Here is a 72,089-nt window from a genome sequence, read left to right as displayed (position 1 = left end):
TATGTATGGTGCCCCGCCCCCTACGCCTACAAGTATTTAGATGTGAGTTGCAAACACCACACATTACCACAAATTCAAATAAAATGTGAGAATGTTCGATATATAGTATTGTTTAGATTGTTCGATATTTAGTTGTAAGCTGCAAACGCCACACATTATCACAAATTCAAATAAAATGTGAGATTGTTTGATGTATAGTATGGTTTAGATTGTTCGGCATTTAGCTGTGAGTTGCAAACGCCATGCATTATCACATTATGGTATAACATGTGCACAGCACGTGTATCACCGCTATATTCATGCATGCAATGTTTAAAACACTATGATCTCCTATTCAAATATATGAATCCGCTTTCATATCAAATTATGATCTTTGTTAGTCTCTTACACCCACACAATCCTCTAACCTTTGTAGCTACCACTAACTTTCTCTCGTGCATGCACACGCCCTCCTCGCCCTCCCCCTCCCTCGGCATTCTATCCACCGGGCACATTCATTTTTTTCTTTAGGTCGTTCTCCCAGAGTCTCCACAACTCCTTTCCGACACACACCGATCGATAAACCTCTCCAGCGATGCCTGCCTACAACATACACACACACCTTCAATCTCCTCCTTTATGTGTCCTTGCCTCGTGTCTCTCATACGGTCAGACACACGTGTAAACTCTCGCCCCTCTTTTCATCGATCTCACAACCGCACACTCCTCCCCCTATCTAGCTAGTAGTTGGGCCTCTCGCACCACCTCCTAGCTCCATTCTCTCTGTCTATCCGTCTCGCTGGGCCTTATTTGCCTCTAACAAATGGACGTACACCGACCGATCTCTCGCTATACATATAGCTAGCTAGGTCCTTATAACTCGTTTTTACCCACACGTCAATCGATCTACCTCATTAGTTGTGTCTCTCCCTTCCTCCGACAAACAACAATTGATCTACCGATCTAGTTAGGTTTGCTTACCAAACACATGGTTCCCCTTCATCATCCATGGATGCGTCCCGACAGATCTATCACGCACAGGCACACACAGAAACACATCCCCACTCTTATTGATAACATTGCAGTTCCACCCTCAGTTTGTCTAGTAGGCCTCTCCCACCATCTTCGAGAAGCAACTCCATCACCCATCCAGCACTCTACCCCTCTCCCTCCCTCTCCCTCCCTCTCTCTCTCCTCTCTCTCTCTGTCCCATCATATTTCCCGTCCTTCAGTTATGTATGGATGTCGACCGATCTCCCTCAAGACATAGCTGGGTCTCTCCTTCTCAACACATATACGAGTCGTTCTACCTCTATAGTTAGGCCTCTGCCTACCCCTCCCCCACCCCCTCCCCCCACACACACCGATACATCGAGCGCTCTAGTCATGTCTCCCTGCCACACACAAACTTGACATGTGCCCTCTAACGTTCCGGTAGGCCAGTCGCCCTATATCTTTGACTTGCACACACACACAATTTCGATGGCTCTCTTCATCGATCTCGCACCCACCCACTTGATCCTCTCTTCGACTCTATCGATAGCTATGACCCCTCCCTCTCTTCTCGTGGATTGCCCGACCCTCTATGTATGATATGGATAGGCCTCCATTTCACACACATTGCATGCAAAATTTTGTTTGAGATGTCATCGACACATATTCCCACAAATAATTCACGAAATCAACCCCCACCCCACCCCCACCCCAAAACAAAAAACACTCACGAACGCGGTTTGTATCTCTCACACACACCCACGTAGGTGGGGGACGTGCACGAAGAGAAGAGGTGCATGCACGGCGCACGTACTCCCGTCTCTTTCCCAACCACACCCGCGCGGGTACACGGTGGAGCTCATTTCTGTACGAAAAAGGCAGCCCACGTGGTAATTTGGCACGTGTACTGGTTGTCCACTTGGTGGAGGGAGGATCGTCTACCACGGGTGAACAAACAAATTGCGACTTGACGTGTTATGTTAAAAAAAGAGGCAAACCATGTGGGGCCTACCTTAGAGGCAAGGCTCTATACACTGGAGTACTTTTGATGTGTCCCGTCAACTCGCAGAACGAGGAGAAGCTTGCTTAGTACGCCGTCTCCCCCGCCCACGGGCGCGGTGGCTCGCAGGATGAGGTGAAGCTTGCTCCGCCTTACGCCCGCTCCCTCGCCCATGCGCGCGGTGGCTCGCAGGACGAGGAGAAAAATTTACTACTCCCTCCGTTTACTCCTCGTCCCTACTACCTTGGTTATAGAGATTATATCATATTGTTTGGAATATATATGTCCTTTAGTAGATTTCAATATGAACTACTAGTACATACTCCAAACACTGATGTATATAGACGTATTTTAGAGTGTAGATTCACTCATTTTGCTCCGTATGTAGCACTCTCCCTCGCCCCTCGACCCTCGCCCACGTGGTGGACGTGCAGCAATTCATTCGGTCTCATATAGCCAGAACGATATATACTGCACTACCATTATTGCTCGACTTCCCGAAGAGGCGAAGAGCCAATCGCAAGGTTAATATTTTGGAGATGCCAAGCGCAAGGTTATAGGAGAACGAGTAGTAGGTGCCGCGTCATTTATAAATAAAGTTTTTTTTCTTCAGTGGCACGTACGCAATATGATAGGTTCATATGGAGAGAAAAGGAAACCGCTCCACTATATACATAGTCAGGACGGGCCAGCCTACACGGTTGCTTGCTGGGGTTGCTCTCTTCACACTCTCTCGCACAAAACGACTGTGGCCACATCTCTAACATCCCGGCGGATCACGTCCGCTTGGGGAAGGGGTGGATGCTTAGTGTAGATGCGGTGGCCGTCGCCGACGGCGAAAACCCACTGTCGGCACGTCCCGATCAGGGGTCCCCGCCGTTCTCTCTCACAAAGCCGGTGAGGTTGCCTTCGTCCCTTGCTCACTGCCGCGACGTGGGCAGTTGCCGCCTCCCGCCGCCCTCCTCAAGGTTGAGCTACGTCCCTCAGGTACAACTCCCTTTACAGCCGGCTTGCACCACTGCTCCAGCTGCCCACATCACTCCCTGTGGATATTTCTCTACTTCTTTGCCCCGCACATACCTCTACTGGCTTCTACGTACTGTATTTGTGATGAGTTTATGTCTCATCAACTAGTCCCAGTAATCTTATTCTAATCACGCTTCTTCAATTTCTTTGCCACAGGGATGCTCATCTCGATTTTGGTGAAACTGCACAAAATGATCCGATGGTCAAAAGGTTGCAAACTTCATTTATTAGGAAGCTCGAACGTTGCCAGCAAATTGAAGCCTGGTCAGGGTTCACGGTTCAAGGGCTAGGGACTGCATGGATCGTTTTTTTCTTTAGCTGCCTCTGTTCCAAAATAAGTGTCAACTTTAGTAGTAGTACAACTTTGTACTAAAGTTTGCACAAAGTTGAGACACTTATTTTGGAACGGAGGGAGTACATATTTGCTATGATCTGTCAATCATTGAGATGCAATAGCATGCATGTTAGTCTCCTTTGTATTTGATGAAATGTTGCAACGGGCAACCTTGGACGCAAGATACATGTAACAGAAGCTGGAAGCTTCATAGCATTGTACAAATTTATCTCGCTGATAAATTACAGTACGTACTATACTAGTACTTCCTCCGTTCCTAAATATAAGTCTTTGTAGAGATTTCACCATGAACCACATGCGGATGTATATAGATGCATTTTAAGTGTAGATTCATTCATTTTGTTCCGTATGTAGTGGAATCTCTACAAAGACTTATCTACTAGTAATAGCTAGCCCCCACTACTAGGAATTCTCTATCCTCTCCTTGAGCCACATCATCAAAATTGATGTAGCCGTTAGATGAAGTAAATCAGTCCATAATAGCCGTCTGATCTAGACGTTGAGAGGCTCCGCACTAAGCCACATGCAAGCATGCAGAAATACCGTGGCACATGCATGTGAGTGGGTTTTAAATCACATCAACATGTCTGCATGCAAGCATGCACCGGTAGCATGCATGTAAGTGAGCTTTTAAGTCCCATTAACATGTCAAAAAGAAAAATATAATCCCATTATGCAGTAGGAGTTGGCTGATCTTTTTTCCTTACGTGGGATGATCTAAATGATGATGGGAGTTTATTTAGTTTGGCTACCACATTTGTCATGCGGTTATAGAGTTTTTTTAGTTCTATGAAATCGATAATTTTGCGCAGAGAGATATACCGCTGTTCCGCGGCAACGCGCGGGGACTCATCTAGTAATATTTAGGAACGGAGGGAGTACTATGTAAAGAGTTAGGTGTCGCACGGTGATAGTGTGAGGTGGGCCATGTAATCACTGAGCCTGCGTGTTTTCACTGCTCTTGCACGCCTCCGCTGTAAGAATGGAGAAAATTGTAATCTAGTAGTAGTACCTCCTTTCGCCGAAAGCGTGGGACATCCAGCAGTCCTACCACCTCAGTAATAAAGACCAATGAGCCGTCAAATCACATAGACCCAGCAGTAAGTTGGACGGACGAAGCAACCATCACTCTTGCGCCAGTGAGAGGTCGCGTCCGCTCTGCCCGGGCATGAATGCGGCACCGATTCTTTGGAGCGGCGCTGACCGTTTCGGGCGGGAAGCGCGCGCGGGCGATGGAGGGGCTTTGGGTGGGCCAGGCTGGTCAGGAGCGGGCGTGGCAGCTGTCCGCATGTCCCTACCGGACACGCCCGGAAACGAGAGGATGCACCGACTCTCGCGGCTAAAATCGTACACTACACAACATCTCTCTGTAGGAGTAGGTCGATCTGTCGCTCTCTCTAACACACACATGCTGTTAAACACACACACACACACACGCACACGCACGCACCTTGGTCCCGTTGCACCTTCTAACGTGACTTATTACACCTAGACGGAGGGAGTAGTAAGTATACGAGATACGGTGGCACACTGACTTAAGTCGAATACAAGTGCCCAAAATTTGTGTGCATGTTATAATAAGGATTCACTTAAAATAGTACGTGAGCGAACAGAGGGATCAATTGGACAGTGTTCCCGAGCAGTAGCGAGATGTGTGAGGTAAGATACACCGCTGGCGCTTTTAATTTTTCTTATTAATTTGTTTGTTTCACCCTCTGACTGGTGGGACCCAACGTACTACGTGGAGAGAGGTAAGGTGACTAAGGCTGCATTATTTCTGCACCACTGTGGATAGTCTTACCACCAAAGCCACATGACACGATTATGATTGAAATCCCAATGACTCCCACACACACAAAAAAACACGGCATGCTTGTCACACGAATGCAGGAATGTATAAAAGGTTATTTCCCTCTCGTTGAACATAACGGGAGGGTTGTGTAGCTGGTTAGCCTGTTCGCTCATCAAACTTGAGGTCTCGGGTTCGATAACTACACTTGAGCATAATTTGTGCCAGGAGGATTCTTTGACTGGTCAAAATGTTTTCTAGGGTTTGCACGCTTCACACTCTCTCTCCAGTATATATATACACGCTGGAGCCTCAGCGCTTGTAGTTGCTCTCTTCACACTCTCTCGCCCTCTCCCGCTGGAGCCTCAGCGCTTGTAGTTGCTCTCTTCACACTCTCTCGCCCTCTCCAGATCTAAACAAGACTTCGTTGGCCTCTCTCTCCCCTCACTGCTGCTCAAAGAGCCGGCAGGATCCGTCCGCCGGGAAGGGAAGGAGGTTAACGCTGTCGCCGTCGGCGAGGGACTACCGGCGCAGCTGTTCACTTTCCACCCAGCGGCGGCGCGGGAGGGCCTCCGACCCCTTCTTCTTCGCCGCCGTCCCGTCGCCCACCGAACCACGCCCCAAGAACCTTAAGGTATAATTTACTTACTCCACATGCATTGCTCTAGCTGCATGTATACCATGAATCTAGGACGTGGTTCAAAGAGGAAAGGAGTGGGGGAAAGTAGTGGGAAAAGTTGTATATAGCATGAATCTAGGACGTGGTTCAAAGAGGAAATGAAGGGGGAAAGTTGTATAGCATGAATCTAGGACGTGGTTCAAAGAGGAAAGGAATGGGGGAAAGTAGTGGGGAAAGTTGTATCGCATAAATCTAGGACGTGGTTCAAAGAGGAAAGGAAGGGGCGAAAGTACTAGTTCAAAAAGGAAAGGAAGGGACAAGGCTGTAGAGTTTGAGCAGGACTAGATTTGCTGCGCTCACATAGGGAAAGGTGTCTAAAGATAACAAAACTGGGACCAACACAAATATGCTCCTTGGTTGTTTGTTCTTTGTTGCAACAGACTGTGCATGACCACAGTACATCGGTAGATGCACATGGTGCTGGTGCGTCCACTGTCCCGTGCAACTCATTAGCTGTTGTTAATCTAAGGCCCTGTTTGGTTAAAAACTCCCTAGTCCCTACCTGCTTGGTTCCAGGGACTAAACATGGACTAGAGGTTATTAAATGACATGCTAAAAGACCATGTTACCCCTAGTAATGAACTAATAGAGACAAGGTGCGATGCGTGGCAGGGGCAACTGTTGGAAAAAGTCCCAAAAAGACTCCCTCGGGGTCTTCTTTCTTTAGTCCCAAATGCCCACTTTTAGTCCCTAAAAGTCCCTCCTGTTTGGTTTAGATGGGACTGACACGGAGTTTTTTTAGTCCCTACACCAAAATGTCCCTGTAAACAAACACCCTCTAATAATGCCGCTGGAAAATTGATGCAATGCCACAGTTAAAAGCAAATTACATGTTTAACGAATTTTATTGTTAATATAATCTCTATGTTAATATTAATCAATGCCACCGTTTGAGAAATGCTACTGTCTTGCTTTCTTTCCCATTTAGATAAGGTAGATGCTTCTTTTTGTTGGCTTCTGTGTCATCCACCGTTATTGACCACTAATTGTTTCCTTTGCACCTCTGTGTAAACAGGGTTATCTACTTCACCTCGTTGCCATTGTGACCTTTTGTTGCACTGCACAAAACACTTTTGTTTTAAGAGTGTTTTGTGCAGTTCAACCAAAATGTCACACCGACAACGTTGCTTGATTGCTTGATCTTAGTGGAACTGCACAAGAGGAGATCTTACTTCCTATCCGTTAAGGCGAATTTGGTTCAGATCTTCTTCTTGTGAGTTGTTTGAATTCCGCATCATGAGAGGTCAGTACTAGCCTTCTTTCACATGATTCTGCAGTGTGCTTTCATATGTTGTGCTACTTGTACGATAATGTTGCTTGATTTTAGTGAACTGCACAAATGGAGACAAGACTTCCAATCTGTATGTGCACCGTAATATCCCATTGAGGTAAGATAAGGATATTTCACAACTGCTGGCCTGTATTTTGCCACTTTCATCAGAAAATTAAGTTTAGTACTATACTTGTGCTCCCTAATTGACATGCCAAATCTTACATTGAAGGCGAAGCTTGTCTGTTATTGAACCAAGTGATGAAGGGGAAGAACAAGCGGAAGAAAAACAAAAATCAACTCCCGGTGCTGTAATGAAGCACTGGAACTGTGATGACACAAGTAATGATATAGTTTTGCATCTTAATTTATTGCTATGGCTGGAACGAGCAATTGTTTTGCCACTGATTTGATGCCACTCTTAATGTAATATGTAATTATCTCTACTTGTGCAAACAGGGATCTTCTTTGAAGATACCATATATTTTAGTGGAACTGCACAAGAAGATGTTGGAAACATTAAACTAATCGAGGAGTATATAGTAAGCATGGCCACCACCGTAGATAGCAACAGATGGTTCCGGAGAAGTGCTTCATCTGTATGCTCTACACAATAAGCCTCCTGACAAAGGTTGGTACTCGCCCACTGATTTCATCCATATGATTGAGCTTTGTCATCTCTATTGGTGTTGTGCTACTGTTTAGATACTGTCATGAAAAAGTGGTATTGTCCTTGAGAAGTGCTTCATCTGTGCTGTTTTAAATATTTCCTTTCCTTTTTTTCGAGCAAACAGGGATGCTAGCATTTAGTAGTCCTCTTGTCTTTGCACAACAGGATCATCTTCCTCTGAAGAAGAATATGGAGTACGTGAAGTGACTAGTTCCGATTATGCCAGGATGAAGAAGCCCTGTCTATCTTCTCATCAGAAGGAGCAGTTGAAGGATGGTTACATTACTCCCCACAAGACCAAACTAACTTCAGCTCAGAAGGACTGACAAATCTCCATTTTTTTGCTGTGATGCGCGAGTACAATGTTGTTCTAGGATTCTTTCTGGTGAGTTCCATTTTTCTAAAAGTGTGCTCTACATGGACCATGTATGTGCCTGTTGAAACTGTCAATTCATAGTACAGTTTGCTTTATACTAATCACTTTTTTGTATTTGTGCAAACAGGGGTGCTCAGCTTGATTTCAATGGGAACTGCACAAAATGTTCATGAATACATCGAATCATTCATTTCCACCACAAGAAAGGAGGTGCCGATAAGTTCAAGGCGTTGCAACATATAAGGGCGAAATCATACAAGCTACGCGCGAATTTGGTTGATTTTGGTGGAACTGCACAAAAAGAACAGCTGGTTTATTTAGCACGAGGTGCCATGTCAATGTCCGAACTGATGGCAAACCCTGCCCATTCCACAATCGTAGGCATTTGATATTTTGGAATGGGACAACCTTGTCAAATTTTGCTCATTGATTTTAGCAAGACATGCGTTTGATATTTTCGAATGGGACGCCCTTTGCTGTCAGCAGCGTCGATCAATTTTTTCTTTATTCTTTAGTTGTGAAGTAAATATTGCCTCTGACATGTGAGTCGCTGAGATGCATAATCATCGATTGTTTTGAATGTTCTCTATGAATTGCCAGGCCTGTGTGTTTGATTGCAATGTACAGAAACGCTAAAAAGCTGCTCAAACTCTTTGTACTCCTTCTGTTCCTTTTTACTTCGCACATTGTGAAAGTGCATACTTTTTTGTATAAGATTGGTCAAAGTAGAGATACTTTGACTGCAGACAAAACTTGTATGCAGACTAGAAAGGACCGGAGGGAGTACATGTGAAACTGCTGCAAACGAGGTGATCACCCTGGGAATAATGCTAGTACGTATTGTTTTGCATGTTCATCCAATGCCAGTGATACAGGAATTCGAACTAATCGAAATAAATTCATTCATACACGGTCGGATTTCATATAAACATGCCGGATTTCATTACATTTCATACATTCTTCAACTAAAAAGGGGTGCGCTGGAGGTATAATTAATTAACCGAAGCTACCCACCTGTGTCCCGCTGAGCCGAACAGAAGCTTCAGTGACTTAACTGCAGGTGCAGTTGCGTAACTGACATGTGGCCTGTTGGGCCCACGTGTCAGTCAGCCAACTGCACCAGCAGTTAAGTAGAAGCAGCGTTCTTCTCCAGCGCAGCTCTCCGACTCCACGTCGCCGCCAAGAAGCTAACCGGCCGTCAATGGTCAACCCGCCTAGCTTGGCTTCAACCGGAGGGTAGCAGCGGTGGCCTTACTTGGACCCGAGCGGCGGCGACCTACCGTGTTCTACTCTTCCTCGTTTTCTGTGTGGCGCGGCCTCGTTGGCAGCGGGGCGGGGCCTCGGCGGAGCCGGCGATGTCCTCTGTCTCGTTGCCGGCGGGCGGCGCCTCAGCGGAGCGGTGGAAATCCTCCCCCACGTTGCCGGCAGGGTGGGGCCTCGGCTGAGCCGGCGATGTCCTCTGCCTCGTTGTTGGCGGGGCGGGGCCTCGGCGGAGCCGGCGGTGTCCTCTGCCTCGTTGTTGGCGCCGCGGGGCCTCGGCGGAGCAGGGCCTCGTCGACGCCAGCGGAGCGGGGACTCGTCGGAGCCGGCATTGTCCTCTGCCTCGTCCTCGGTCTCGCCAAACAGCGCCTCGCCCGCTTCATCGCCCTCTTTGCTAGCCTCTTTGTAGGCGGCCGCAGCCTCCGCCACCCGCATGCGGTACCGCCAGCGCTCGAGGCGGCCCTTGCGGGCGGAGCGGTACGAGTCGAGCAGCGCCTCCTGCTCCGCCCGCTCCGCGGCGATCTGCTCCTCCGCCTGCAGGTGCTCCTGGAGGAGATGGTGGTTGTAGGCGGCGTCGGCCTGCGCCTCCCGGAACTGCTCCTCACGCATCTGCCTCACCCTGTCCATATATTGGGCACGGGCCTCGCCGATGGTCATGGTGCAATGCACCGGCGAGGATGGCGCGGAGGAGGGGGTTGGCGCCGGATCGTCGACTACCATGTTCTCCATTGGGACGTCGTCGTCCTCCGGCTGCCTGCCGGCCAGCCGGTCGGCAGCAATGGCTGCCATCTCCTTGTGGTCCGTCGTCCGCCCGTCCCGAAGAGCGCTGGAGCGCGAGGAAGCCATGGTGGGCAGTAGTGGTGTGGACAGGAGAAAGGGAACGGATGCGGATGACTGCGGCTATGGCCGGCGCAGCAGTTTATATAGCAATGGTGGGCGGGCGGAGGGACGGACGTGTGGCGCCGGAGTAGCCGCCTCGGCAACCGCGTATCATTAATGTGGGCGGCAGATGGACGGACGGACGGCACTTGTGTCGTTTGAAGGCGGAGCAATCGCCTGCACCGGGAAGCGGGGCGGGCGGCGCTGACTGTTTCGGGCGGAAAGCGCGCGCGGGCGAGGAGATGACTTTACTTGGAGAGGATGACAATGGGGACCCACCAGGTCCATAGCCTCACGTACGCAAGTGCCTCCTTATTATATATATATATAACTATAATTTATTTTGCTTCCTCCTGGTTTCCTGACATCACGGTCCCACACCATTGTCAACCTATGTAGTAGTCAATAAACGAGAGAATTGCACAAGAAGCGGCCGACAGCTGGGACCAAGCAGCTCGAGCAGTATTTGTGTTTTTGAGGTGTGAGCACTGCAGAGTTTTTCGATGTTTAGCCCAGATATTAATTTTTCTCCTCTGAACAACAACGAAAACATCGCTGCAGGTATTAACTGGGCGGGCTGTGGCCCGTCTAGCCCAGGCCAGATATCCAGCCCAGATATTAATTTTTTTCAAGCTGAAAATGGCTAGCCCAGCTATACTTTTTTTAGGAATACCCAGGCAAGGTCAAGTTGTTATTCTCCGCCCCGCTGGGCTGCAAATCTTTCCTAGGAGGGATGCATTAGGCTTAACAAGAAAATGGGCTTTAAGAAATAATAAATGGGATGTAATTATAAAAACTGGGCAGTAACTATAAAAAATGCACCAAACACGTGATTACTTTATAAAATATTATTTTTGGATATTGAAAATTTTAATTTCATTAATTGTTGCGAGCGCAATGTTTCGTTGGATTTTTACGTAATATAAATTTATATTGAAATTGTATTTAATCTGACTAGAAATTTCGGGATAAAAATATTTCGGATCCCATCAAAATGTGGGAAATTTTATTGAATTCTGTTTTGAACGGTTGGTTGAAATGGGCTGTACTTTTAACAAACTGTAAATGGGCTGTAGTAAATTCCATTAGAATTCAAAAATGGGCTACACATTCTTACAAATCTCAAATGGGCTATAAGTTCTCTGCCACACACTTCTGGCCTTACTAAGTTGACGCGTCCCCTAAAAAAACAGAGTTGACGCGTATGCAAGGCTTTGTCAACTTATAGTCAACACACGGTTCTAGCAGCAGTGGCCGTTGGATGTCCATCCAACGGATGCCGTGCTTCTTCTTCAATCTCGGATATTCTAGCTTCACCCGCCCAAAAAATGATTCCTCCCCCTGACATCTGGGGCGCACCGTTTCGGAAGCTGACCTGTGGGCCTACTAAGTTGACGTACCAAGGGCTTTGTCAACTTAGTCAATATAAACGATTCTAGCTGCAGTGACCGTACGATGTCCATCCAACGGCCGTCGTGCTTCTTCAACCTCTGGTCTTCTTGCTCCAGCCGCCCAAAGCAGCGCCGGTCGTGCCGCCTGCTCCTGCCTCCCGTGGCCGGCTGTGCTGCCGCGGAGGCCTCACCGCCCCCTACTACTCCCACCGCTGGCCAGGCCATCCCTCCACTCACCCACACCCCCTGTTATTCTGCGGCGACGGCAGCGCAGCCGAACCAGTGAACCCTCGTACTCCTCTCCGCGTGTGCATCCACTGCCGCGTCTTCCCCGGCTCCGCGTCGTCCCCTTCCTAGGCCTCGCCGTCGTCCACCGCCCTGGTGCTCTCGGCGCGGCGTGGTCAACGTGGTCAAGGAACGACTTCCATCGGACGTGGACTGTACGTGGAGAGGCTGACAGCTGGGTCCACGGCAGCCGCAAGGAAGTGCCTCCTTATTACGCGGAAAATAATTATTCCTCCACCTGACAGCGGGGACCCACCGGACGGGCCACCAGTATTTTGCGAAAAAAATCGTTTCCCCCTGACTGCTGGGACCCACCGGACGGGCCACCGTATTTCGCGAAAAAAACGTTCCCCCCGCTGTCAGCTCGGACCCACCGGAAGTGCCTCCTTATTACGCACAAAAAATGAATACTCCCCCGGCTAGCTGGGACCCACCTTGGTGGGAGGCTGACTTGTGGGCCTACTAAGTTGACGGGGACGAAGGGCTTTGTCAACTTAGTCAATATGAACGATTCTAGCTCCAGTGACCGTACGATGTCCATCCAACGGCCGTAGTGCTTCTTCAACCTCTGGTCTTCTTGCTCCAGCCGCCCAAAGCAGCGCCGGTCGTGCCGCATGCTCCTGCCTCCCGTGGCCGGCTGTGCTGCCGCAGAGGCCTCACCGCCCCCTACTATTCCCACCGCTGGCCAGGCCCTGCGGCGACGGCAGCCTCACACCGCAGCCGAACCAGTGAACCCTCGTACTCCTCTCCGCGCGGGCTTCCACTGCCGCGTCTTCCCCGGCTCCGCGTCGTCCCCTTCCTAGGCCTCGCCGTCGTCCACCGCCGTGGTGCTCTCCGCGCGGCGTGGTCAACGTGGTCAAGGAACGACTTCCATCGGAAGAGTACTGTACGTGGAGAGGCTGACAGCTGGGTCCACGGCCACAGCCCAGTTTTTTTGTGATTTGCCAAGTAAGTCGCTTTGTCAGGCCTGTTGGGCTGCAAATCTTTCAAGACGAGGAGAGCTTTCATTCGGCTGGCCGAGAAAATGGCCCATCAGTAATGAGAAATGGGCTGTACATTTTTAAAACACATCAAACCGGCAATTAGTTTCAAATATCTTTTTTTCATTTCAAGATTTTAAATTACATTAATTTTTATGCGTGGAGAATTTGTTGGATTTTATATTGATATACATTTATTTTTAAAATCAGTTTGAATGTGAGTCGAAATTTCGGGATTAAAAACAGTTCGGACCGCACCGAAATATGCAAAATTTCGTATAATTTTTTAACCGTGGCCACAATATGGGCTGTAATGCTAACAAAAAGAATATGGGCTCCAAAAAAACCTTAAGAATTAGCAAATGGGCTGTAAATTATTAGAAATAATGGCAGATGGGTTGTATGCTGTTTTCCACAGATTTGAGGCTTTCCTAAAAAAAGGTTGACGCACAAGCACTGACTGTTGGATGTCCATCCAACGGCCGTCGTGCTTCTTCAATCTCTGCTCTTCCTGCTCCAGCCGCTCAAACAAGCGCCGGCGGGACTGCCTGCTCCCTCCTCCCCGCGGCCGGCTGTGCTGCCGCGCAGGCCTCACCGCCCCACCGTACTCCCATCGCTGGCCTAGCCATCCCTCTACTCACCCACACCTGCTGTTATTCTCCGGCGACGGCAGACGAACCAGTAAACCCTCGTACAGTCGTACTCCCCTCCGCGTGGGAAACAAGAGTCTTCCCTGCCTCCGTGTCATCCCCTTCCTAGGCCTCGCCGTCGTCCACCGCCGTGGTGCTCTCGGCGCGGCGTGGTCAATGTGGTCAACGACCGACTTCCATCGGAAGAGTACTGTGCGTGGAGACGCTGACAGCTGGGTCCACGGCCGCAGCAAGGAAGTGCCTCCTTATTATGCGCAAAATAATTATTCCTCCACCTGACAGCGGGGACCCACCGGACGGGCCACCGTATTTCGCGAAAAAAACGTTTCCCCCCTAACTGCTGGGAACCACCAGCTACACCTTCGCACGCAAGGAAGTGCGTCCGGGCAAAAAAACAAAACCATTCGCCCCCCTGACTGCTGGGACCCACCAGCTACATCTTCACACGCAAGGAAGTGCCTGACAGTCGGGACCCACCTGGTCGAAGCATACGTAGCGTTGTCATTTTGGTCGCGAACGTGTACGTACATATATACTGGTGGATGTAGAGGCGCGCACGTAGCATGTATACGTACGTACAGCGGCCAGGGTGCAAGAAAGAAAATACGGCCACGTATGTGTACATACGGGCGGGGTCTCGAACGCCTACTCGCGCATACGTACGGCGAGGGCTCGTTGACATGGCTGGGTCGGAACGGAGAAACAGCGTCGTCGTCGTGTTCATGGGGAGGCAACGGAATGCGTCGTGTTCATGGGGAGGCAACGGAATGCGTCGTGTTCATCGGGAGGCAACGGAACGCGTGGGAGCCAACCGGCTGGGTCGAAACGGAATGCGTGGTCGTGTTCATCGGGAGGGCTTGGACGGAACAGGCGATGGAAACGAGGCCTGGCGTACCGCAGAATGGAGGAAACGTCCTTGTGTTCGACCGGCCACGTTCGAAACGGGATCCTGTTCATCGGGAGGGGTCTGGCGTACCGCAAAACGGACGAAACGGACCTCCTATGGTCGAAACGGGGGTCCTGTTGATCGGGAGGGGTGTGGCGTACCGCAAAACGGACGAAATGGACCACCTACGATCGAAACGGGGTCCTGTTCATCGGGAGGGGTGTGGCATACCGCAAAACAGGACTCCACGGGATACTGTTCATCTCCACCGTTGACCTCCTCCAGCCTCCACGGGCTCCTGTTCATCCAGCCTCCACCGCGCGCTACTCCACCGGCTACTGTTCAACCACCCCTCCACGGGCACCCCTCCACCGTCTACTATTTATCCAGCCCTCCAAAGCACGGGGTCCTGTTCAACCACCCCTCCACGGGCACCCCTCGACCGTCTACTGTTCATCCAGCCCTCCACACCACGGGGTCCTGTTCATCAAGAGGCAACGCCACCGCTCACTGTTCATGCAACCCCCCTCCCCCCCCCCCCCCCCCCGCGCAATGCTCACTGTTCATCCAATCGATCGGCTTCAGTTAGCAGCAGTAGCGAAGGAATCGCTCGATCGGGTTCAGTTAACAGCCATCGATCGATCGCTCAGGTTCAGTAACGCGTAGCCTGCAGTGCAATCGCTCGGGTTCAGTTAGAGCCCAACGCCTCGCTCGGGTTCAGTTAGAGCCAACATCTCGCACACACGCGCGTACGTGTACGAGAGAAACGCACATCGCTCGGCCCCCGACCTCCCACCATAACCGGGAACTCCCCGAAATTTTCCTCGCCCTCGCTTCTACCACGGTTTTTCCGTCATGGACGGCCCAAAGAATGTCATGCAGCTGAGTCTCCGGCCCGCCCAGGACGAAAAGCCCATTTTCTGTCATGATTTTTTGTCATATAAGTAGGAGCCCACCACATCTATGATGATACCGGGTTTTGTCACAATTATTGTCATAGAAGTGTCATATGTATGACAGAAAAAAATTCGTTCGGCCCAAAATGTCACGGATGTGTCTTATTTTTGTAGTGTGGGTTTATGATCAAGATTATCTATGAACAATATTTGAATCTTCTCTGAATTCTTTTATGTATGATTGGTTATCTTTGCAAGTCTCTTCGAATTATCAGTTTGGTTTGGCCTACTAGATTGATCTTTCTTGCAATGGGAGAAGTGCTTAGCTTTGGGTTCAATCTTGCGGTGCTCGATCCCAGTGACAGTAAGGGAAACGACACGTATTGTATTGTTGCCATCGAGGATAAAAAGATGGGGTTTATATCATATTGCTTGAGTTTATCCCTCTACATCATGTCATCTTGCTTAAAGCGTTACTCTGTTCTTATGAACTTAATACTCTAGATGCATGCTGGATAGCGGTCGATGTGTGGAGTAATAGTAGTAGATGCAGGCAGGAGTCGGTCTACTTATCGCGGACGTGATGCCTATATACATGATGATGCCTAGATATTCTCATAACTATGCTCAATTCTATCAATTGCTCGACAGTAATTTGTTCACCCACCGTAATATTTATGCTATCTTGAGAGAAGCCACTAGTGAAACCTATGGCCCTGGGGTCTATTTTCCATCATATTAATCTCCCAACAACTAGCAATTTCTATTACATTTATTTTGCTTTCTTTACTTTTAGTCTTTATCATAAAAATACCAAAAATATTATCTTATCATTTCTATCAGATCTCACTTTTGCAAGTGGCCGTGAAGGGATTGACAACCCCTTTATCGCGTTGGTTGCAAGGTTCTTATTTGTTTGTGTAGGTGCGAGGAACTTGAGCGTGGTCTCCTACTGGATTGATACCTTGGTTCTCAAAAACTGAGGGAAATACTTACGCTACTTTGCTGCATCACCCTTTCCTCTTCAAGGGAAAACCAACGTTGTGCTCAAGAGGTAGCAAGAAGGATTTCTGGCGCCGTTGCCGGGGAGTCTACGCACAAGTCAAGACATACCAAGTACCCATCACAAACTCTTATCCCTCACATTACATTATTTGCCATTTGCCTCTTGTTTTCCTCTCCCCCACTTCACCCTTGCCGTTTCATTCGCCCTTTTTCCGTTCGTCTTTTCATTTTCCTTGATGTCTTAGTTGGCTCCTTTGCTCATTTGGTTGGAATAGTTGAGTATTTATTGCTAAACAGAGAACCTAAGATCTATGGATCCTCATCCGCTTGCTAATCTTTTTAAGAGATCCAATTATGTTGAACCAATTGCTAGTGAGTTTTGTGCACTAGTTTATCTTTATGAAGTTTTGCTTGAAATTCATGAATCTGAAAATTGTGATGAAGAAATTTATGAAGAGATTCACAATAGCTCCTTGAATAAAAAGCATGATTGCAATGATTTTACTATAAATTCTCTTGATGTCAATTGTGCCAATAATATGCAAAAGCCTAAGCTTGGGGATGCTAGTTTTGCTATGTCTACTACTTGTTGCAATGATCATGATTGGGGTGATTCTTCTTGTGATCTTGAAAATTTATTTAAGCCCCATGATGAATATGAGATTAATAATAGTGTTTGCAATAATATTGAAAGTGGGTTTGGAAGAGTGTCAACTTTAGATCCCACATATTTGGAGAATGTTCAATCTTATGATATTTTTGATAAAAGTGGGTTTGGAGAGGTCATGACTTTAGTTAATGTTAATCCCACTATTTTGAAGAGTGTCAACTTTGCATGCATGTGGATCGTGTTGAAAATATTTTATGTGATAGCTATTTTGTTGAATTTGCTTATGATCCCACGTGTTATTATTATGAGAGAGGAAAATATGGTTGTAGAAATTCTCATGATAATAAATTACCTCTCGTTATGTTGAGATTGCTATTGTTTCATTCCGCTTCCTTGCATATGCTAGTTTTTGCTTGATATGATAATTTGTTTGCCTATAAGATGCCTATGCATAGGAAGTATGTTAGACTTAGATGTGTTTGTCACGTGTTTCATGATGCTGTCTTTGTGCTTTAATTTCTATCTTTTATGTGAGCATCATCGAAATCTCAATGCCTAGCTAAAAAGGCTTTAAAGAAAAGCGCTTATTGGGAGACAACCCAATATATTTCCTTTCTGTTTTTGAATAAATAATTCATCTAGCCTCTGGTTAGATGTGGTTTTGTGTTTTAATTAGTGTTTGTGCCAAGTAAAACCGTTAGGATAACCTAAGGTGATAGTTATTTGATCTTGCTGTAAAAAACAGAAACTTTGCGCGCACGAGATTAGTTTTCATAAATCACAGAAACGTGCTTTTCAGTTGATTCTTTTTGCAGTAGATCAATAAACAAATTATCTAGGACTTCCTAATTTGGTAGAATTTTTTAGGTTCCAGAAGTTTGCGTTAGATACAGATTACTACAGATTGTTCTGTTTTTGACATATTCTGTTTTTCGTGTGTTGTTTGCTTATTTTGATGAATCTATGGCTAATAAAAGAACTTATGAACCATAGAGAAGTTGGAATGCAGTGGGTTCAACACCAATATAAATAAAGAATGAGTTCAATACAGTACCTTAAAGTGCTGGTTTGTTTTATTTCGCTAACGGAGCTTATGAGATTTTCTGTTGAGTTTTGTGTTGTGAAGTTATCAAGTTTTGGGTAAAGATTTGATGGATTATGGAACAAAGAGTGGCAAGAGCCTAAGCTTGGGGATGCCCAAGGCACCCCAAGATAAAATTCAAGGACAACCAAAAGCCTAAGCTTGGGGATGCCCTGGAAGGCATCCCCTCTTTCGTCTTCGTCTGTCGGTAACTTTACTTGGGGCTATATTTTTATTCACCACATGATATGTGTTTTGCTTGGAGCATTGAGGGAGTCCTGGACTAAGGGGTCCTCGGGCATCAGGCCTATTATCAATGGGCCGGACTGGTGGGCAGAGAAGACACGAAGGCCGAAGACTGTACCCGTGTCCGGATTGGAATCTCCTTGGCGTGGAAGGCAAGCTAGGAGACCAACTATGAAGATTCCTTCTTATGTAACCGACTCTATGTAACCCTAGATCCCTCCGGTGTCTATATAAACCGGAGGCCATAGTCCGGATAACATATACATTAATTACCATAGTCATACATGCTAGGCCTCTAGGGTTTAGCCATTACGATCTCGTGGTAGATCAACTCTTGTAACACTCATATTCATCAAGATCAATCAAGCAGGAAGTAGGGTATTACCTCCATAGAGAGGGCCCGAACCTGGGTAAACATCATGTCCCCCGTCTCCTACAACCATCGACCTTAGACGCACAGTTCAGGACCCCCTACCCGAGATCCGCCGGTTTTGACACCGACATTGGTGCTTTCATTGAGAGTTCCACTGTGCCGTCGACGAAAGGTTCGATGGCCCCTTCAATCGTCCATAGTGACGCTGTCCAGGGAGAAACCTTCCTCCCCGGACAGATCTTCGTGTTTGGCGGCTTCGTACTGCGAGCCAACTCGCTTGGCCATCTGGAGCAGATCGATAGTTACGCCCCTGGCCATCAGGTCAGATTCGAAAGCTTGAACTACATCGCGGACGTCTGTGGAGACTTGATCTTTGACGGATTCAAGACCGCAACGATCGCTCCCCCTCGTTCCGATGAACATGACTCAAATCTGTCATCGGGTCACATCCAGGAGATGGTTCCTGTTGCTGCAGCGGCCTTAGAGCCGGAGCAGATCGTGCCATCCGAGGCCACAGAGTCCGCGGCGTTGGAGCCGCACACAAACTCGACACCCTACAATATTTGCGTCAACGGAACTCCGGACTCGTCTCCGGCTATAAGTTCTGAACCATGTACTCCTGCGGACACCGAGTTCGATCGGTTATCGATTTTTGAATTCAGCGCCGCAGACATCTTCCAGCACTCACCTTTGGGTGATGTGCTAAACTCTTTAAACAATTTGTCCTTGGAGAAGGACACACAGCCGAACTATGTTCGGTTTGAGCTAGAGGCTGATGATGGGGAATTTTGCTTCCCACCCGCCACCCACTTTATAGCCACCGTCGATGACTTAACCGACGTGCTTGATTATGGACGACGATGCCGACAAGGAGCAAGGCCAAGACCCGCCATTCACTGGACGTTGGATGGCCACCTCTTCGTATGATGTGTACATGGTTGACACACCTAAAAAAGCTAGCGACGATGACAAAGAAGACCCAGTCACAAATAAACCTTCTGGGACACAGTCCAAGCGTCGGCGCCCTAAATGCCGTTCTAAGCCTCGTCGCTCAAAAGATGGCAACACCGGCACCGGAGAAAATAGTACTCCCGGCGACGCCGAAAACAATGAAGACCCTGTTGGAGCTGCATCTGAACAGGAGGAACAAGACAACGGGCAAGATAACCCTGATAAACAGGCCATGCCCATGACCCGAATGACGATAGTTATCGTCCAGTCTCCGAAGATGAGGAGAGCCTCGACAGCGAGGATTTCATCATGCCTGAGGCACCCCTCGAGCAGGAGCGCTTCAAGCGCTAGCTAATAGCTACTGCAAGAAGCCTAAAGAAAAAGAAGCAGCAGCTTAAAGACGATCAAGACCTACTCATTGGCAGATGGACCGATGTCCTGGCAGCCGAAGAACACGGCCCCAAGCGCCCGGCCAAGAGTTACCCAAAGCGCAGACTGCTACCTCAGTTCGACGAGGAGGCACCAGATCCCATACCCCCATCGCGTAATGCGGAACGACCACCATGTGGTCGGGATAGTGCGACGGACCGACCACCTCGCGGTCGGGACAAAACGGCAACTCAGGCCGAACAACAGCCCGCCCCACCGCCTCGCAAAAACAGGGACGGAACAGCTCGGGATCATACATACGACCTTCGGCAGGACCTGGACAGTAGAGAAGGAAATACCAGATCAATCTACGGATCACGAGGACGCTTCCCGACTCGGGATGACGGCTACCTATTCGGACGTGACAAACCTAGTCACGCCCGGGCAATAACTGCAGACAGACTTCATCGGAGGTGCGCCGTGATGCGACCCGATATAGAGGCTCCGCACACCCCCTCTGCTTCATGGATGAAGTACTGGATCATGAATTCCCCGAGGGGTTCAAGCCCGTCAATATTGAATCATACGACGGAACAACCGATCCCGCAGTGTGGATCGCAGATTTTATTCTCCACATCCATATGGCCCGAGGAGACGACCTCCACGCCATCAAATACCTCCCACTAAAATTAAAAGGGCCAGCTAGACACTAGCTAAATAGCCTGCCTGAAAATTCTATCGGCAGCTGGGAGGACTTGGAAGACGCTTTTCTTGACAACTTCCAAGGCACTTATGTCCGGCCACCAGACGCCGATGACTTAAGTCATATAGTTCAACAACCTAGAGAATCAGCCAGAAAATTCTGGACTAGGTTCCTAACCAAAAAGAACCAGATCGTTGACTGTCCGGATGCTGAAGCCCTAGCGGCCTTCAAACACAGCATCCGCGATGAATGGCTCGCCCGCCACCTCGGCCAAGAAAAGCCAAAATCCATGGCAGCCCTCACGGCACTCATGACCCGCTTTTGCGTTGGTGAGGATAGTTGGCTGGCTCATAGCACAAACACAGCCAACGAGGCAGGCCCCTCTGAGGCCAAAAACAGCACCGGCAAGCTCCTGCGCAATAAACACAAACGTCGAATTAATGGCGATAACACCGATGACACGGCAGTTCACGCCGGATTCAGTGGCTCCAAGTCCGGCCAGCGGAAGAAGCCTTATAAAAGGAACAGCGAGGGACTATCCAGCTTGGACCGCATACTCGATCGTCCGTGCCAGATACGTGGCTCCCCAGACAAACAAGCCAATCATACCAACAGAGACTGCCGGGTTTTCAAGCAAGCCAGCAAGTCAAATACCAAGAGCAAGGAAACGGGATCACAAAGCGAGGAGGACGATGACGAGCCTCGGCAGCCGAACACTGGGCGGCAGAAGAAATTTCCCCTCAAGTCAAAACGGTGAACATGATATACGCTACACACATCCCCAAGAGGGAGCGTAAGCGAGCACTCAGGGACGTCTACACGGTAGAGCCAGTCGCCCCAAAATTCAATCCATGGTCGTCATTCCCGATCACCGTCGATCGTCAAGATCACCCAACTAGTATCCGCCATGGCGGTTCGGCCGCACTGGTCCTCGACCCAATCATCGACGGATTCCACCTAACATGAGTCCTAATGGACGGTGATAGCAGCCTCAACCTGCTCTATCAGGATACAGTTCGGAAGATGGGCATTAATCCCTCACGAATCAAACCCACAAAGACTACCTTTAAAGGAGTCATACCAGGCGTAGAGGCTCGTTGTACGGGCTTAATCACGCTGGAGGTGGTCTTTGGTTCTTCGGACAACTTCCGAAGCGAAGAGTTAATCTTCGATATCGTCCCCTTCCGTAGCGGCTACCACGCACTACTTGGATGAACTGCGTTTGCTAGATTCAACGCAGTGCCGCACTATGCTTATCTCAAGCTCAAGATGCCCGGTCCATGCGGCGTCATAACAGTAAATGGAAACATGGAACGCTCCCTCCGTATAGAGGAGCAGACCGCCGCCCTAGCAGCAGAAGTACAGAGCGGCCTTCTCAAGCAGCACTATAATCCGGCCGCCGAGCCCCTGGACATCATTAAGAGGGTCCGGACTACACTGCAACAAGACAGCTCGGCTTGTCAAGGGCTCAATTAGCAATTCTGCCTCCGTCCCAGCCCCGACTAGGGACAGGCATTCGTACCACGCGAACATAGATACGCACTCAAAACCCCATGGATACTGACGGAGGCATACTAAGCTCGCGATCCACAGTGCGGCTTGATCGACCCTGGGACTCGCACACCTTTACTTTCCCTTTTTATTTCGGGCTTTTCTCTTTTCAAGGTCTATTCGGAGCACACCAAGGAGGCAAGGAGCTCTGGCGTACAAGGAAATCCACAGGTGATCTCTGCTAACGATTGCCATACTTGTTTTACATACCCAGCCTGCCCTTGGTCATGGCATGTTAAATAGCCTTACTCGTTGATCGCATTACTTGTACAAATACGCCTCGGCGTGTTAATCACATCACAAATAAAGGGTAGCGTCAGCTTATTACTTAATTTTCCTCCTTTTTCCTTCGTATTCATTACGCATGGCACACGTACACTCTGGTGCGTATCATTACGCCAGGGGCTTCATCACGCCCCACATTACGGCAATAAAAATCCGAACACTTTTACAGTATAGTTCGGCACCCCGAACTTATAGCATTATATGCATCGGCTCCGAATCATGTCTTTGGTCAATAGTTGGGTTGCCCGGATCCTATGCTTACTACCTTACGTTCCGCTATATCGGCTAGGATAGTAAAAGGAGAACTACTGCGATTGTGTCCCGATTCTTCCGGACGAGCACCTCAGTAGAGAAAGCCGAAAACTGATTGTCATGATGCTGCGAGAGCTGGTCAGCTATTCGAGAGGTCCCAAATCGTTAGAGATTTTTTCCGCTTCATGCGAAGAATCGGTTTCCCCGATTAGGCGTGTGTCACGCCCCTAGTTCGGTCTTCCGAATACCAGGGGCTTCGCCGAATTTCTTATTGTCAAACTCCTATGGCTAAGTGAGGGCGGTAAAGGTCGCATAGTCTGATTGCCTTGTTCATTGCGCTAAACACCTCCTTTAAGGACCAGAATATGGCATAAAGAGTGTTTAGATTTATCCAAACACCCCCGTACTACCTACGTGGGGGAAGAAGCCGATGACTGGTCAACCCTCAGATTTCATAAACGGTCGCACAGGAGGTAAAAATTAAATCGCAAGCATTATATTACACAACATCATTGTTCCATATTACAGGACAGGATAATATGAATGTTTTCATGGAAATATAACATCCTTTGAACATTGCTCCGCCACAAGGCGGGACCCCTCCAGGACACTATCAAAATATAGCTCGGGTCGACGATGCTCCTTGCCCTCAGGCGGCCCCTCTGTCACCAGCTTCTTGGCATCTAGCTTCACCCAATGCGTCTTTGACGCGGGCAAAGGCCATCCGTGCACCTTCAATGCAGACCAACCGCTTCACGGCTTCGAGCCGTGGGCAGGCACTCACGAGCCGCTTTACAGGACCGAAGTAGCTGCTGGGTATGGGCTCGGCAGGCCATAGCCGGACTATCAGGTCCTTCATGGCTAGCTCGGCCGACCTGTGCAGCTCGACCAGCTGTTTCAGCTGGTCGCTAAAGGGCACCGGATGTTCTGGTCCAAAATATTGAGACCACAATAGCTTCTCCGTAGACATCCCCTCTTCGGCCTGATAAAACTCGGCAGCATCCGATATGCTGCGCGGCAGATTCATAAACGCCCCTGGAAAACCCAAATTCGGATCAATACAAGGAATGTTTCCTTCGCCTACCGGCTCTGCATAGCGAAAGACTTACCCGCCGTAATCTTCTTGGCAGCCTGATTTTCATGGAGAGCGCTCTGGGCTTCGACTTGGGCATCTTGTGCGCTCTGACGGGCCTTCGCAAGTTCGGACTCTTGCGTCTTAAAATCGCGCTCCAAGGACTCAAGCTTCTCGACGGCGTCCTGGAGCTCTTGCTGGGCCTTGCTAACCGGGGCCACGTGCTTCTCGCGCGCGGCGTGTTCCTTGGCCACTTTTTCCTCGGCCTTAGCTAACGCCTTCTTGAGGGCCGCCACCTCGGTCGTGGCCCCTAATAAAGTTCATGACACTTTAGTCAGCTTGAAAATTTTATTCTTCAATATAAACGCAGGTTACTGCATACCTTGGCTATCCTCCAGCTGCTTCTTCACGAGGCGAGCTCTTCCTCGGCCCGCTCCAGTTTCTGCTTCAGTCCGGAGACCTCTGCGGTTTGAGCGGTGGCAGCCCGCAACGAGGCCTATTCATTCACATAGACACCTTCCTGTTAGACTCGTGCGATGATTATTCTTGATCCTCTGTCCGGCTTTTTCTTATGGAGCACCGAACAGAGCATCAGGGGCTACTGTCTACGCTATGATATTTCTCTTACAATTATATTACTCACCTCAAAGCCTATTAGAAGGCTAGTCCAGGCCTCGGTCAATCCGTTTTTGGCGGACTGAACCCTTTCAATCACCATACCCATATGGGCACGGTGCTCATCCACAATGGAGGCGCCTTGCAATGCTTCCAGTAGACGATCCGGTGCCTCTGGTTGGACAGAGGTCTCCGGTAGCTCACCCCCTCCTTTTGGGAAGGTCCGTTTGCCAGACTCCGGAGCCGTACAGGTCTCCGGAATAGAATTCGGCTGAGGGTCGAGTAGAACTCGCCCGCACAGTCCGTCTCCGTAGGGGCTTTTTCCCCCATATATCCGACGACCCGGGAGTCATCCTGGGGCGACGCCCTGACGATCTCTGGAGCCTTCCCCCGGCCCGAGAAGGCCCTTTGGGACGCCTCCTCGTCATCGCCTTTGGCCGAAGGGGAGTAGGCTGGCGGCGGTGACATACTGACCCTCTCCTTTGGGTCCAGCAAACCTTCTGATGAAGATCGCGAAGAACTGTCCTGAGCCGGACTAAAATAACATGATTCAAACATATCAATATTGCAAGGCGGAAAGGATGGATGTTCGGGCGTGAATAAAGGGATTTGATACTTACGATGCGGCCCGAGGCTTGGCCCGGGAAGGCCGCTCCGGACTGCTATCGACATCCCACGCGGAGTTATCCGCGGGGTAGCCCTTCCCCCTTTTGGGTGCCTCCGCCTCCAGATGCGTGGAGGCCGTTCTCTTCTTCCTCCCCACCTCGGGTGGGGAGTCGTCTTCCTCTTCCTCGTCATCGTCCTTGGCGGACAAAGAGCGAGTTTCGTCTTCGGACATCACGCCTGAAGCGCCTTTTTGGTGAGGGCCCCTCTGGGCTCCTTTGGCCGCTTTCTTGGCCGTTTTCTCTGGCACCTCATAAGGTGCAGGAAATAGCATTTTCGTCAGTAATGGAAATTCGGGGTCTTCGGGCAGCGGAGCTGGACATTTAATCCCCTCTGCTACCTCGATCCAGGCCTGAAAACATGGGTAGGAAGGCTTAGGCTTCTTTCCTCAAAATATGCTAGTAAAGGGTATGCCTTGAAAACATGTAACAGCTTACCAAATTAGCCTGATGTTTCAAGTCGAGCCCGCGATCCTCGGTCATGGGCGGTGGTGTCTTGCCGGCCTTGAAAAGCACTTTCCAGATGTCTTCGTGCGTCGTGGCGAAGAGCTCTAGTAGCGTCTGGTGCTTGGCCGGATCATACTCCCACAGATAGCAAGTCCGGCATTGGCACGGAAGAACCCGACGAATGAGCATGACCTGGATCACGTTGACGAGCTTGATTTTCCTGTCTATCATGTTCTGGACGCACGTCTGGAGCCCAGTCAACTCGTCCGGGGGACCCCAGGTTAGGCCCTTCTCTTGCCAGGAGGTGAGCCGCATCGGGGTTCCAGATCGGAATTCGGGGGCCGCCGCCCAGTTAGCGTCGCGCGGCTCGGTGATGTAGAACCACCCCGATTGCCACCCCTTCACCGTCTCCGCAAAGGAGCCTTCGGGCCAGATAACATTGGGCATCTTGCCCACCATGGCGCCTCCGCACTCTGCTTGCTGACCGCTCACCACCTTCGGCTTCACGTTGAAGGTCTTCAGCCATAAGCCGAAATGAGGTGGGATGCGGAGAAAGGCCTCGCACACGACAATGAATTCCGTGATGTTGAGAATAAAGTTAGGGGCTAGGTCATGGAAGTCTAGCCCATACTAAAACATCAATCCGCGGAAAAACGGGTGGAGAGGGAATCCCAGCCCGCGGACAAAGTGTGTGAGAAACACAACCCTCTCATGGGGCTCGGGAGTAGGGACGATTTGCCCCTTTGCCAGGAGTCGGTGAGTAATCTCCTTGGCTAAATAGCCGGCCTCCCGGAGCTCCGTGATGTCCTTCTTCTTAACGGAGGAGGCCATCCACTTGCCTCCAGCTCCGGATCCGGACATGTGTGGAGTGCTTTCTCGAACAAGGAAAAGCTAAAGCTTGGGCGCTGGAGCTCAAGGACGGAAGGACTGAAGGAGAGAAGGGGTGTGGGTGAAGGAGGGGAATCCTTATCCCCTTATAAAGGCCGCGAATGTCAAGCGCCTCCCCACTCGCCCTAAAAACTCGCCTATTCCCAAAGGTTGTATAAGCGACACGGTTGGGTTACCCATGCCCGCATTGATGAGAATCCCGCGATAAGGGGACACGATCTCTGATTTGACAAGACGTGCCAATGGCAACCGCATCTCGAGACGTGGGGCGTCGAACACGAAAACGGTCCGAAATTATGGCCGGGCTGACGTAATGTCATGTTGTAAAGAGCTGTCAGCGGATTGGACTCGTGCGAGTATTATATTCTCTTTGCGGCTGTATGTGGTATGTGTTACAGGTCCGGATACTATCGTCGCATTCGAAGACTATCGTGGAGTTCGGAAAAAAGGGGAACCCGCCTTGCAATGCCGAAGACAATCTGCACGCCGGACTCCTCGTCATTGAAGCCAGGTTCAGGGGGTACTGAGGGAGTCCTAGACTAAGGGGTCCTCGGGCGTCCGTACTATTATCAATGGGCCGGACCGGTGGGCTGAGAAGACACGAAGGCCGAAGACTGTACCCGTGCCCGGATTGGACTCTCCTTGGCGTGGAAGGCAAGCTAGGTGACCAACTATGAAGATTCCTTCTTATGTAACCGACTCTATGTAACCCTAGATCCCTCCGGTGTCTATATAAACCGGAGGGCGTAGTCCGGATAACATATACATTCATTACCATAGTCATACAGGCTAGGCCTCTAGGGTTTAGCCATTACGATCTCGTGGTAGATCAACTCTTGTAACACTCATATTCATCAAGATCAATCAAGCAGGAAGTAGGGTATTACCTCCATAGAGAGGGCCCGAACCTGGGTAAACATCGTGTCCCCCGTCTCCTGCAACCATCGACCTTAGACGCACAGTTCAGGACCCCCTACCCGAGATCCGCCGGTTTTGACACCGACAAGCGTCTTGTATGATTTGAGTCTTTGCTTTTTAGTTTACCACGGTCATCCTTGCTGTACACACCTTTTGAGAGAGACACACGTGACTGGGAATTTATTAGAATACTCTATGTGCTTCACTTATATCTTTTGAGCTATATAATTTTTGCTCTAGTGCTTCACTTATATCTTTTAGAGCACGGTGGTGGTTTTATTTTATAGAAATTATTGATCTCTCATGCTTCACTTATATTATTTTGAGAGTCTTCTAGAACAACATGGAATTTGCTATGGTTATAAAAATTGGTTCTAGTATGATGGGTATAATAAAAACTATCATAGAAAGTGCATTAAACATTATGATCAATTTGATGCTCGATAATTGTTTTGAGATATAAAGGTGGAATGTTAGAGTCATGCTAGTTGGGTAATTATGAAATTGAGAAATACTTGTGTTGAAGTTGGCAAGTCCCGTAGCATGCACGTATGGTAGAAGTTGTGTAACAAATTTGTTGCATGGGGTGCTCTTTTGATTGCCTTCCTTATGTGTGGAGGTCGGGATCGCGCGATGGTTAACTCCTACCAACCCTTCCCCTAGGAGCATGCGTAGTAGTACTTTGCTTCGAGGGCTAAGTAAACTTTTGCAATAAGTATATGAGTTCTTTATGACTAATGTGAGTCCATGGATTATACGCACTCTCATCCTTCCACAAATTTTCTAGCCTCTACGGTACCGTGCATTGCCCTTTCTCACCTTGAGAGTTGGTGCAAACTTCGCCGGTGCATCCAAATCCCGTGATATGATACGCTCTACCACACATAAACCTCCTTATATCTTCCTCAAAACAACCACCATACCTACCTATCATGGCATTTCCATAGCCATTTCGAGATATATTTCCATGCAACTTTCCAACGTTTCGTTTATTATGACACACTTCATCATTGTCATATCGCTTTGCATGATCATGTAGTTGACATTGTATTTGTGGCAAAGCCACCATTCATAATTTTTTCATACATGTCACTCTTGATTCATTGCATATCCCGGTACACCGCCGGAGGCATTCACATAGAGTCATATTTTGTTCTAAGTATTGAGTTGTAATTCTTGAGTTGTAAGTAATAAAAGTGTGATGATCATCATTATTAGAGCATTGTCCCATGTGAGTAAAGGATGATGGAGACTATGATTCCCCCACAAGTCGGGATGAGATTCCGGACTAAATAAAAAAAGGGGCCAAAGAAAAAAAGAGAAAAAGGCCCAAGAAAAAAAAGAAAGAAAAAAAGAAAAAAATGAGAGAAAAAGAGAGAAGGGACAATGTTACTATCCTTTTTCCACACTTGTGCTTCAAAGTAGCACCATGATCTTCATGATAGAGACTCCTATATTGTCACTTTCATATACTAGTGGGAATTTTTCATTATAGAACTTGGCTTGTATATTCCAATGATGGGCTTCCTCAAAATGCCCTAGGTCTTCGTGAGCAAGCAAGTTGGATGCACACCCACTTAGTTTCTTGTGTTGAGCTTTCATATATTTATAGCTCTAGTGCATCTGTTGCATGGCAATCCCTACTCACTCACATTGATATCTATTAACGGACATCTCCATAGCCCGTTGATACGCCTAGTTGATGTGAGACTATCTTCTCCCTTTTTGTCCTCTTCACAACCACCACTCTATTCCACATATAGTGCTATGTCCATGGCTTGCGCTCATGTATTGCATGAGAGTTGAAAAAGCTAAAGCGCGTTCAAAAGTATGAACCAATTGCTTGGCTGAAAGCGGGGTTGTGCATGATGGGAGTATTTTGTGTGATGAAAATGAAGCATAGCCTAACTATATGATTTTGTAGGGATAAGCTTTCTTTGGCTATGTTATTTTGATACGACATGATTACTTGTTTGTATGCTTGAAGTATTACTATTTTTATGTCAATATGAACTTTTATTTTGAATCATTTGGATCTGAATATTCATGCCACAATTAAGAGAATTACATTGGAAATTATGCTAAGTAGCATTCCACATCAAAAATTCTGTTTTTATCATTGACCTACTCGAGGACGAGCAGGAATTAAGCTTGGGGATGCTTGATACTTTTCCAACGTATCTATAATTTTTTTATTGTTCCATGCTATCATATTATATATTTTTGATGTTCAATGGGCTTTATTTTACACTTCTATATTATTTTTGGGACTAACCTATTAACAGGAGGCCCAACCCAAATTGCTGTTTTTTTTGCCTATTTCAGTGTTTCGAAGGAAAGGAATATCAAACGGAGTCCAAACGGAATGAAACCTTCGGGAACGTGATTTTCGGAACAAACGTGATCCAGAGGACTTGGAGTGGACGTCAAGCAATCAACGAGGAAGCCACGAGGCAGGGAGGCGCACCTGCCCCCCTGGCACGCCCCCACCCTCGTGGGCCCCTCGTAGCTCTCCTGACCGACTTCTTTCGCCTATATATACTCATATACCCTGGAAACAACAGAGGAGGAGCCAAAACCCTATTTCCACCGCCGCAACCTTCTGTACCCGTGAGATCCCATCTTGGGGCCTTTTCCGGCGCTCCGCCGGAGGGGGCATTGATCACGGAGGGCTTCTACATCAACACCATAGCCTCTCCGATGATGTGTGAGTAGTCTACCTCAGACCTTCGGGTCCATAGTTATTAGCTAGATGGCTTCTTCTCTCTCTTTGGATCTCAATACAAAGTTCTCCTCGACTCTCTTGGAGATCTATTCGATGTAATCTTCTTTTGCGGTGTGTTTGTAGAGATCCGATGAATTGTGGGTTTATGATCAAGATTATCTATGAACAATATTTGAATCTTCTCTGAATTCTTTTATGTATGATTGGTTATCTTTGCAAGTCTCTTCGAATTATCAGTTTGGTTTGGCCTACTAGATTGATCTTTCTTGCAATAGGAGAAGTGCTTAGCTTTGGGTTCAATCTTGCGGTGCTCGATCCCAGTGACAGTAAGGGAAACGACACGTATTGTATTGTTGCCATCGAGGATAAAAAGATGGGGTTTATATCATATTGCTTGAGTTTATCCCTCTACATCATGTCATCTTGCTTAAAGCGTTACTCTGTTCTTATGAACTTAATACTCTAGATGCATGCTGGATAGCGGTCGATGTGTGGAGTAATAGTAGTAGATGCAGGCAGGAGTCGGTATACTTGTCGCGGACGTGATGCCTATATACATGATCATGCGTAGCTATTCTCATAACTATGCTCAATTCTATCAATTGCTCGACGGTAATTTGTTCACCCACCGTAATATTTATGCTATCTTAAGAGAAGCCACTAGTGAAATCTATGGCCCCCAGGTCTATTTTCCATCATATTAATCTCCCAACAACTAGCAATTTCTATTACTGTTTATTTTGCTTTCTTTACGTTTAGTCTTTATCATAAAAATACCAAAAATATTATCTTATCATCTCTATCAGATCTCACTTTTGCAAGTGGCCGTGAAGGGATTGACAACCCCTTTATCGCGTTGGTTGCAAGGTTCTTATTTGTTTGTGTAGGTGCGAGGGACTTGAGCGTGGTCTCCTACTGGATTGATACCTTGGTTCTCAAAAACTGAGGAAAATACTTATGCTACTTTGCTGCATCACCCTTTCCTTTTTAAGGGAAAACCAACGATGTGCTCAAGAGGTAGCATGATGTTCACTGGTCTTTGGTCAAGCGCATTCTCCGGTACATTCACGGCACACCGACCTTCGGTCTTCGTCTTCGCGCCTCCGCCTCCACCGAGCTATTTGCTTACACTGATGTGGATTGGGCCGGTTGTCCTGACACTCGACGATCTACGTCGGGATATTGTGTCTTCTTCGGCGACTCTCTCATCTCATGGTCCTCTAAGCGGCAGCCCACCGTCTCCCGCTCGAGTGCTGAGGCCGAGTACCATGCCATTGCCAACGTTGTTGCCGAGACATGTTGGCTACGTCAACTACTTGGCAAACTTCGGGTCTCGATCCCGAAAGCTATGGTTGTTTTCTGTGATAATGTTTCGGCCACCTATCTCGCGGCCAATCCGGTGCAGCATAACCACACCAAGCATATTGAACTTGATGTTTATTTCGTCAGCGAAAAGGTTTAGTTGGGTCAGCTCCGTGTTCTTCATGTACCGACCACCCAACAGTTTGCCGACATTATGACCAAGGGGCTTCCAACCGCTGCATTCCAGGAGTTCGGTTCCAGTCTTTGCATCGCCGACGCCGATGCTTCGACTGCGGGGAGGGGGGTGTTGAACGTGACATATTTGTATTGCTATTCCTATCTTCTCTAGCCTTGTATAGTTGACTCCTAAAGATATGGTAGGATTAGTTTCCTTGTCACGCAAGACACACTGGTAGAAAAAAGCCCTTTAGTCCCGGTTCGCAACAGCCTTTAGTCCCGGCTGTGCAACCGGGACTAAATATGCGCGACTAAAGACCCCCCCCCCCTTTAGTCGCGCCTCTTATGTTCCTTGCGTCAGCTGCAAAATCTTTGAACACTCTGTCGATCTTTCTCCATTGCGTTCCATCAGCGGGGTGTCTCAACTCCCCGTCGGACTTACGGCCCTCTTTGTGCCATCGCAACGACTTGGCATGCTTTTTGTTCATGAACAGACGTTTCAACCGTGGTATTATAGGAGCATACCACATCACCTTGGCAGGAACCCTCTTCCTGGGTTTCTCGCCCTCAACATCGTCACCAGGGTCATCGCCTCTGATCTTATAACGCAATGCAGTGCATACAGGGCATTCATTCAAATTCTCGTATTCACCGCGGTAGAGGATACAGTCGTTAATGCATGCATGTATCTTCAGAACCTCTAAACCTAGAGGGCAGACAACCTTCTTTGCTTCGTACGTACTGGCGGGCAACTCGTTATTCTTCGGAAACATATTCTTCAACATTTTCAGCAAATTTTCAAATGATGAGTCACCTACACCTTCCTGTGCCTTCCATTTTGGCAAATCCAGTGTGCAGCCTAGCTTTTTCAGACTATTATCGCATCCTCGATACAACGACTTTTTGTGATCCTCTAACATGCGATCCAAATTCTCCCTATCCTTGTCAGTTTCGCAGCGTCTCCGTGCATCAGCAATGGTCCGACCAAGATCATCAGCGGGCTCATCATGTGCCTCTTCTTCACCTTCACCTAACCCTTCCCCACCTTCAGCATCATCCTCCATGAAAGTATCACCGAAATGATCATGATAGTTGTCATCGATATCATCCCCTTCTTCATCTTCTTCCATTCTAACCCCTCTTTCTCCATGCTTGGTCCAACAATTATAGCTTCGCATGAAACCGTGCCGAAGCAGGTGCATGTGAACCTCTCTTGAGGAGGAGTAACCCTTCTGATTCTTACAGACAGCACATCGACAGATAATAAAACCTCGCTGCTTGTTCGCATTTGCCACTACGAGGAAATCTTTCAAACCCGTAGTGAACTCGCCGGAGAGTCGGGGACCGTTCATCCATTGCCGATTCATCTGCATTATTATTATATAAAGTATATAATTAACCATCATGCATTTGTTAAACTAACTAGCTAAAAATAATACAAATTAAACAATGAACTACACACATGCATATTTTATCAATGACACATGAAAGGTTCAAGTTGCTAACCGCGATCGCGGAGGAAAAATAAATGAGAAAGCTCAAGTGTGGCTCGGACACTTCATATCATGTTTGTTTCAGGCTCTCGGGCATTTCATCGAACACCTTGTGTGCATAGGAGGAACCAAAAGCAAACCCACCACCCCCTTCTGAAAATTGTGAAGTGAGCTGAGTGAAGTGAAGTGAGCTGAGTCCTATATATAGGGATGGGCCTTTAGTCCCGGTTGGCCAGGCCAACCGGGACTAAAGCCCCTCCCGTCCGCCAGCTGGATGGGCCTTTAGCCCCGGTTGGCCTGGCCAACCGCGACTGAAGGCCTTCGGGGACCTTTAGTCCCGGTTGGCCAGGCCAACCGGGACTAAAGCCTCTCCCGTCCGCCAGCTGTCGACCGAGCGCGCTGGGCCCAGATAGTTGGTCGCGGGTCTCCTTCCGAACCGCGACTAAAGGCCCCTTTTGTCGCGGTTCGATTGTTTTGGGAACTAATGAGGGCGTATGGTGACATCCTGTGTATATATTGTGACCGACTCCATGGGAGTTGCACTACGTATTCTTTCTACACTAGGTAATGGAACCAAATAAATAAATACTCAGTTGATATATAATCCATGTACGTCACACCAAGCCTTGCATTCTCAGTCCAGCATACGTACACATGCTATGCTGCTGTACTGAATATGAATAACAGCACACATTGCAAACTGATCTGAGCGGCATACTCAGCACACACATGAGCAGAAAACAAACAACACTAACAATGATACATAGGTCTTGCGGCATCAAGCAAGCACCACTTTATTCTTTCTTCAGGAAGGGAAACACACATTCCACCATCTTGGCAAGAAAACACACCCAATTTGGCTTGCAGTGTGAAGGGTGGAAAGCAGCGAGATACGTCGGCCATCCGTCCATCAAACCTACACAACACAGGGAATGCCAAAACAAATGAATTGATCACCGAATGCATAAAGGAGTAGATCAAACAATTTGCTTGCTTGCTATACATCCCCTTACCCTGATGGTCTCAAGCTTGGGAGCAAACATCTTGGCCTCGCATATCTGTTGCAGCTTGAAGAGTTGATGCAGGTAGATACGCTTCAGGTTTGGGAACTCCAATGCACCTTTATGGTTCGTAGCTATTCTTGTCAGAATCTCTGGCTCCACGGGGAACACTTTCCTCAGATCACCACAAAAAGAAATGTGAAGTGTCTCCAAGCTTCTCAAGGTGTATAGCACCGACATCACGAGGACAAATGTGAGCCTCGGGCAGGAGAACAGGTGTATGCTCTGCAGTTTCGCAAAGGAGAGATTATCTTCAGCATTGAGTGTCCTCTCTTTGCTCCAAATGCAATGGGTCGTCGGGAGATCAGCCGCCCAAAACTCAACTAGTTCTTCAAATTTGCAATATCCCCAGACAATATTGAAGACCGTATGCATCTTGGGGCATCTCACCACATGACAAGATTCCAGATGTTCCCATATAAGTTCCTCATTTTCTTTGGACATCATGTGTTCCGGGATGACAGTGCTGACGGAAGAATTGTCGTGCACATGCAACGACTTGGCCTTGTTCATCACAAAGATGGTAGCCCTCATTGCTCGTGTGCTCTCCATTCTAGTGAAACTAATTCCATCACCAATCTCCACATGAGAGCCCAACGGCTGAAACTGCGGTGCACTATTATAGCCATCATCAACAGTAATGTTGTTAGCAATAAAATCCATGTACGTGATGTAAGCATTGGGTATTAATGACTTCGGTCGAGGAGGACCCATTATCTGCGGTGCGCTACTACCAATGGCAGTGTTCTTCTTATTGCTTTGATCCTCAACTTTGTTGCTACAAGCTGGGACACATAGCTTCAAATGGAACCTAGTACTCTTCCAGCATAAGTCAACATTACTCTCTAATACCAAGGTCTGAAGAAACCTTATGTCCATTATAGTAGCATATGCTTGATGAAATTCTGCTTGAACATGACAGACTGAGCAATCAATACTTAACAATGTATCTTTTGGCATCCCATTTTTTGGCCATAGAATGGAAAGGAGCTGCATACATCCCAATAGAATAATTTTTTGGAGTCTTCGAGCCTGCACCATCTGATCTTTGAGGTCTAGTGTTTTGACCAATGTGCCTGATAGATCTAGGTCCTCAAGATTTGGAAGTGATCCACACAATCTGAAGTTCACCAATCTTGCACAACCAGCCAAAGAGATACGAGAGATTTTGGCCTCCTTTTTATCATCCTCTGTGGCACGTGCATCCAAGCTGAAGGATTCAAGTGAGGGTGGCAGTCCTTCGGGGCCAACATGTTCCAATCCAACACAACCGTCGAGAACCAAAATCTTGAGACTGGTTGCCCCTGACATACTTGGCAAAACTTGAATTGTACTATCCCCAGTCAAGTCAAGGAACTCCAACTTCACCATGTCTATGAATTCATCCATTTTGCACGTTTGCCAAGGGGAAGTGGGCTCACTCACTCGAAGCTTGTGAAGGCTCTGCAGTTGTCGCCATGCAAAATTGTGGCACCAAATCCTTCCTTTCTTTATATGTACCTCCCTAATGTTTGCAGCCATCTTCTCTATTATCTCTGGTGATGCAGGCAGATCCCAATCTGTATTTGCATATGTCTATCACCCATAGGCTCTTAAAAAAATCCATTGTTTGTCTATCTTGCTTCTTGTCTTGTTCTGGTTGTAGATCCTGGCAACTATCTAATCCAAGGAATCTTAACTTGTGGCAACAATGAAAAGGAGGAGAGGAAAAATTGAAGGTGCAGCGGCATAACTTGAGCACACAAAGTTTGTCCGATTGATGAAACATGTCATAAGGTAAGTGTCTCAATGAAGGATTTGCAACTGTAGTAAGGAAAAAGGACGTTGACTCTGGATGCACAACAGAGCTCTCTTTGGAAAATATCCACCGTTTAGGAGGAGTCTTCAGTTCATGACCAAAAGAGGGCAGTGCATTAGACGAATAATCCTCTATATTTATGTGTTGATGCAGAGCAGCTGCAGCCTCCCATGCTTCGTCACCATGGCCTCCTTGTATAATCCCATCACAGACCCAATAATTAGAAGCATGGGTGGCCCAGTCATAGTCCATGATATTGCCTCCTTGAGAATTTAATGACAACAGATACAAGCAACACTCTTCGGATACTTCACCAAGCTTATCTGTGTACCCAGAAATTTCTCTAGCCTCTTTTTGCAACAAATAATTCCACCTCAAAGCAGTCCAGTCATGATAAAGAAAAGGATGTGAATTATCCACCTTATTACTAATTCCTGGGCTGAGTCGGAGCCTCCCTCGAAATGTCCACAATACTCGACTACCCCACACTGACAGAGGAATGCCAAAATCATTCAGGTCAATTGTGTTGCCGCTCCCATTATGGAAGACCAGTAATTGTTTCTCTTGTTGTACAACCTGATAGATCTCTGCCCCAACATCTTGTATCTCAGCTCTGGACCCTTCATCTGCCCCTTTGAAATCATCTTCTTCGTCTTGTCTATCAAACATATCCATTACCCTTTGAGGAAGCTTGAGTTCTTGTGCGATTGTCCTCTGGAGTGCTCGTCGGCTTTTCCACCTCGAGCAATCGACGTGGATGATCTTGTCGAATCTGTTCAGCAGAGACGGCGGAGGGTCTTTGGCTATGGCTCTAAGCACCGCCGAAGCACCCAGCCCATTCCATCCATCAAAATAGATGGCCTTGTGTGCATTACTGCTTGTGTCCTCTAGATAAGGGATTATTGTCTGCACCGCTTCTTCAATGGTGTCCGGAGTAATATACTGCATTAGTAAGTTGATGGCAATTAGCAGTTTTCATCTACCAATTGAAGAAGGTGCGCCTAATTTTGTTTTATTATTCTCTTCTCGTTATAGCCAAAGGATGGACACTAACTATATGTGCTGTCCGTAGTTTTGAGTGTCTGTGTGTCTGTGTGTAGGCTCACAGTAAGCCTGTTGACCATAGTTTGAGTGTCTGTGTGTTAATTGCAGGCGGCAGGTCATCGCCAATGTGTTATGGTGTGTTTTGGTTGGGGCTAATGAACACCTAACCAAATCTTGAAGGTATGACAATTTTATTCAAGAACCAACTAATTAAGACAGCCATCTCTGACATACATATATAACGTAGAAGAAAGTAATAATACTAGACTACACTAGTGTGAGAATTGCATGCATGCATGCATGCATTTGTACGCAGACAAATTCATACCTTTCGAGGCATGACGACAAGAAGATGCACAAATCTAACCCATCGATCAAATTTGCAGCTCAAGATGATTTAATTGCAGCTCCCACCTGCTAGTTAGTTACCACAAGAGAGTAATTGTTACTCGAAGCATAATGAAAAAATATATATATATATATGATGATGTTTTGGAAAGAAAAGAAACTGCAAGCAATTTACAAGAGAAATTATATACTATGTAGCACAAGAACCGTATTAATAGTTTTGATAGTACCTTAATCAGTAGGCTGGTGTGCTGACCTATTGCTTATGCCAGATGAAGGAGGAACAATGGACGAAGATTTGATGGTCTTGCCTGTGTTGCTTCTTTCTTTGGCTTTAGTTTTGGACAAAGCTAAGATGGTGCTTTGCTTGAGGCTCGAGTTACTTCAAGAATAAAGATTGAGCTGTCTGCTTCTTCCTCCTTTCCTTTTTCTTTTTCTTTTTCTTTTTCTTTGAATAAAGAAAAGCAGGGTGGGGCCTGGATTCCAAGCAATATCGAAAGGTGTGTCGGAGGGAGGGACTCACAGATTTTTTCTTTCTCTTCTTCTCTTTTTCATGAAAAACATAAAAATAAGAACCCCGCAAGCAGCCATGGAGGAAATATATCCAGCATGCAGTTTGCATACATGTGATGCAGTGCAAAGATTCAAAGAATGCAAGCACCGATTCACCTGAAATGCCATCAATTGTGTTGGAGTCAGCGAAACTGCACGGCAGACTACGCTACTCAATTGCAAAAAAAAAAGAGGATAAAATGTTGATATAATGCACCAGTACTATGACTCCCCTGTCAGTCGATTGATTGATTTTTCGAAAAGGGGCGCTTTATTACTTAAAAAAATTAAGCATTACACTCGGCCTCTGCATAACTAAGATGCCCCTAGAGGAAGCGATGCCGCGGGTTGGGAGCATGGGACCACGCGGCGGAGGAGCGAATGGAACCCGAACTGGCCGTGGTCGCGTAGGTCCGGCTGAAGCTGCGGCCGCAAAGCCGCAGGCGCTTGGGAATATGTGCACACTCCTTCGTCAACTTCTTTATCTCGCCTGCCCTGGCCCGTGCCAGCATCTGGGTGACTTTGCTGCATGTGACGAGCCATCGGATGGGCGGCGTCCATGTTGCCCTTCTCTAGCTCACCGGCGAGGCGGTGACCTCGAAGTCCACTCTCCACTCATGCTCCACGTACCTGGTGTGCCCCATCTGGTTGCCGAAGTCCGGGCAGCACAACATCGGCACGCCGTCGCACACACTCTCCGTCGTCGAGTTCCGCCCGTCCTGCGTGCACAACTCGGCCACGGCCGCGTACCGGAGCACCTTTTCCTGCGGCGCCTACTCAACCACGATGCCGCTCCCGCGCGTCGGCGCTCGAACCTGTCCGCGGCGATCAGGGCTGCCGGCTGGAACACACAGAGGAACGACATGCCACTACCAGCGATGCCCCACGCCGTCTTCATCGGGTCCTGCGTGGGCATGCACGCCAGGCTGCTGAAGCTGGCGTATAACACAGTCGATGCTGGTCGCGCGTCCAGTCACTTCAGGCAGCCCCGGTCATGCCGCAGCAGGCTGCTCTCGGTGGCGGACGCGGGGGAGAACAGATGGAGCGGAGTTAATTGCATGTTAGTACCACACTTCAGCACCTACTCACGGATTGGTACCATCTCAGCGCCTAATTGCTGCAAAACAGTCTAAGTCATGTATAACAGTGTATTGACGTTGTATCTGACCGACGGGACCCCTATCATGTGATGACGTGGCAATTTTTTTGCTAAAAGACCCTGAGTTTTTATTTAATCACTTATATATCCCTGGTTAGCAAGAAAAGGACAGCCAAATAAGATCCTCTCACACAAAATAAAAATAAAACGGTGAATTACAACGAAACATGTAGAGTCCGTATAACGCCTAATCTGGAGGGGGGGCAATCCTTAGATCAAGCTGCCACCCATGTTGGGTAAAAGTATCCCTCGCCGTAGCCTCCAATCGTGTACACACCTCCGTAAACAGGCCTCGATTCTCCACGCGTTGTAGAGAGGACCATAAACGAAGAGTCCCGATACATCTGTAGATAACCTGCAACAGAGAAGTACTTTTATCGTTAAAAACCTTATCATTCCTACATAGCCAAAGCGACCAAATAACGGCAAGCGCTCCCACCCCGAGAAGAGTTCTAAACCTGTGATCAATCTCATGTAATCAGTTGCCAAATACATTAGTAACACTACAGGGAGGATACAAGCCAGAAGCTATTTGGATGACTAGCCATATAGAACGAGCCAATTTGCATTGGAAGAATAAATGTTTTATTGTCTCCTCATGGTGACAAAATACACATTGCGGGCTTCCATGCCAATTCCTCTTAATAAGGTTATCTTTAGTAAGAATGACTCCGCGACGAAGATATCATGCAAAGATTTTATTCTAAGAGGTATCTTCATCTTCCAGATCTTCTTATTATTAACAACTGGCACATCGGACTGGATTAACGCTCTATACATAGAATCCACTGAGAATTGTCCATTCCCATGGAGGTTCCATCGGAATACATCAGACCCATGTGACAATTGCACCGTGGACAACCGTTGGAGCAGAATATTCCACGATTGGAGTCTGGGTTCAATTAAGTCTCTTCTGAACATCACATTTGGCGGAAATGATTCCATTACCGTGGCGATAGTATCACCTTTGTGGCGCACAATGTTGTATAGAGCCGGATATTGTTCCCGGAGTATGGCATTTCCTAGCCACTTGTCCTTCCAGAATATAATTTCCGAGCCACCCTTAATCGAGAAGGATCCATAGCAAAAGAAATGTTTCTTCGTAGCCATTAGACCTGCCCAAAAGTGGGAATCCCCAGGCTTCCAATATACTTGGGATACCGCCTTGGAACCCACATATTTCCTCCTTAGGAGGGTTTGCCAAACACCATCTTTCGTTAGTAATTTAAACAACCATTTGCCGAGGAGGGCCCTATTCTTAACCTCAAGGTCATGAATGCCCAACCCGCCTTGGTCTTTGGGACGGAAAACCACACTCCATTTAGCCAATCGATATTTCTTTCTCTCGCTATCTCCTTGCCAAAAGAATCTTGATCGGAAGTAATCTAATATATATAAAACTCCTTTCGGTAATTGGAAGAAGGAAATCATATATAGTACCATATTACTAAGTACTGAATTTATGAGGACCAATCTTTCACCCAGAGACAACAGTTTACCTTTCTAACTTCTAAGTCTTTTTTGCAGTCTCTCCTCGACGTGTTTCTATTCAGCATTTGTGAGTCTCCGATAATGTATCTGTATCCCCAAATATGTGATCGAAAACTGACCCAACCCGCATCCGAACAGTTCAGCGTACAGGTGGGCCTCGTCTTGAGAAACAGAACTAAGTTACTTAGGCCAATGATAACATCAATAGGTTAAAACTGAAATCTGTATAGTATGGTTCCCATTTGTCCGTCGGTTAATTTGCGACAGAAGAGTAAATAAGTTGATTAAGTTGACTGACGCCCCGGTCGCTCCCCCGCGGGGCGATCTGGGCGTGTCGCGAGCCGCCGCAACCTGCCGACGAGCGCCGCCGGGCAAAGCCCGTTCAGCGTTGGTGGCGGCGGGTCCTACTCCTCTCTCCTTGGGTGGGGGTCGCGAGGGGGCCGCTCATCCTGACAGAGGCGTGAGGCCACGCGGCTCGGCGGGCTGCACCGGCACAGCATGCGTTACTTGTGAGCTGGGTCAGTCCTGATGGATCCCAGCTTCGCGGGCTCGCGGCCGGACTTGTCCCGTGCTAACGCGGCTAGCGTGCGAGGGCCGCGGCGTGGTGGCAGCCGGCAGTCCGAGGGCAGCAGGCGCACGTTCTCCCAGCGCGGATCTGTAGTGCACGCGCGGACGCCGGCCTCCACGCGGTTCTGCTCGGCGCTGGCCTAGTGCCGGTGTGCGGGCGGCCGGAGTCTTGGAGCCGACGACTGTCTACGGTATGCCAGACAGTCGGATCTGTAGTCAGGCAGCTGGTACGTTGCCTTGATTCAGATCTGGAAAGCTTGGTGGTGGTGATCCAGATCCGGTCGACCTGTTTGGTGGTGACTGGCCTCCTACGACTCCACGACGGCGGTGGTCATCCGAAGGTCTTAGGGAGGGTTCATCTCTCGAGATCCGGCGGTTGACTTCGGCGGTGAAATGCAAAACTACGGACGGCGGCTTGATGCAGAGAGATGGTTGTGCAGCGGCGACGACACATCGCATGTACTGCTGGGATTGCGGAAAAATGATGGCGACAACACATGAGTGACTTTGATGATGGTGCTATTCGAGCACCCGGTCTAGAGCTCCGGGGTGAAAGCCTAGGTTCGATCGGAGTTGGTCATACCTGGCAATGGCGATATTTTTTACGTCATTACCTTGTTGAAGACATTGCTCGGACATGCTTCGGACTGATTCTTCAGGGTGAAAACCTAGATTCTGGCCTTTGTGGCTGCATCCGGTGACGATGACGCTTGAGCGTCGCTCCCTAGCTTCCTGAAGGTGTTGCTGTTGAAGACCTCATCGTCCATGTGGTGTCATGATATGGTTGGTGCAGATATGGTCATTGTTGTAGTTTTGGCGATCGCTGATCTGATTGCTTTGGGACTTTTTTGTTTTTTTCCTCGCCTATGCATAGCTTTGGTCTTATGACTTTACTAATTGCCGGCGTGTTTGTGTGTGTTGGTGTTGGCTGTGTGCATCTTAGCTATGCAGAGGCCGGGTGTGGGCTCATCATGTTTTGTATCTTCTTGATACTTCATTTTGAGTCAATAAAATCCTCCCATTGTCGAAAAAAGTAGCTCACAAGAAAATAAAAAAAGTTGCCGCATGAAAATTCGCCTCCTCTTCATCTGCCACGAAAGTACCATCTCCTCAGTGATAGAAAGCAGAAGCAGGTTCACGTCTCAGCCTGTAAAATGAAACCTAACACATTCGACGACTGATATATCCTGGAACATCTGTCTCAGCCTGTATATTTATGTTCTATTATGGAAGAGGGATCAAAGAATATGTGTAAAGAGCTGCAACAATAAGAAGAAGAAGAAGCGAGAGATTCATTAGGAGTATGCACTGATGAGTGAACAAGCAGCAGTGTGTTGTGATTTGTTTTGTAATTCTATTATAAGCCTGAACATTCATAATTTTATTAGGGAAAGAGCAAGAATTGCATTCATATCTGGGAAATTAACTACGTAACTATGAAGCCTGAACATGTAAAGCGTCTATTATTAATAAACTCTCAAGCTTCCCCTTTACATGTTCAGGCTTAATAATTGAATGAAAGGGCAAAAGGCAGCATATATTGTATTTATTTCCCCCTTTTCTCCTTTGGACAAAAAAAAAAGGGGACCAAGCCGCAACAGCATAATGCGTGCAATGCAGCAACAATATTAAACGACGGGATGCATCACTCACACGGACAAGCTAGTTTACAGTTGCAGACTCCTCTCAGATTTGGTTACAGTACTACTACAAACATAAACATGTCCAGCCAAATTATGCACACAAAAAATTAACCACGGGATGGCTAACCAAACCAAATACGTACGTAGAAACCAACCTCAGTTAGCTAGCTCCTGTTTATTCTTCAGATCAAAACCCACTCGGCAGCAGTCAAAAGCAGCAAGATGAAGCCGTCATCTTGCACCACCAAACCTACACAGCACAGCACCACCAAAGAACTAAATTCTAGTACATCAGATCAGACTATGCTATGCTAAAGCCGGTTCCCATTTATCTGTCGGTTAATATGTGACAGAGGAGTAAATGTTGATAATATTTCCCAAGGTTGATAATATTTGACATCTATTTATAGCTCAAAAGAAAGAAAAGAAACAACTCATAGACTAAAACAGACATGTTCTTATTCAGATGCCGAAACCCCAAATAAATAAAACAGACATGCTCAGTCTACAACAAACAACAACTGCAACATTAGTTTCACAACACTAACCTCAACATACCATTCCTATGTCATCACTCCATATCTAGAGAGAGAAATACGACCGGAACGGGCTACTGTCAGTTATACTTTTACCTACTGGTCAATGTACATGTCAATCCACAGAGGATACAGGTATACATGATGATACCACTCACTCAGGTTCTCTCCGATAACAACATACTATTCCACAATGTATACAACATATTAATCCTCTCAGCCCCAAAGATGGCAACTGGCTTGGATCAGCTCTGCCTCTATATATCCTCCTCATCCCTCACTTGTACAAATCAAGTTTACAGTTGGGGCCTCCCCTGCAGTTCTCTGTTTCAAAAATAAATACCAGTGCATTTTTTTTTTTACTTCTGGGATACAAGTCCATGTCAAAACTTCGATTGCTGGCACGGCTCTGAAGACAAGACAGTAAGCAAAATGGTCTAACTCTTTGCTCACAGCAACTCATGTGCAATGTCAACCAAATCAATGAATGGGGACCATTTATAAATCCAAACTCCTTAACAGACTTCAACCAGCCTCCTAGAATGTAATCAATCAGCAACTACTCATCATCCAGATCCATGCAGTGAGTCCTTTGGATGCAAACGGTGCGCTTGGTGCTGTCATACTTGGTTGCACTTTGTCCCATACGGTTTCCCAAAAACCTAAACTCTGTCTCTTCCTCATCATCACTATCTATCTTCTTTGGTGCGGTCCTATTCTGGTAACACCTCCGCCTAAGCAGAAAACAATTAAAATAATAGCTCACAAGTTCTTTCCTCGGCTTCCAGCGGAAGGATGACTGGAGATGGTTCCACAAATTCCTTGCTGGAGATGGCGCATAGGTCTGCATTACAGCCTTGAAACTTGCCTCCTCTTCATCCGTCCAAGAAAGGGCAACCTCCTCGCCCATACGGTCAAATCCCCACTGGTAGAAAGCAGAGCCGAGTTCACGTCTCAGCTGAAGCCGCCTTTCTGCAATGTGAAACCTGACACATTCTACTGATCGCGGGATGTTGCAGCTGCAGACATATTCTCTGCCTTTGCCAATACGGTCATGGTAGGTTGGGGTTATTTTCTTCTCATTTTCTGGAGGCCAGATTTTTGTGCCCAGCCATTTGAGGGTTTCCGGATCGCCGTAATTTTCAGGCGGAACGCCGGTCCACTGTGGCACCACTGCTTGATAATTGGAGCCCACTAGTAGTTTGTTCCTCTGCTGACTTTTAGAATGCTTCAACTGTCCGTTCACACTGCTCGCCTGTTCTATGACCGTTGAGGATCCATTCACATCAACAACTCTTGTTAGTTTATTAGCATCCGAACCAGGTTGTTGAACAATTTTGCTGCATTGAACACCAATTCTGGCACAGGTGGTACTCCTGCAGCACCTGCAACCAATTTCCTGCGCCATCAGAAAAAAAACGTTCAGTTACTATGAATAAGAAGTGTATCCAGTTGCCAAGTAATCGGCTTAGCCAGAAAGGTAAGATTTCATAGCTCTATTTATAGAGGACTATCATCTTTAAGGCAATGAAGCAGACAAAAAAAAAGTTCCAACCCCTCCATTCTATATCTCTCCCTGCTGGCCCCTTCCACCACCCACAGTACCCGACAGGTAATATCCGGGGCCAAAGCATCAGGGAGATTTCATAGCTCTATTTATAGTATCCGTCATCCCAATGATACATGAGCGAACATCAGGGAGCAAAGATACTGTAGCTTAAATTGTGCACAGTGTAATGCTTAAGCAGGGTTAGGCCAGATTTTGCCCTCTGGTAGGATCCGTGTATCCCTCCAGAGGTTGTAACACATCAAGACAGCAAATGGGAAGTTGACACATTTTGCCCGAACTATATACCACGTCACCAAAATGAAGATAGAAGTAGTTAAATGCTCCTTTTAAATACTCTTCTAAATGCTCTTTTACCAGCATCCAATCTGCACAATCAAAATTAGAAAGAAAAGGAACGGCAATGCTCCATTTGTAGGGTAGCTAGCCAAATAATAAATTTACAAGGGTGTTCAGGCCTTAAAGCACTAATGAAAAGACTGGTAAGACCTGAAGCATGAATTTTAATTTTACTTATGTTTAGGGGAAATAGAACAAATTATCTAACATGTGGATCTCCACTAGTACAGTCCAGTGGCACTAAGGCCTTTAAATTACCGACCACGGGCAAATTTCAGCTGGAAACAAAACGACAATCTTATCCTTCGGTGTATCTTTTACAGGGGTATTTAAAAGGAAAACGACAATCGAAACAGGGCCTAAACTAATGTAGAAGATCAAAGGGATACAGATAGATGTTGCCAGCTAACAATATTCCTCTGTATGTATGTATGTATTGCTGAAGTAATCCAATGCCAATTCTGTATGTATGTCTGTCTATATATGTGCAGTGCAGTGCAGTGATGCAATACCAATATGTCAAACATTATCTTCAGCAACAAGTTTATCAAAGGTGTCGGAATCACCTGCAAGAGCGCGCCGTTGGTCACGCTTGCGCGGCGTGCCCTCTTCCTGGACACCGCCTCCCGCGCCGCCAATGCCACCGGAAAGTATCCATCCGCCAACCCGGCAGCGATGGCGCCCTCCTCCGAGACAGTCTCGGCGAGCCCCCTCACCCAATCCAGCATCCCAGCAATGTCTTCCCTCTTCCTCTTGAGCGCGCCATGCCGCTGATCCCTCCCATTGCAGTCCTCCATCTCAACTCCATTGGCACCGCGGACGCAGAGCAGCTCCTGCCGCATCTCGTCAGACGGCGGTGGTTGCGCCTCCGGGAGCCTCTGGATCCAGCGCTCCACCGCGCCGAGGTACTTGGCATAGATCAGCTTGACGGGCGCGGCGAGGGCCGCGGATCCGGCGGCTGCGGCCCAGACGCCGGCAGAGGGCGACGAGACCACGGCGTAGCCGCCGGCGGCGCGGACGGCGGTGAAGAGGCGGAAGAGGTCCACGCGGCGCCCGTCGCCGAGGGCGGCCGGGAGCGGGCGCGCATCGCGCTCGCCGGGGTAGACCTCGCCCAGGAACGCGGCGAGGATGGTGTCGAACACCTCGGAGGGGTCGGCGGCGTCGTCGGGGATCTGGAGGCCGACGCAGAAGCCGAGGAGCTGCAGCTTGCTGAGGACGGCGAGGGCGCTTGCGGCGGAAAGATCCATGGACGCGGGGGAGGCCTCGCCGGCGGCGGGGTCACGACGGCGAACAACGGCGGCGCATTTTCTCTCTCTTTTTTTGCTGATTTTTTCCTTCCTTTTTTTCTCTCTAGGGTTTGGGTTGGGTGGATGGGGAAACAAAGTTGAGCTTGTGTGTTTAAATATTTTTCAAAATTTGGCAAATATTTGGAGCAATTACTTTAGGCAAATTTGGGTAGTTGTGAGATCAAATTGCCGTCTGTCTTGGTGGTTGGGGTAATTTATACTATAGTCCTAACAAGCCGAACAGATTTCGGAAGTATTCTCCTTACTTATTTCTAGATGTCTCCGGAAAGAGCCCATCGTCCATGAAGAGCAAAAGCAAGTATAACAAGATGATGTAAGCGGGTTATCTTTTTTTTTAAAGCGGGTTATCCTCACCCAGTGGGATCGCCTCGCTCCGAAGCCGCTCGACGGCCTGCCACCCCTTGCCCGAACGCTTTGACCTAGATAGCGTTGCCCGACTATTTCCTCTGGCACCGCCTTCGTTCATTGCATGGAGCCGCCAACATGCACGACATGGACGCCCCGCCCCACCCTGCAGCGCAGCCACTGCCCCCTAGCATCGTGTGATCCCGTGAATCCCTAACATCCCCGTCGGTAAGTGTTTTTGTTTTTGTTTTTGCAATGCCCCTAATCGCGTTTCATGCACCATGGCGCCCACCTTGCTCCGCTAATTCCTCACCTGCCTCACCCCACTTCCATACTCCTCCCTCGGTCGAGAAGTCTGGCATGCTCTCAATCTAGTATGAGATGTGGCTCCGACGAGCCGCAACCAACCTGTTTGTTTCAGTCGTGAGCAACTAGGTGAGAGAAGTAGGCACCCACTATGAAGAGAGTGATGAAACATCCACTATGAAGAGAGTGATGAAACAAGACAAAACAAGTCAGAATGAATCTCCTCGCTTCTAGAAAGCTCATAATCAACGGAGATTATCCTTTTACCATGCCAACATGCATGGATCCATCGTCTATGGCCACCTGGAGATTCGTTCCACGTGTTTTTTTGGTTTTTGTCGAAGTTTTGTCTTGTTTCTGAGTCTTACATAACGTTTTGGTGGATTTTCATTGTGTTTCAAAGTAATGTATGGGGTAAAAGGAGAATGTATCGCTAAACTTCTATCTAGCTTCACCTCGATTCTACTTCTTCAAGAGTGTATCGTAATCTACTTCTTCAAGAGTGTATCGTAATAATTCATCGTACTACAGCGAGCCCCGCGTGCACGAATCTCCAACACGTCAAACAGTGGATCCATGCACATTATTTATAGCATGCATGATAGAAAACGCTTCCCATCATATATGCCAATATAAAAAAGAGTAAAATACATTGGAGGTCCTAATTCTTTTTTATTTGTGTCAAGTTAGTCCTATATCTTACAAAACGACTATTTTGGGTACTAAAAGAAAGCAAGTTGTGTCATCGCTCATCCTAAACTCGTCCACGTCCGTCTGACTAGCACCCGTGGCACGTTGACCACCTCCACATCGAGCAGATCACTTGACATTTGGTGAAAAAGACCCAGCCGTTGTGATTATTTCCGTTCCCGCACCTTTCTTTCCCTTTCCCCTCTCGAGTGCTTTTGGGCGGCGGCCGGTTTCTTGGGGCCATCTAAACGGTGGCGGGAATGGCAAGCGATGTCACTACCATGGCTGGAAGCGAGCCCGTCGATCCGATTAAGACATGAACACGACGAGCCCCGGACCACCCCCCCCCCTCCACGTTGCGGTAAGAACCCTAGCTTTTCCTCCCAAGGATTTGGCCATTCTTCGGTTTCATTGGGATGATTATTTGTATGTTTGAGTTTCTTAGGACATAGATTACATGAAGCATTGCCATTAACCACATTTATGTACCACTTATGTCCGATCTAGGAACTAGGGTTTCAATTGATTTCGAGTTTCTCGGAAATTTCCCTTTTTTCTCTCACTAGGACCACCTGAGGATCATTTTGCAGTAGAGATCACTAGTAGGAAAAGGGGCTTTTACCCCGGTTCATAAGGGCCTTTAGTCCCGGTTCAGGAACCGGGACTAAAGGGTCGTTACTAATGCCCTAGCCCTTTAGTCCCGGTTCTTACACGAACCGGGACTAAAGGCCGTCCACGTGGCCGGTGCGGGGAGCCCAGGTAGGAGGGCCTTTGGTCCCGGTTGGTGTCACCAACCGGGACCAATAGGCATCCACGCGTCAGCACCTGGCAGGAGCTGAGGTTTTTGTTTTTGTTTTGGAAGGGGGGGGGGGTTTGGGGGTTTTGGGGGGTTAATTTAGGTTGTTATTAGGTAGCTATTAGAGAGAAGTGTCCTCTCTTATATCTCCGTGCTTGGTTTACCAACGCTACGTACTGCTATGCCTAAACATGGCTTAGATTGAAGTGAAGGCAACATGTGGTGCATGTCGAAAGTAATACTAATCCGGACTTGATCAAGTTTGGATTGTACTACTTTCGACACGCACCACATGCATGTTGCCTTCACTTCAATCCAATCCATGTTCATTTCACCCGCTGATATATAATAACTCTTCATGCACGCATCATGCATCATCATATACAATAACAAGTCCTACTAATCATCATCATACAACTTCTACTCGTTATTAATAACAAGTCATACGATCGATCATCATCCTCACAGTCATCGAACCAACCCTACTTAATTGTTCTTAGCACATGATCATCAGTATTAGGTAGGACCGAAATACCCTCTTTAAGGTAAAATAGCATAAAACAATATAGACCCTGACTCTCCATTATGGAGAATGGAGATCATCCTGTCTCCAATTCTTGCGCCTCGCTTCCTTTTGCTTCCAAGAAGCTCCTTGCGACTGTCCATACATTTTTTCCATTCTTTGATTTGCATGTCTCCACTTCTTTTAGAAATCCGGTATGGACAGTTGAGATTCGTAGGATGACCTGGTTGTATATTCAAAACATCAAGCCTACCATTCTGATACATCAAATGAGGCACACAATTCTCTGGGATTATCTGTTGAAAAACATAGTAATAACTTCATAGTTAGCAATGATAATGCACTAGTTCTAGAACTATGCAAAATATGCACGGATGTCGTAATAGTAAGAAATCTTACCAGGGTATCTTCATAGTAGTTACCGTAGTTCACCACGTGCACTAGTGGCACGTATGGAGGACCATAATGATGAGGAGTTTGATTGTACATATTGTAATTCTCAATATCAGTACAAAATCCGACCAGATGAGTTTTCTCCTTATAAGTTAACTCAGAGCCATTGGTGTAGTAGGTTCTGTCTACCATGTTCCGCACATTGTTTGAACAATCAAAATAAGCTGTCAACTATTTTGAAATGAACAATATAAATTAGCTAATAACTATGTTTGAGAAACTCACATAGCGGTAGAATTGGAGGCGTATCAACAAGGACCCAAATGTCCATATTGTCTTGCTCGATGTCAGGATCACCAAGATCCATGGTGACAAGCATACCCTCATCAAAACCATACATCTTGCAAAATGCTTCCCAATTTTTGCAACCAAAATGGGTTACGCTCTCAGAATTATACAGTTTTACTTCAAAATCTATATCATGATGGGTCCTTAGGTGAATTTTCTTTGTTTCCATACTTTCATGGTCTTCAAAACCCATCCTCTCCAAGACGTAGCGTCTTGCATGGCATGGGATAAGCTAGCCGAATTGTAAAAGATGAAAAGTACACGTTGAAATAGTTGAAGTCGTGCTTAATTACGAAAAAATAACACTTGTCGTCGTTGCGTACCGTTTCAACATCGAACGTCTCCTCCAGTTTAATACTGAAGCGCCGATCTTCGTCCAGGTGAGGCCTGTCGCACTGACCTCGGTCGTCGTGGCACCAGTCGCACTCCCCCGGGAGACTTTCGTCGTCCGAGTACGACATTTCCTATATTCATATATAATTCAAATATTAAACATCTACAATTAAATATATGTACTAAAAAACCTAAGTTAGATTATTATTATTCATCACGGGTTGACTATCGGTTTGTCGAGTCTTTTCTTGAAAACTCTCAGCTCACGTGGTGTATACATTCGACCGTTGGTGATGGTCGCTCCTCCCTTTGTCCCCGTGTGCATTACACCAAAATGTCTAGCTAGCACACGGGAATAAAGGAGAAGCGACCCCCACGACAACAGTCGGGATTCTTCGTCCTCTCATATATATATGGTGGAACTCTCCCTCACTGATTCCTCTCTGACATTTGCGACCGTCGGTGATGGTAGCTCCTCCTTTCGTTCTCGAGTGCATTACACCAAATTGTCTAGCACACGGGAACGAAGGAGAAGCTACCCCCACGACAACAGTCGGGATTCTTCGTCCTCTCATATATGGTGGAGACTCGACAGACTTACAGTCAACCCGAAATATCGTTTAATTATCTTTCTAAAAGAGGATTTGGCTGGTCTCACCTCGATGTCGGAGGGAGCGATGACGGGGACGACGGCGGGGATGATGGAGGGGCCGGGGGGCTCCTAGATTTCTGTGAAAACAAAAACCCTATAAGCTATCAACTAATCATAGTGCTCTCCAATTTTAGCATTCAAAGTAGGATCGGAGTAGTTTTCCACTTTGAGCATTCAATAAGCAAAATCAAATCACAAAATAAAGTAGTATTAAAATTAGGATGCATTCAATTATAAGCAAAACTACATCATCTCCATGCGTCCGTACATCGCCGAATATTATCACTAATACACCTCGAATACTATCATACATATAGCATCGCTAGTACAACTAGAACAGTAGCGCCCGACGGACATCGGCGCGGGCGGTGGACACCCAAAGGGACGGAACCATCACTGGATCATAGCTCCAGTGAGATCCCTGAAGAACCTGCCAGGTACTGTCGAACCTGCCCTCCAACGCAACCATGTAGCGACGGACGTGCTGGTCCTCCTCGCTGACACGGTGACGTACCTCCTCCGCGGTGTCCGGAAGCCTCGGCACCGTCACTGGCCCACGCGAGCGCCACCAAACAAGGATCGGGTCAACGATGGGCTGGTTCCTCACCAACCTACGCCCACCGGAAGGTAGCACCTCCCAAAACCAGCCCGGCGGAGCCCAGTCCCGGGCATGGCCCCTCTGATCAAGCCAGCCTCCTCCGCCGAGTCAACGACGAGGATGCGGGATAGGCATCGTCGACGTCGATGCGGGAATAATTGCTTTAACTAAAAAAACAAACTAGTTCTATTAATTTCCTTACTATAAATAGAATAAAGTAGTACTTACTAAAAATAAACTAGCTAGTTTAACTAGTTCTATTATTTTTCTAACTAATTCTATTAAACACTTTCTAGGTAGTACTTACTAAAAGTTATTGGGGAGGGGGGGTACATATATCGACAACGACATACCCGATAAAAAATAAGAAGAGGAAGAAGACGCAAAAAAAGAGGAGAAGAAGAAAGGAATAGAGGAGGAGATCGAAGAAAAAAAAGAAAAAAAGAGGAGAAGAAGAAGGAATAGAGGAGAAGAAGAAAAATAGAATAATATATTATTCTATTTCTTCTTCTTCTCCTCTATTTCTTCTTCTTCTCCTCTATTTCTTCTTCTTCTACTCTTTTTTTTCTTCTTTTTCATCTTCTTATTTATTTCTCCTCTACTTCCTCTCCTCTTCTTCTCTTCTTCTTCTCCTTCTTCCTCTTCTTATTTTCCTTTTTTCTCTCCTTCTTTTTCTTCTAAATATGAACATACATAAATGACTTTGATCATACACAATTTCTATGAACAAAAAAAATCATAAAAATTCTATGAACAAAATTACAACAGAAAAAATCATAAAAATTCTATGAAAAAAATGATATATTCTTTGCATATGAACATACAAACATTTGCATATTCAATAATAATATCACCAAAAAAAATCTAAACTACACATCTAAATTAATACATCTAAATTACAACAACTAAATTATCTAACTACACATCCAAATTAATACAACTAAATTACAAATCTAACTACACATCCAAATTAATACTACACATACAAATCTAATTACAACAACTAAATTATAAAACTACATATCCAAATTAATACTACACATCCAAATTAATAGCTAGCTAGGGGGCGCGGCGGCAGCGGCGGCGGCCATTACAGGGAGGAGGAGGAGGGGATCGGGGCGGCGCTCACAGGGTGGCGGAGGGCGACGGCGACCGCGGCGGGCCGGGGGCGGAGGGCGGCGACGGTGACATATACGGGGCGACGGCTCGGGGGCGCGCGGCGGAGGACGACGGCGACGGCGGCGGGGGGGGGGGCGGAGGACGACGGCGACGGGCGATGGCGTGGGCTCGGGGGCACGGGCGACGGCGACGACGACGGGGCAGCCTGGCGGCGTAGATCGAGCTCGCGGCGTCGTCGGGCGGGGGGACACTAGCGATGGAAATCAGAAAATTTCGAAAGTGCTACTTATATAGCAAAGGCTTGGGTCCCGGTTGGTGGCTCCAACCGGAACCAATACCCACCCTTTGGTCCCGGTTGGTGCCACCAACCGGGACTAAAGGCCTCTTTTCACCAGCGCAAAGGGCGGGAAGCAGAGGGCTTTGGTTCCGGTTGGTGGCACCAACCGGGACCAATGCCCCCCCTTTAGTCCCGGTTGGTGCCACCAACCGGGACCAAAGCCCTCTGCTTCCCGCCTTTTGCTGTATTTAGTTTTTTTATTTTCTTTTTTGCTATATTTATTTTGTTTTATTTCTACTTACAACAAAAAACTTATTTATTTTATTTTATTTTGTTTCTAATTACTTATTTATTTTACTTTATGATAATTCTTTCTGCTATTAAAGTTTCTATCAAAAACAGTTCTTATGAAAATTCTTTTTGCTTTTAATGATTAAAAATAAAAAAAGAGGCGCAATGCGCGTTGATTTGCTTCAAGCCTTTCGAAATAGTGTAGACTGCACTGCACATAGCTCGATGCAGTCTACCTTATTCCTCAAGGCTTGAAGCTAAGCAACGTGAGCATTGCGCCTCTTCTTCATCGTCTCTGCACTCAGGGCTTATAAACCGCTCCTAGTGCCTCTCAGCTAGCGAGGTGGGACTAAAAAACTGCTTAGCTAGTAAGAAACTCTAGTACCGGTTCGTGCCACGAACAGGTACTAAAGGTGCTCGTGGGGCCACAGCCTCATTAGTACCGGTTCGTGGCACCAACAGGGACCAAAGGGTGGAATTGGTCCCGGTTCGTGCCACCAATGGCATGTTACAAAATGGACAATCTCTTTCAAAGTATCAGGATTTCATCCGGAGACTCGTCTGTTACAAAGGGATTTCATTTTTTAAAATTTATTTGAACTCCTGACTTTTTGTGTGTTCAAAATGCACCATTCAAAGCCACATCATTATTTGTCAATCCTTTCTGACTTCATTTGTTATTTTTCATGCATTTACTAATTATTTTGAGCTATAAGACCCTAAAATTGAAAAGCATTTCAAATGAACTCTGAAAAGGTTGAAAGTTGGCATGATATCATCATTTCTTCCACATAGCATGTGCAAGAAAGTTGAGAGGGTTACGGCAAAAACGGGATGCACTTCGTGTACAAAACGGACAATCTCTTTCAAAGTATCAGGATTTCATCCGGAAACTCGTCTGTTACAAAGGGATTTCATTTTTAAAACTTATTTGAACTCCTGACTTTGTGTGTGTTCAAAATGCACCATTCAAAGCCACATCATCATTTTTCAATCCTTTCTGACTTCATTTGTTATTTTTCATGCATTTACTAATTATTTTGAGCTATAAGACCCTAAAATTGAAAAGCATCTCAAATGAACTCTGAAAAGGTTGAAAGTTGGCATGATATCATCATTTCATCCACATAGCATGTGCAAGAAAGTTGAGAGGGTTACGGCAAAAACCGGATGCACTTCGTGTACAAAACGGACAATCTCTTTCAAAGTATCAGGATTTCATCCGGAAACTCGTCTGTTACATAGGGATTTCATTTTTTAAAACTTATTTGAACTCCTGACTTTGTGTGTGTTCAAAATGCACCATTCAAAGCCACATCATCATTTTTCAATCCTTTCTGACTTCATTTGTTATTTTTCATGCATTTACTAATTATTTTGAGCTATAAGACCCTAAAATTCAAAAGCATTTCAAATGAAATCTGAAAAGTTTGAAAGTTGGCATGATATCATCATTTCATCCACATAGCATGTGCAAGAAAGTTGAGAGGGTTACGGCAAAAACCGGATGCACTTCGTGTACAAAACGGACAATCTCTTTCAAAGTATCAGGATTTCATCCGGAAACTCGTCTGTTACAAAGGGATTTCACTTTTAAAACTTATTTGAACTCCTGACTTTTTGTGTGTTCAAAATGCACCATTCAAAGCCACATCATCATTTTTCAATCCTTTCTGACTTCATTTGTTATTTTTCATGCATTTACTAATTATTTTGAGCTATAAGACCCTAAAATTGAAAAGCATTTCAAATGAACTCTGAAAAGGTTGAAAGTTGGCATGATATCATCATTTCATCCACATAGCATGTGCAAGAAAGTTGAGAGGGTTACGGCATAAACTGGATGCACTTCGTGTACAAAACGGACAATCTCTTCCAAACGCATTTTATTTTTATTTATTTTACTGCTGCTATTTTTATTTATTTTACTGCTGCTATTTTTACTTAATTTATTAAGGTTTATTTATTGTAGTTACTATAGTTTATTTTATTTTATTTTATTAAGGTTTATTTAGTTTTATTTATTTTATTAAGGTTTATCTATTTTATAAATATAAAAAATGAAAATAGATGCGCTTATAGAGAAAATTCAACCTAAATTCATAATAAATTTCTATGAAATTTACTGTGAATTTAGGTCAAATTCCCTGTATAAGGGCATCTATTTTCACTTTAAAAGGCAGAGAGGGACGGGCTTATAAACTGGTGTGAGCCCCCTTCGGTTGGCGAGGTGGGACTAAACACTGGCCGCAACTAGGACCAGCCCTTTAGTCCCGGTTTGTGGTATGAACCGGGACTAAAGGATGGTGGGCCAGGAGCGTGGCCCATTGGTCCCGGTTTGTACCACCAACCGGGACCAAAGGGTCCATACGAACCGGGACCAATGCCCACGAGGCCCCGGCCGGCCCCCTGGGCTCACGAACCGGGGCTAATGTGAAAACTGCCCTGTGACCTAAGCCCTGTTTTCTACTAGTGGATTCATCATCGTGGTTTTGTTTGCGACCATGGCTCATACAAGACATATGTGGATGGCTTAATTGACTATTTCGATTACTATGAAGTAGATTCTTGGTCACCCCTCTGGATTAAGGACTCTATTAAAGAACTTGGTCATAATGTTGCTACTCAAGCTTATTGGTTGCTTTCTGGCAAGAGTCTAAATACTGGGTTGAGCATTATCGACTGAAATGTCGACACATTAGCTATGGCTTTAGTGGTGCCAGATTTTAAAAACTTGACACTGTATGTGAACCATTCTGATCTTTGTAGTGATCTAGACCTAGATGACATTTGCATGATTGGATCACCACCTTTTCCACCAGTGTTGGAGATGGTCGGGGGCTCACCTTGTTCCTGGCTTAATCGGGCGGACCGGCTCACTTCTAGTCACATCGCTTGCCATTTCCGTCATCATTCAGACAACCCCAAGAAACTGTCGCCGTCATCACCTAGCAGCCACCTTCTGGAAGATTTCGAGAGGGGAAAGGGAAAGAAAGGGGCAGGAATGGAAATGATCACAATGGCAGGGTCTTTTTCACAAAAGTACATTTGCTCGACATGGAGGTGGTCAACATGCCACACATGCTGGTCCGAGGGGCGCGAGCGAGTTTAGGACCAATGATGAGACAATTTGCTTTCTTTTAGGACCCAGATAATCGTTTTGAAAGATTTAGGACTAACTTGTCACAAATAAAAAAGAATTAGGACCTCGAGTGTATTTTTCTCTTTTTTATATTATCATAGACGATGCAAAACATTTTCTATCATGCATGTTATAAATAACGTGCATGGATCCATTGTTCGACATGTTGGAGATTCGTGCACATGCGCCTGCTACAATACAATACGACGAATTATGGTACACTCGTAAAGAAGCAGAATCCAGATGAAGCTAGATAAAAGTAGCGATAAAATTCTCCTTTCACTATGTACATTACTCTCAGTTGGCGTGCGGTTGGTGATAAATTTGATGGTGCGACCTACTTGACAAGAAACAAGTCAGCATTCCATAGGTTTTTCCATGTTTTTTTGGTTTTATTTTTTCACCGGTTTTCTTCATTTCTTTTCTCAGTTTTCACAAATTTGTTATTTTCTTTCTTTTTCTTCAGTTTTTTATTTCTTTCTCGGCTTTCACTGGATCTCTGTTTCTTTTTCTCCTTTTTTGTTCGGGTTTGTTTGTTATTTTCTTGTTTATCATCGGTTTTCTTTGTTTTCTCTCGGGTTTCCCTTTTTCCTATACAATTTTTGGTACATATCTAATATAATTTTCTAATACATGTTTAATATTTTACAAATGCTTTATTAAGATTTTTTCCAAATACCAAATGAACATGTTTTGAATACATGGTCAACACTTTTTCTATACATGTTTCACTTTTTTTCCAAATGCTTGATTAGCATTTCTCAAATACAAGTTTAACATTTTATTAATACATGGTCAACTTTTTTTTATTCATATTAAACATTTTTCAAATACAAGTTTAACATTTTTTTAATACATGATCAACATTTTTTCCATATACATTTTAATATATTTTTCGAATACAAATTTAACCATTTTCTTAATACAGTGTCAACATTTTTCTATACATATTTAAAAAAATTAAAATACAAGTTTAACATTTTTCAAATACAAGTTAAAAAAATTCAAATACAATTTCAAGAAAATTATATACACATTTAACATTTTTCGAATACAAGTTCAACACTTTTTCTATACATTTTTAAAATATAAGTTCAACATTTTTTGAATACATGGTCAATATTTTTTCTATAAACATTTATCATTTTTCAAATACAAGTTAAACATTTATTCCAATACATGGTCAACATTTTTTAAAAGCTTTATTAACATTTTTCTAAATACATGATCCTTTTTTCACACACATTTTTCTTCTATACATGGTTAACATTTTTGTATACGCATTTAACATTTTTCGAATGCGTGATTAACATTTTCCCCAAAAAATACATAAAATATTTTTTTAAAAGGGTAAACAAATGTAAAAAAGAAATCAGAAAACGAAATAAAACGTGAAAAAAAGAAAAAACGAGGCAGTTACCACCCGCGCACTGGGCCGGCCCATCTGCTCGCGCAAGTAGTAGGCACTTCAGCGAGCGACAACCTTCTCTCGCGTGACGCGAGATATAGAAGCGCCCGTGTGCATCAACCGAGTGTACATATGCGTACGCGTAAGAGAATTTTTGCACCGATCTAGTGGGCGCAACTGGACATCTAGTTTTTGTAAAAGCCAAATGTAATGTGCGGAGTATTAAATAGCATAGACAAAACACTCGTACAGAAAACTAAAAAAATGCATCCAAATCCTTGGAGCACCGAAGTCTTCTTCCTTCTGCAGCCACCGATGACACGCCATGAGCAAAACTCGTTGACGCCTCTCAGCCTCCATCTCAAGAGAGCAATTTTATTTTCAACCTATTAGCTTGTAGATGCAGCGGTCAGGAAGTTGTCGATGTAGACTGGAAGATGTCGACGACCTCGATCTGCATAGAAAATCATTGCCCCGGAGAAGTAAACACCGGAGAGGGCCTGTATAATGCCCCACATCCGGCTAGACGGGGTCAAGAAACATAATTCTCACACACTCAACGACGAGGTGAAACTAGCCAACCTTTGTAGACTGAAACTGGAACGGAGGTACCAAGACGCCGCACCATCTGCTTCGCAGGACAGTGCCATTGAGACAAACCTGCAAAAGGAAAAACACATTCTAGAGAACCAAAGGGACACATGACTCGCAACGATGCCAAGAAGCACCGTCGCAACGAGGACAAGGCGGGGAACACTTATTCCATGCCGATAACCATCGACGATTGGGGACAAAAAAATTAAACTAAAACATCACCCCATCACCATCGCCTGAGACAGCGGGGTCCTTGCCCCCTCCCGTCGACGAACCAGCAACCGGATGGAGAGGGGAGCCTTGATCTCGCCACGAAGGAGGTAGATCGGCACCACCGCCCTAGCTCCTAGGGTTTGGTGGTAGGGAGAAGGAGGAGAAAACACTTGGATGAACTAATATAATGGACTTTCGGCACTCCCTTTACCAACAAAGCACCATGTCCAAGACCAGAAATTGACCAGCCATTTATGTTTTCATCGTATATTTAGTACAATACACAATTAAATGATCATATTGTGGATGTTTGTTCTCTTGGGAAAAAAATCTACGCATATAATTTCCATATATCCAATAAATCCTTAAACGGAAAGGACCATCTTCATTGGACCGGAGAGAAATATAGGAAGGAGCTTATTTGCTAAGAAGTTATTAATAGGAGGTTGGTGGCAGTCTGGAATGAGCAAATAAGTAGAGCTCTGACTAGGAAATAAGTCAAATAAATTTGGTTATTGAAACTAACGAATTTCATGCCTAATCAGTTCATTGAGGAATTAGGAAACTCGTTACTAGTCCCTGCAATTTATACGCCTCGCTCTCTTCTCGCAAACCTTCACTCTCCCCCTCTCTCACTCTCTCTCTCCATGTAGGAAGCCAAAGGAGGCCACATCGAAAGCATGGCAGAGAAGGTGAGCACCCCCTTTCTCACTCTACAATTGTGTGTGAGGGGGGTGTTGTCATTTGTAAGATAGTGTGTTTATGTTCTACTATTGTGTGTGTGTGTGTGTGTGGTTTTTAAGCAATTCTACAATTGTGTGTTTGTGTTGCATGTTATTGGGCATTTGAGATTTATATGTTTGTGGTGTCAACGACACAGATCTCCACACTAATCCTCAAGGTTGATCTTGGGTGCTGCCCGTGTTACAAAAAGATCCGCAAGATCCTTTGCAAACTCCAAGGTACGTACGGTGAAATTCTTTATCTCCTCAAGAATTGGACATTACATACCATCTGATCACAAGCAGACGTAATTTGCAATTTTGATGGAAATGGATCCGTATGTATGTATGTATATATGTATGTACGTGCAGATGAGGAGAGGATCAGGACCATCTCGTACGACGATGGGAACCATACGATCGCGGTGGCCGGGCCGTTCGACCCGCACAAGCTCTCCTGCAAGATCAGGTGCAAGGGACGGAAGGTGATCAAGGGCATCCACATCCTGCAACACAACGGCGGTGCCGAGCCGCCGGCAATGAACAACGCTAAGAACAATCACAAGGGGAAGACCAAGGAGCCACCGCCATCATCGCCAATTCATGAGCCACCCCCGCCGCCACCCGTAGCCGAGAAGCCACCTTCGCCGACGCAGCCGGCTCCCCCTGACAGCCACGTATCACCGGTGATGGAGGCGACGATCGAGGAGAAGAAGCCGGAGGAGAACCCTGCCGAGCTAAAGATGCCGCCGTTGGGTTCTTCATTACCGGCGGCGGCGGAGCCAGTAGTGGAGCAGGTGAGGCCCGTTTCGCCGGTCGACGTGAAGCCACCGCCGGTGGAGATCCCTTCGTGGCCGGCACCACCGCAGCCGATGGGACACTGCGGCTGCTCGTGCTGCAAGCCGTGCTACCAGGGGTACTACGAGGGGTGCAGGTGCTGCAGCTGCGGCAGGGTGTACGGCTACGCCGTCAGCGTCGTGCCGACGCCGGCGGGGGCGGGGTGCTACGCAGGTGCAGGCGGGGGGTACAGCAGGTCGGCCTGCCAACTCTTCAGCGAGGAGGATCCCACCAGTGCTTGCACCGTCATGTGATTCTTCCATTGCACCTATTCTTTGCTCAGAAAGCTTTTATTGTTTTGAGAAATGGTTGCTTAGAAAGTTTTGTGTTACTACTTCACTCCAATAACTAACATGAAAGCGCGCGTTGCTGCGCCCGCCCATGTTTACAAAATAATGAAAGATAGTTGGAAAATAATTATTACGCTGAGATTCATGGTATAATTTTATTGGTTTCAGTTATGACACACGATGTGAATGTGGGGCATGTTTGTTTACAAAATCAAATTTCCTAGTTTATCATTATCAACAACTCTTAAGTATTTCTCAAGTTGTGTATTAAGAATTGTGTAGTGATTTGTCAAAATAACATTTTAACATTGAAAGAACAAGGGAAATGTTAAGTCTCTTTTTAAATAGTGGTAAAACATGATGCATGAAATGCACACTAACACCAATCATGTAAGTGCACTACGTGTTGAACTTTTGTTTGAGAGATATTGCACCAAAGCTCGTCAAGTACAGGTAACCAACATTAGTTGCAAGATTAGGAGGCGGAACTGGATAAAGATTATATTACTTTGTAGAATGATTGTGTTGGTGATCAAGCCGTCGGAACTTAATATAGTAGGCTAACTGAAAGTAAAGTTGTTTCTTCAAGTATGTTAATCTTAAAATGCAAAACTGACACTTTTTGAAACATACACATCACCAACAATACCAAAACTTATGGAAACATGCAATGCTAATATTGGGCATATCTACAACTATCAACTTAAACAGCTCGGCCTTTGCATTATATGTCCATCTACCGGCTGAGCAAGGATCGTAGTGGTATCCTTGCACATTGTGATGTTATACTCATCCCAATCCTTCTAGTGAAAGGAAGATGTGTTCTATAATTAATGGGTAGAGAAGTAGAGGCATTAGGCCAACTCCAACGCACGACCCCAAATGGACGTCGGTTTTGTCCGGATTTTTTCTGTTTGGGTCGGGTAAAGGGGCGCCGTCCAGCCGTTTTCCTGGATGCATTGGCAGCATGCCAAACGCGGCCGACAATACATCTGGTCCTCCCCCACGCGGCCGTTTTCCTGGATGTAGCCAATTTTTGAACTAAACATTGCAAGATAGTTTCATCCTCCTTGCACTTAAAGTAATCGTCGTATGCTAACACTCCCTCCAAAATACGGTTGAATACATGCCTAGCCATCCGAAAGAGGCACCGGAAAAGATGGAGTTTGAACAGCGGGGAATCCTCAAAGTAACCGACATAGAGCAGGGTGTTATCACTATCCCTGTTGCGGTTCAAGGATGGAGCATGGCACGGGATTGATCCCCTGAACCTAGGTCGTTGCCTAGCAATGTGGTCATTGACGACCAATGAAGCAACCACAAGATCTTCATCATCTGACGACGAATCATCTGCAAAAAATGAAGTTGTTGAACAAAATACTCGTCCCCACTATCCATGGTCCTTGAGAGTAAAGTGTCGAACACCTTGCGGTCGTGGTGGAGACGCGGCCGGTGAAGAGCACCTTGGCCTCCCCGCACATGCTACAGGCATGTAGAAGCGTTGACAGATGGGCGGCAGGCGGCCTTGCAGCGGCAGGTGGAGGGTGTTGAGGTCGATGGGCGTCGCTGGCGGTCGTGGCTTCTCTAGTACCGGAGGCAGCGACAAAAATTCCACAAAAGCCGGTAAGAACTCCTCCGAAAGAGGCCGGGCGGTGGGATTTGTGTGAATGTGTCGGGGCTTGGGGCGGCTGGCCTGCACAGCGACAGAGCAGACGGAAATATGGGCGGTGGCTATGGTGGGGGGAGGGGCGGGGGGAGGTGCAAAGCCAAGTAGGGAAGGGGCAGGGCGATTGCTCACCGACATGCAGGCCAGGGGAGGACAAAGAGAGCACCCGCGTGTGTCCGCGAGTTCTCCATTTGGGACGCAAACGCGGCCCAAATTTGGGCCAGAAATGGCCGCCCATTTGCGGGCGCGCGTTGGGCCACGGTTTGTGTCTGTTTCGCCCCAAACGGATGCGAGGTGATGATTTGAGATTGTGCGTAGCAGTTGGCCTTACGTTTAAGGGTTAGTGCCCAGCCCAGAACATGTCCACATGTCAGACCCTCATTGTTCCATCAACTCTCCTTATATAGATTCCCTTTTGTGTCGTTTTCGTCTAGTCAAAGGGGTTTGACAATCTACGAAACATTCTTCCCTTGTCTCCATATGTCCCTTACATGTGGGACCCATCTGAACGACAAGAAAAAGAAAAATTTCTCTCCTCCTCCCTCTAAATTACATGTGGAACAACACCAAAGAAACATAAAAACTCTATTTCTCTATCTTATCTCTGCATCTCTCACCGGACTCCATGTTCCCCTCGGGCGAGCATCTCCAGTGGAATCTCTCTCTCTCTCTCTGGGGTGGAAATATGCCCTAGAGGCAATAATAAAGTGGTTATTATTATATTTCCTTCTCCATGATAATCGTTTATTCTCCATGCTATAATTGTATTGATTGGAAACTCAAATACATGTGTGGATGCATAGACAACAACATGTCCCAAGTGAGTGCTACCTCTTGAGCACAGCGTTGGTACTCCCTTGAAGAGGAAAGGGTGATGCAGCAAAGTAGCGTAAGTATTTCCCTCAGTTTTTGAGAACCAAGGTATCAATCCAGTAGGAGGCCACACGCAAGTCCCTCGTACCTACACAAACAAATAAGAACCTTGCAACCAACGCGATAAAGGGGTTGTCAAGCCCTTCACGGCCACTTGCAAAAGTGAGATCTGATAGAGATGATAAGATAATATTTTTGGTATTTTTATGATAAAGACTAAAAGTAAAGAACGCAAAATAAAAGTAGATCGGAAACTTATATGATGGAAAATAGACCCGGGGGCCATAGGTTTCACTAGTGGCTTCTCTCAAGATAGCATAAGTATTACGGTGGGTGAACAAATTACTGTCGAGCAATTGATAGAATTGAGCATAGTTATGAGAATATCTAGGCATGATCATGTATATAGGCATCACGTCCGTGACAAGTAGACCGACTCCCGCCTGCATCTACTACTATTACTCCACACATCGACCGCTATCCAGCATGCATCTAGAGTATTAAGTTCATAAGAACGGAGTAACGCATTAAGCAAGATGACATGATGTAGAGGGATAAACTCAAGCAATATGATATAAACCCCATCTTTTTATCCTCGATGGCAACAATACAATACGCGTCGTTTCCCTTTCTGTCACTAGGATCGAGCAACGCAAGATTGAACCCAAAGCTAAGCACTTCTCCAATTGCAAGAAAGATCAATCTAGTAGGCCAAACCAACTGATAATTCGAAGAGACTTGCAAAGATAACCAATCATACATAAAAGAATTCAGAGAAGATTCAAATATTGTTCATAGATAATCTTGATCATAAACCCACAATTCATCGGATCTCGACAAACACACCGCAAAAGAAGATTACATCGAATAGATCTCCAAGAGAATCGAGGAGAACTTTGTATTGAGATCCAAAGAGAGAGAAGAAGCCATCTAGCTAATAACTATGGACACGAAGGTCTGAGGTAAACTACTCACACATCATCGGAGAGGCTATGGTGTTGATGTAGAAGCCCTCCGTGATCAATGCCCCCTCCGGCGGAGCGCCGGAAAAGGCCCCAAGATGGGATCTCACGGGAACAGAAGGTTGCGGCGGTGGAAATAGGGTTTCGTGGTGCTCCTGGATGTTTTCGGGGTACGTAGGTATATATAGGAGGAAGAAGTAGGTCGGTGGAGCTACGAGGGGCCCACGAGGGTGAGGGCACGCCCAAGGGGGCAGGCGCTGCCTCCCTGCCTCGTGGCCTCCTCGTTGATTGCTTGACGTCCACTCCAAGTCCTCCGGTTCACGTTTGTTCCAAAAATAACTCTCCCGAAGGTTTCATTCCGTTTGGACTCCGTTTGATATTCCTTTTCTGCGAAACACTGAAATAGGCAAAAAAAACAGCAATTTGGGCTGGGCCTCCGGTTAATAGGTTAGTCCCAAAAATAATATAGAAATGTATAATAAAGCCCATTAAACATCCAAAACAGATAATATAATAGCATGGAAAAATCAAAAATTATAGATACGTTGGAGACGTATCAAGGATCCCCAAGCTTAATTCCTGCTCGTCCTCGAGTAGGTAAATGATAAAAACAGATTTTTTTTATGTGGAATGCTACCTAGCATATTTCTCAATGTAATTTTCTTTATTATGGCATGAATGTTCAGATCCGAAAGATTCAAGTTAAAAGTTTAATATTGACATAAAAATAATAATACTTCAAGCATACTAACTAAGCAATCATGTCTTCTCAAAATAACATGGCTAAAGAAAGTTATCCCTACAAAATCATATAGTCTGGCTATGCTCTATCTTCATCACACAAAATATTTAAATCATGCACAACCCCGGTTTCAGCCAAGCAATTGTTTCATACTTTAGTATTCTCAAACTTTTTCAATTTTCACGCAATACATGAGCGTGAGCCATGGACTTAGCACTATAAGTGGAATAGAATATGGTGGTTGTGGAGAAGACAAAAAAGGAGAATATAGTCTCACATCAACTAGGCGTATCAACGGGCTATGGAGATGCCCATTAATAGATATCAATGTGAGTGAGTAGGGATTGCCATGCAACGGATGCACTAGAGCTATAAATGTATGAAAGCTTAAAGAAACTAAGTGGGTGTGCATCCAACTTGCTCGCTCACGAAGACCTAGGGCATTTTGAGGTAGCCCATCATTGGAATATACAAGCCAAGTTCTATAATGAAAAATTCCCACTGGTATATGAAAGTGACAACATAGGAGACTTTCTATCATGAAGATCATGGTGCTACTTTGAAGCACAAGTGTGGAAAAAGGATAGTAACATTGTCCCTTCTCTCTTTTTCTCTCATTTTTTTCTCTTTTTTTTCTTGGGCCTTTCTCCTTTTTTTTGTTTGGCCTCTTTTTCTCTCTTTTTTTATTTAGTCCGGAATCTCATCCCAACTTGTGGGGGAATCATAGTCTCCATCATCCTTTCCTCACATGGGACAATGCTCTAATAATGATGATTATCACACTTTTATTACTTACAACTCAAGAATTACAACTCAATACTTAGAACAAAATATGACTCTATGTGAATGCCTCCGGCGGTGTACCGGGATATGCAATGAACCATGAGTGACATGTATGAAAAATTATGAATGGTGACTTAGCCACAAATACAATGTCAACTACATGATCATGCAAAGCAATATGACAATGATGGAGCGTGTCATAATAAACGGAACGGTGGAAGTTGCATGGCAATATATCTCGGAATGGCTATGGAAATGCCATAATAGGTAGGTATGGTGGCTATTTTGAGGAAGGTAAATGGTGGGTGTGTGATACCGGCGAAAGGTGCGCGGTATTAGAGAGGCTAGCAATGGTGGAAGGGAGAGAGTGCGTATAATCCATGGACTCAACATTAATCATAAAGAACTCACATACTTATTACAAAAATCTACAAGTCATCAAAACAAAGTACTACACGCATGCTCCTAGGGGAAGGGTTGGTGGGAGTTAACCATCGCGCGATCCCGACCTCCACACATAAGGAAGACAATCAGTAAATATATCATGCTCCAACTTCATCACATAACGGTTCACCATACGTGCATGCTACGGGAATCACAAACTTCAACACAAGTATTTCTCAAATTGATAATTACTCAACTAGCATGACTCTAATATTACCATCCTCATATCTCAAAACAATCATCAAGTATCAAACTTCTCATAGTATTCAATGCACTTTATATGATAGTTTTTATTATACCTATCTTGGATGCTCATCACTTTAGGACTAAAATTTTAACCAAAGAAAATTACCATGCTGTTCTAAAAGACTCTCAAAATAATATAAGTGAAGCATGAGAGATCAATAATTTCTATAAAATAAAACCACCGCCGTGCTCTAAAAGATATAAGTGAAGCGCTAGAGCAAAAACTATATAGCTCAAAAGATATAAGTGAAGCACATAGAGTATTCTAATAAATTCCGAATCATGTGTGTCTCTCTCAAAAGGTGTGTACAGCAAGGATGATTGTGGCAAACTAAAAAGCAAAGACTCAAATCATACAAGACGCTCCAACCAAAACACATATCATGTGGTGAATAAAAATATAGCTCCAAGTAAAGTTACCGATAAATGAAAACGAAAGAGGGGATGCCTTCCGGGGCATCCCCAAGCTTAGGCTTTTGGTTGTCCTTGAATTTTACCTTGGAGTTCCATGGGCATCCCCAAGCTTAGGCTCTTGCCACTCTTTTTTCCATAATCCATCAAATCTTTACCCAAAACTTGAAAACTTCACAACACAAAACTCAACAGAAAATCTCATAAGCTCCGTTAGCGAAATAAAACAAACCACCACTTTAAGGTACTGTAATGAACTCATTCTTTACTTATATTGGTATTAAACCTACTGTATTCCAACTTCTCTATGGTTTATAAGCTCTTTTACTAGCCATAGATTCATCAAAATAAGCAAACAACACACGAAAAACAGAATCCGTCAAAAACGGAACAGTCTGTAGCAATCTGTATCTAATGCAAACTTCTGGAACCTAAAAAATTCGACAAAATTAGGAATTCCTAGATAATTTGTTTATTGACCTACTGCAAAAAGAATCAACTGAAAAGCACGTTCCTTTGATTTATGAAAACTAATATCGTGCGCACAAAGTTTCTGTTTTTTACAGCAAGATCAAATAACTATCACCATAGGTTATCCCAACGGTTTTACTTGGCACAAACACTAATTAAAACACAAAACCACATCTAACCAGAGGCTAGATCAAAAACTTATTACTAAACAGAACCAAAAAGCAAAGAACTAAAATAAAAATTGGGTTGCCTCCCAACAAGTGCTATCATTTAACGCCCCTAGCTAGGCATAAAAACAAGGATAGATCTAGGTATTGCCATCTTTGGTAGGCAATTCTTCAATAGAACATTTATATCCCTTAGGAATTTCTTTTTCTTTATTAATGATCAAACTCCTAGGCAAGAAATTAAGAAATTCGTTTGTAGTAAGAGGTTCCTTAATGATAGCAAGGAAATTGGGGTGAACACTTATTGATTTGAGCTCCGCGGTATTCTTACTAAAAGATTCACCCTTATTTTTGGGAACATACATAAATTTGGCAGTTTTAGGAGTGTTTCTTACGGAAGAAAAAGCGGACCCTAGATTGGTAATGATCCCCTCAAGTTTATCGATTCTAGAGGAATCTTGATCTATTTTTTCATTAACCACGGGTTCCTTTTCTTTAAAAAAATTCAAAGTAACTCCTACCTTAGATCCATATTGAGTAATTTGATTGTGGATCTTTTTATCCAAATTCTCAATCAATTCCGTAGTGGCAAATTTATTTTCAATAATTTTAAGCCTTTGCATAACATGTTCCATAGTTAACATAGTTCCATTAACCAAAAGAGGTGGTGAGCCAAATAGATCTATCATAGCATTATAAGAATCAAAAGTATGGCTACCAAGAAATTCCCTCCGGTAATGGTATCAAGAATATATCTATACCAAGGAGTAACGCCTACATAAAAGTTGCGAAGAAGAATGGAAGTAGATTGCCTCCTGGTAGATCTATTTTGAGCATTGCAAATTCTATACCAAGCATCTTTTAGATTTTCTCCCTCCCTTTGTTTAAAATTAAGAACTTCATTCTCGGGAGACAAAGGAGTAGATAAGGGACTAGCCATAATTACGACACAAGCGGAAAAGAGGCGAACGGAAAAAAGGGCGAATAAAACGGCAAGGGTGAAGTGGGGGAGAGGAAAACGAGAGGCAAATGGAAAATAATGTAATGCGAGGGATAAGAGTTTGTGATGGGTACTTGGTATGTCTTGACTTGTGCGTAGACTCCCCGGCAATGGCGCCAGGAATCCTTCTTGCTACCTCTTGAGCACAGCGTTGATTTTCCCTTGAAGAGGAAAGGGTGATGCAGCAAAGTAGCGTAAGTATTTCCCTCAGTTTTTGAGAACCAAGGTATCAATCCAGTAGGAGGCCACACGCAAGTCCCTCGTACCTACACAAACAAATAAGAACCTTGCAACCAACGCGATAAAGGGGTTGTCAAGCCCTTCACGGCCACTTGCAAAAGTGAGATCTGATAGAGATGATAAGATAATATTTTTGGTATTTTTATGATAAAGACTAAAAGTAAAGAACGCAAAATAAAAGTAGATCGGAAACTTATATGATGGAAAATAGACCCGGGGGCCATAGGTTTCACTAGTGGCTTCTCTCAAGATAGCATAAGTATTACGGTGGGTGAACAAATTACTGTCGAGCAATTGATAGAATTGAGCATAGTTATGAGAATATCTAGGCATGATCATGTATATAGGCATCACGTCCGTGACAAGTAGACCGACTCCCGCCTGCATCTACTACTATTACTCCACACATCGACCGCTATCCAGCATGCATCTAGAGTATTAAGTTCATAAGAACGGAGTAACGCATTAAGCAAGATGACATGATGTAGAGGGATAAACTCAAGCAATATGATATAAACCCCATCTTTTTATCCTCGATGGCAACAATACAATACGCGTCGTTTCCCTTTCTGTCACTAGGATCGAGCAACGCAAGATTGAACCCAAAGCTAAGCACTTCTCCAATTGCAAGAAAGATCAATCTAGTAGGCCAAACCAAACTGATAATTCGAAGAGACTTGCAAAGATAACCAATCATACATAAAAGAATTCAGAGAAGATTCAAATATTGTTCATAGATAATCTTGATCATAAACCCACAATTCATCGGATCTCGACAAACACACCGCAAAAGAAGATTACATCGAATAGATCTCCAAGAGAATCGAGGAGAACTTTGTATTGAGATCCAAAGAGAGAGAAGAAGCCATCTAGCTAATAACTATGGACACGAAGGTCTGAGGTAAACTACTCACACATCATCGGAGAGGCTATGGTGTTGATGTAGAAGCCCTCCGTGATCAATGCCCCCTCCGGCGGAGCGCCGGAAAAGGCCCCAAGATGGGATCTCACGGGAACAGAAGGTTGCGGCGGTGGAAATAGGGTTTCGTGGTGCTCCTGGATGTTTTCGGGGTACGTAGGTATATATAGGAGGAAGAAGTAGGTCGGTGGAGCTACGAGGGGCCCACGAGGGTGAGGGCACGCCCAAGGGGGGCAGGCGCTGCCTCCCTGCCTCGTGGCCTCCTCGTTGATTGCTTGACGTCCACTCCAAGTCCTCCGGTTCACGTTTGTTCCAAAAATAACTCTCCCGAAGGTTTCATTCCGTTTGGACTCCGTTTGATATTCCTTTTCTGCGAAACACTGAAATAGGCAAAAAAACAGCAATTTGGGCTGGGCCTCCGGTTAATAGGTTAGTCCCAAAAATAATATAGAAATGTATAATAAAGCCCATTAAACATCCAAAACAGATAATATAATAGCATGGAAAAATCAAAAATTATAGATACGTTGGAGACGTATCAAGGATCCCCAAGCTTAATTCCTGCTCGTCCTCGAGTAGGTAAATGATAAAAACAGATTTTTTTATGTGGAATGCTACCTAGCATATTTCTCAATGTAATTTTCTTTATTATGGCATGAATGTTCAGATCCGAAAGATTCAAGTTAAAAGTTTAATATTGACATAAAAATAATAATACTTCAAGCATACTAACTAAGCAATCATGTCTTCTCAAAATAACATGGCTAAAGAAAGTTATCCCTACAAAATCATATAGTCTGGCTATGCTCTATCTTCATCACACAAAATATTTAAATCATGCACAACCCCGGTTTCAGCCAAGCAATTGTTTCATACTTTAGTATTCTCAAACTTTTTCAATTTTCACGCAATACATGAGCGTGAGCCATGGACATAGCACTATAAGTGGAATAGAATATGGTGGTTGTGGAGAAGACAAAAAAGGAGAAGATAGTCTCACATCAACTAGGCGTATCAACGGGCTATGGAGATGCCCATTAATAGATATCAATGTGAGTGAGTAGGGATTGCCATGCAACGGATGCACTAGAGCTATAAATGTATGAAAGCTCAAAAGAAACTAAGTGGGTGTGCATCCAACTTGCTTGCTCACGAAGACCTAGGGCATTTTGAGGAAGCCCATCATTGGAATATACAAGCCAAGTTCTATAATGAAAAATTCCCACTAGTATATGAAAGTGACAACATAGGAGACTTTCTATCATGAAGATCATGGTGCTACTTTGAAGCACAAGTGTGGAAAAAGGATAGTAACATTGTCCCTTCTCTCTTTTTCTCTCATTTTTTCTCTTTTTTTTCTTGGGCCTTTCTCCTTTTTTTTGTTTGGCCTCTTTTTCTCTCTTTTTTATTTAGTCCGGAATCTCATCCCAACTTGTGGGGGAATCATAGTCTCCATCATCCTTTCCTCACATGGGACAATGCTCTAATAATGATGATTATCACACTTTTATTACTTACAACTCAAGAATTACAACTCAATACTTAGAACAAAATATGACTCTATGTGAATGCCTCCGGCGGTGTACCGGGATATGCAATGAACCATGAGTGACATGTATGAAAAATTATGAATGGTGACTTAGCCACAAATACAATGTCAACTACATGATCATGCAAAGCAATATGACAATGATGGAGCGTGTCATAATAAACGGAACGGTGGAAGTTGCATGGCAATATATCTCGGAATGGCTATGGAAATGCCATAATAGGTAGGTATGGTGGCTATTTTGAGGAAGGTAAATGGTGGGTGTGTGATACCGGCGAAAGGTGCGCGGTATTAGAGAGGCTAGCAATGGTGGAAGGGAGAGAGTGCGTATAATCCATGGACTCAACATTAATCATAAAGAACTCACATACTTATTACAAAAATCTACAAGTCATCAAAACAAAGTACTACACGCATGCTCCTAGGGGAAGGGTTGGTGGGAGTTAACCATCGCGCGATCCCGACCTCCACACATAAGGAAGACAATCAGTAAATATATCATGCTCCAACTTCATCACATAACGGTTCACCATACGTGCATGCTACGGGAATCACAAACTTCAACACAAGTATTTCTCAAATTGATAATTACTCAACTAGCATGACTCTAATATTACCATCCTCATATCTCAAAACAATCATCAAGTATCAAACTTCTCATAGTATTCAATGCACTTTATATGATAGTTTTTATTATACCTATCTTGGATGCTCATCACTTTAGGACTAAAATTTTAACCAAAGAAAATTACCATGCTGTTCTAAAAGACTCTCAAAATAATATAAGTGAAGCATGAGAGATCAATAATTTCTATAAAATAAAACCACCGCCGTGCTCTAAAAGATATAAGTGAAGCGCTAGAGCAAAAACTATATAGCTCAAAAGATATAAGTGAAGCACATAGAGTATTCTAATAAATTCCGAATCATGTGTGTCTCTCTCAAAAGGTGTGTACAGCAAGGATGATTGTGGCAAACTAAAAAGCAAAGACTCAAATCATACAAGACGCTCCAACCAAAACACATATCATGTGGTGAATAAAAATATAGCTCCAAGTAAAGTTACCGATAAATGAAAACGAAAGAGGGGATGCCTTCCGGGGCATCCCCAAGCTTAGGCTTTTGGTTGTCCTTGAATTTTACCTTGGAGTTCCATGGGCATCCCCAAGCTTAGGCTCTTGCCACTCTTTTTTCCATAATCCATCAAATCTTTACCCAAAACTTGAAAACTTCACAAC

At 45.7% G+C, this 72,089-nt stretch overlaps 1 protein-coding gene and 1 pseudogene across 1 annotated transcript; both read right to left on the bottom strand.

Moving 5' to 3' along the window:
• Positions 1-33,659: 33,659 nt before the first annotated feature.
• LOC123050920 (uncharacterized) lies at positions 33,660-37,683 on the bottom strand (annotated as a pseudogene).
• A 5,511-nt stretch (positions 37,684-43,194) lies between these two features.
• On the bottom strand, positions 43,195-46,644 carry LOC123050919 (AT-rich interactive domain-containing protein 2). Its single transcript, XM_044473629.1, has 2 exons — positions 45,761-46,644; positions 43,195-44,687 (listed from the first exon to the last, which is right to left on the bottom strand). The coding sequence occupies exons 1-2, from the start codon at positions 46,439-46,441 to the stop codon at positions 43,848-43,850; spliced, it is 1,521 nt and encodes a 506-aa protein (XP_044329564.1). The 5' UTR covers positions 46,442-46,644; the 3' UTR covers positions 43,195-43,847.
• Positions 46,645-72,089: the final 25,445 nt, after the last annotated feature.

The sequence above is a fragment of the Triticum aestivum genome, chromosome 2D (assembly GCF_018294505.1).
Source record: "Triticum aestivum cultivar Chinese Spring chromosome 2D, IWGSC CS RefSeq v2.1, whole genome shotgun sequence".
NCBI lineage: Eukaryota > Viridiplantae > Streptophyta > Magnoliopsida > Poales > Poaceae > Triticum > Triticum aestivum.
The sequence above is the reverse complement of the archived record's forward strand: the minus strand, read 5'-3'. Positions and strand labels throughout refer to the sequence as shown.

Excerpts from the sequence above, each read along its gene's own strand:
- LOC123050919 (XM_044473629.1), bottom strand. The coding sequence starts at position 46,441 with ATGGATCTTTCCGCCGCAAGCGCCCTCGCCGTCCTCAGCAAGCTGCAG. Across the intron at positions 44,688-45,760 it reads CCAACGGCGCGCTCTTGCAG|GAAATTGGTTGCAGGTGCTG; the intron begins GTGATTCCGACA and ends CTGATGGCGCAG.